This window comes from Lepus europaeus, chromosome 11 (assembly GCF_033115175.1).
Source record: "Lepus europaeus isolate LE1 chromosome 11, mLepTim1.pri, whole genome shotgun sequence".
Classification (NCBI taxonomy): domain Eukaryota; kingdom Metazoa; phylum Chordata; class Mammalia; order Lagomorpha; family Leporidae; genus Lepus; species Lepus europaeus.
In genome coordinates, this window is record NC_084837.1 from 51340369 (window position 1) to 51408032 (window position 67664).

The following is a 67664-nucleotide window of genomic DNA, read 5'->3' on the forward strand; positions in this document are numbered from 1 at the left end:
AAATCTAAACACAGACAGAGGGGCAGACATTGTGGCACAGTGGTTAGGCTGCTGCCTCAGACAAACCCATGGCAGAGTACCTGGGTTGGAGTCCCGGGTCTGTTTCTGATCAGTTTTCTTCTAACACACACCCTGGGGGGCAGCAGGTGATGGCTCAAGTTCTCGGTTCCATGCCATTGTGTGGGAGACCTCAGTGGAGTTCAGAGCTCCTCGCTTCAGCCTGGCCTGGCGTGTGTGTGATGTTTGGAGAGTGAACCAGTGGATGGAAGATCTCTTTGTGTCTCTCTCTTTCTCTCTGATGCTCTACTTTTCAAATAATAAATAAATTAAAAACAAATAGAGAAATGTCTATCATGCATATGCACAGGGTGGGAGGTAGCAGTGTCAGCCTGTGGCATCAAATCTGAGAGGCTTCATGCTGGGAGAGAAGTGGATTAAACCTGGCTTGTTCTTGAAGAACGATAGGGTACTGGGTGCTCAGGCAAGTGGGGATCAGTGGGGCAGTTATACAGGCATGCAGCTCTGTACCGGAAAGGTTGTGACCCACTTGTGCTCCTGGTTCCCACTTTAAAAAAAAAGAAAGAAAGAAAGTGAGAGGTGGGAGGAGACCACCCTGAGGAACCAAGTTCCACAGTCTTCCTAGCAGGGCCCTGTCTTGTTGAACTCAGGGCCTGAGAACGGAAGCAGAGGGTCCCCACGCTTATTTGGAAAAGCTTACTTGGCAACTCAAATCACTTTCCAGGGAGACTCAGGTTACTCTTCTGAAAAGGTTAAACAATGGTCTCACTTGCGATGACTTGAAAAAAAAAAATTAAGGTCTTGGATTCAACATTAACTTTTTCCGTAAGTGGCGCTTACTGTCATTTTTCCATAAGCAAATATTGAACTGATACAAACTGAACAGATAGCTAAGCGATTGATTGAAAAACTCAGTAATAATCAATATTGCTCAGTTCAATAGTCTTTCCCCTCCTGATTTTTTGGGGAAAAGTTTCCAAACCTATAAAGTTAAAGAAAAATAGGATGAGAACCAGTACACTCTTACACCAGATTTAATGATTGCTAACATTTTGCCTTTCTTTCTCCCTCCTTGTCTTATTTCCTTCCTCTCCTCTCTCCCCTTCTGTCTATACAGATTTAGACACAGATACATAAACTTTTTTCTGAATCATTTTATTGTAAATAGTTGATATCATGACACTTCATTCCTTAAATATTTTAGCAGGCAACTCCTAAAAATAAGGGCACGTCTCTACATAACTAACAAAATAATTATACCGGCCGGTGCTGTGCCTCACTTGGCTAATCCTCTGCCTGCGGCGCCAGCACCCTGGGTTCTAGTCCCAGTTGCTCCTCTTCCAGTCCAGCTCTCTGCTGTGGCCCAGGAGTGCAGTGGAGGATGGCCCAAGTGCTTGGGCCCTGCACCCGCATGGGAGACCAGGAGGAAGTACCTGGCTCCTGACTTCGGATTGGCGCAGCGTGCCGGCCATAGCGGCCATTAGGGGAGTGAACCAACGGAAGGAAGACCTTTCTGTCTCTCTCTCTCACTGTCCAACTCTGCCTGTCAAAAAAACAAACAAACAAACAAAAAACCAAAATAATTATACCTAAAACAATAATTCTATAAAATCTGTCCCGTTCGCATTCAAATTTCCCTAATTTTTTTTTTCCTGATTTAGTGCTCAGTAGTTTCATGACAAATTTGGATGTTGGATTTCTTTTTTAAAAAAGATTTATTTATTTTTATTTGAAAAGTAGTGTTACAGAGAGGCAGAGGCAGAGAGAGAGAGAGGTCTTCCATCTGCTAGCTCACGCTCCAATTGCCCGCAATATCTGGAGGTGCGTCAATCTGAAGACAGGAGCCAGGAGCTGCTTCTGGATCTCCCACGTAGGTGCAAGGGCCCAAGGAATTGGGCCATCTTCCACTGCTTTCCCAGGCCATAGCGGAGAGCTGGCTCAGAAGTAGAGAAATTGGAACTTGAACCAGTGCCCATATGGGATGCCAGCACTGTAGACTGCGGCTCTACCTGCTACTGCACAGTGCCAGCCCCTAGATTTCTTTGAAAATGAGACATTTACCTCAATTTTTTTAAGATTTATTTATTTGAAAAAGTTACTTACACAGAGAGAAGGAAAGGCAGAGAGAGAGAATCTTCCATCTGCTGGTTCTCTCCCCAGTTGGCCACAATGGCTAGAGCTGTGCCAATCCAAAGGCAGGAGCCAGGAGCTTCTTCCAGGTCTCCCATGTAGGTGCAAGGGCCCAAGGACTTGGGCCATCCTCTACTGCTTTCCCAGAGCTGGATCGGAAGAGAAGCAGCCATGACTTGAACTGTCGCCCTTATGGGATGCTGGCACTGCTGGCGGCGGCTTTACCCGCTATGCCACTGCGCCAGCCCCTACCTCACTTTTTTTAAAAAAGAAATTGACTTTCTGAAAAATCAAGATCAATTGCCTTGTAGAATGTTCCGTGGTCTAATTATTTCCTTGTGGTGTTTATTCATTTATTAGGGTTTATTTATTTATTTTTGTTTTTTCGTTGGCAGAGAGAGAGAGAGAGAGAGAAAGAGAAAGAGAAATCTTCCATCCACTAGTTCACTCTCCAAATGCCCAGGCTAAGCCAGGTTGAAGCCAGGAGCCTGGGACTGAATCTAGGTAGCTTATGTGGGTAGCAGGGGCCCATCTACTTGGGCTATCAGCTGTTAATACCCTGCCTCCCCCGCCAGGGTGCAGATTAGCAGGGATGCTGATTAGAAGCAGAGTTGGGACTCAAACCCAGGCGTTCTTTTATGGGCTGCAGGTATCCCCAAGTGACATCTTAACCACTGCCAAACTCCCGCCATCTCCTTGTGGTTTTTAACTTGTTCCTCTACTTTCTGTCCAGTACAGTAGCCGCAAGCCACATGTTTTTATTTAATTTCAACTTTAATTAAAATAAGTTTTCAGTAGATTGGGATTACCGTATGGAACAATGCAGACATGCGACATTTACATCCTTGCAAGACATTGTTGGACAGTGCAGTTAGCCTGTATTTCCTGCAAATAGAGGTAAGTTTATATGCTTCATGAGATTCAGCTTGAGCATTTTTGCAAGGAATAATAGATGACACTACATACTTCACATTACATCACACTGCAGCCACATCAGGTCAGAATGTCTATTAATTATGCTGTATTTGACTGCTTGGTTATAGTAGTAACCGCCAGATTCCACCTAGTGGTATCTCTCTGGTGTATAAAAAGGTATGTTTCTCTTTGTAGTGTCTGTAAAAGGAACATTTAAAAAAAAACCTCAAAATAGTTCTTCCTGAAATTTATTTATTTATTGTAGCATTTGGCTTCCTCATTTAATTAGATACTCATCCTGAACCATATTAGGTTTTCGTATTGAAATAATAGAGGTGGCTGGCGCCACGGCTCACTAGGCTAATCCTCTGCCTGCGGCCCTGGCACCCCGGGTTCTAGTCCCGGTTGGGGTGCTGGATTCTGTACTGGTTGCTCGTCTTCCAGTCCAGCTCTCTGCTGTGGCCTGGGAAGGCAGTGGAGGATGGCCCAAGTCCTTGGGCCCTGCACCCGCATGGGAGACCAGGAGAAGCACCTGGATCCTGGCTTCAGATCGGTGTAGCACGGCAGCCATAGTGGCCATTTGGGGGGCGAACCAATGGAAGGAAGACCTTTCTCTCTGTCTCTCTCACTGTCCACTCTGCCTGTCAAAAAAAAAAAAAAAAAAAAAGATTTTAAAAAAGAAAAAAAAAAAGTAACAGGAAGTGCAAATAAATGTAGTTGCCAGCCAAGAGAAGTGAGTCAGGAATTACAAAGTCATGGCTAAGTAAGGAAGGCAGATTTGGTTTAGGCTTGGAGAGATAAGTTTAGGACAGAATTCTGGAATAAGCAAGACAGATAGAGGAAGGAGCACCGTGTGAAGGCAGAGTATAGAATGAGTAAATTATGTCCTTGGACAGCAAGAACTTTCATTAAAGAGATTAAAACTTGAGAAAAACATCCCATGGCTCAATCAAGACTCTGAAGAGCTACAGTTTATTTAGAGGCCAAGTGACAGAGATCCCCCATCTGCTGGCTCACTATCCAAATGGTCACAACAGCAGGGGCTGAGTAAGGCCAGGAGGCCAGAACTCAATCCAGGGCTCCTACATGGGTGGCAGAGGCCCATGAACTTGGCCCATCCTCTACTGCTTTCCCAGGCATATTATCAGGGAGCTGGACTGGATGCCGGGGCTTGAACCACTGCTCTGATATGGGATGCTGGCATTTTAAGTGGCAGCTTAAATGCTATGCCACACTGCCAGCCCCAAACTACTTTCAAAAAGTCTGTATTGGCTTAAAAACAGAAAGGTGTTTGTAAAAAAAAAATTGAAACAAAAGTATATACAGTAAAAAGTAAGAGATTAAACCACATACCTCCTGACACTCAACACCCCCAACCCATTACCCCATTTCCCTCCCCAGAGTTACTAGAATAATTTGGAGCATATGGTGCCAGATCTTTTTCTATAAATATGCAAACATGTACATAAATATTAGCTAATACTACAGTCTGACTGTATCATAATTTAACCATTCTCTTCATGTTAGCTATTTAGATTTCCAATTTGCTCCATTACCAAAACGCTTCATTGAATATCATTGCACATATATCTTGCTCAAGTGCCTTTGCTTATTGCTGATATTAGGGTAAATCAGTATATTAATCCAGTATATTAGTTATTTCATGGAAAACAAATTAATTACTGTGCTTAGGTTTGCAGTTTGGCAGAAAAAGTCTTTCAAAACAGTTCCAAGGAGGGAGGGTATTAGGCTCAGTGGAAAAGAAACCAATTGGGACACTTGCATCCTGTATCACAATCCCGGGTTTGAGTCCTGACTCCACTTCCAATTCCAGCTTCCTGCTAAAGTGCACCCTGGGAGGTAGCAGGTAATGGCTCGAGTACTTGCGTCCCTGCCACCTGTGTGGGACACCTGCATTGAATTCCGTGCTCTTGGCTTTGGTCTGGCTCTTGTGAGCATTTGGGGAGTGAACCAGTAGATGGAAGATCTCTCTTGTCTCTCTTGCCTTTCAAATAAAATGAAAAATAAATAAATAAAAATTTGGGCAAATCATTCAAAACAAAACACAAGTTTCACGATGGAGGGAGAGGGAGAGAACTGGTGTCCAGTGCCTCCCGAAGGGAGCAGGAGGGCGTTTTGTCTCGGTCCTTCTGTTCTTCGCACTGATTGGAGGTGAGTGTTGCCAGAGCTGCCCTTCACCTGGGACAGGCGGGCAGGGGACTTGGACAGCAGGTGAGAGTTAGTGTCGTGGGCCTCAGCTGCCCTCTGTCCCTCACAATTTCAGAAAAGATTTACGTGGACTGCCTCATTCTTCATTCTTTCCATCATACCCCTCTTCGCTGGCCTCTCACCACACCTGCTAAGTTGGCTTGATTCCGCCTGATAGTGGGAGGAAAAGAAATCACCGTGAGAACTTGAAATAGGATTGCTCTGGGTAAGGACACTCTGGGGCTCTTGGGCAAAGTAGTACCTTCAGTATTCTTAGGAAAATGTGAATATGGGGGTGTCCTGTGAGCGACGCTTATTTCAGTCAGCTAACCACAAACAAGGAAACCCAGCGCCCCCTAGAGGCCGCCTTGGTCATCTACCAAGGAGAGAGAAATCCCAGGGTCTGCCCCTCACCAGGTGAGGAATCTAATCACCTGTCTTGAAGGACTTGGGCTGGGTTTTGTTGAATGATCTAACAGATTTCCTTATACATTGAGACAGTGAAAATATAAATAAACTATATTAGCAATCCTAGAAATAATTTACCCTAAAAGGTGGTTTATAGGTAAGGCCCAGCTAAGGAGGCTAAGGTCTGGTCTTAAGAAAATACAACTGAAATTTAGAGATACCTAAATGTACCAAGTCTGGATGAAGTCAGAAACTGTAACCAAAAGCAAACATCTGCCTCAGGGGCTATCCAAAGAGCAAGCCTGGGGTTTTCTAGAGAAATGGAACCTGATATATAGATAGATATAGATATATAAACACACACACACACAAGACAGATTTCTTGTAAGGAATTGGCTCATGTGACTGGAAGCTGGCACACCTGAAATCCACAGGGTAGGCCAGCTGGCTGGAAGCAAGTAGAAGGGATGTTTGGGGCCGGCCCTGTGGCATAGCAGGTAAAGCTGCTGCTTGCAGTGCCAACATCCCAGATAAGTGCCCGTTTGAGTCATGGCTGCTCCACTTCCAATCCAGGTCTCTGCTATGGCCTGGTAAAGCAGTAGAAGATGGCTCAAGTCCTTAAGCCCCTGGACCTGTTTGGGAGACCTAGAAGAAGCTCTTGGCTCCTGGCTTCGGATTAGCCCAGCTCTGGCTATTGTGGCCATTTGGGGAGTGAACCAGTAGAAGAAGATTCTCTCTCTCTCTCTCTCTCTCTCTCTCTCTGCCTCTGCCTCTTTGTAACGCTGCCTCTGCCTTTCTGTAATTCTGCCTTTCAAATAAATAAATCTTAAAAAACAAAACAAAACAAAACAAAAAACGGCTGGTGCCGTGGCTTAACAGGCTAATCCTCCACCTTGCGGCGCCGGCACACCGGGTTCTAGTCCCGGTCGGGGCGCCGGATTCTGTCCCGGTTCGCCCTCTTCCAGGCCAGCTCTCTGCTATGGCCCGGGAAGGCAGTGGAGGATGGCCCAAGTGCTTGGGCCCTGCACCCGCATGGGAGACCAGGAGAAGCACCTGGCTCCTGCCTTCGGATCGCGCGAATCGCCGGCCGCAGCGGCCATTGGAGGGTGAACCAACGGCAAAAAGGAAGACCTTTCTCTCTGTCTCTCTCTCTCTCACTATCCACTCTGCCTGTCAAAAACAAAACAAAACAAAAAAACAGATTTTGCTTTACTTATTTGAAAGGCAGAGCAAGAGAGCAGGAGGGAGGAAGGAGAGAGAGGGATAGATATCTTTCCTTCACTGGTTCACTCCTCAAATGCTGGCAACAGCAGGGTTGGGCCAGGCCAAAGCCAGGAACCTGGAACACCATCCTTCCCAGGTACTTAGCAGAGAGTTGGATCAGAAGTAGAGCAAATAAGTAAAATAAAATAAAGAAGTAGAGCAGTCAGGACTCAAACCAGCGTATGAGATTCTGATATTGCAAGTGATGGCTTACTCTGCTCTGCCAGACACCAGCTCTGTGAAGTTGAAGTCTTGAGGCAGAATTTCTTCTCTAGGAAACCTCAGTTTTAGCTCTTAATGCCTTCACTGTCTGGATAAGACCTATCCCCATTATCAAGGACAATATTCTTATTTACATAAATTCAACTAATTATAAATGCTAACAGTGTCTATAGAACACCTTTGCTGCAACATCTAGATTAGTGTTTAATTAAATATCTGAGCACAATGGGATACCTCAGTCAACACATTAAAATAACTGTCATGGGCTGGCATTGTGGCATAGCAGGTTAAGCTACCATCTGCAGTCCCAGCATCCTATATGGGCACCGGTTCAAGTCCCAGCTGTTCCACTTCTGATCCAGCTCCCTGCTAATGTGCTGGGAAAGCAACAGAAGATGGCCCAAGTGCTTGGGCCCCTGCACCGACATGGGAGACCCAAAAGAAGCTCCTGGTTCCAGGGTCCTGGCTTTGGCCTAGTCCAGCCCCAGGCATTGTAGCCATTTGGGGAGTGAACCAGCGGATGGGAGGTTTCTCTTTTTTTTTTTTTTTTTTGACAGGCAGAGTGGATAGTGAGAGAGAGAGAGAGACAGAGAGAAAGGTCTTCCTTTTGCCATTGGTTCACCCTCCAATGGCCGCCGCGGTAGGCGCGCTGCGACCTGCGCATCGCGCTGATCCGATGGCAGGAGCCAGGTGCTTCTCCTGGTCTCCCATGGGGTGCAGGGCCCAAGGACTTGGGCCATCCTCCACTGCACTCCCTGGCCACGCAGAGAGCTGGTCTGGAAGAGGGGCAACCGGGACAGGATTGGTGCCCCGACCGGGACTAGAACCCGGTGTGCCGGCGCCGCAAGGCAGAGGATTAGCCTAGTGAGCCGCTGCGCCGGCGCGAGGTCTCTCTTTCTGTCTTTCCTCCTATCTCTGTAATTCAGCCTTTCAAATAAATAAAAAATAAATCTTTAAAAATAAACTTTAACTGTCACATAAGGTATTGGTTTTCATCCAGTCGTAAGCTGTTTAAAAGGGCCACTGAACTGGGGACAAGAGGGAGGTCACTGGATAGGGGCTATGTGGGGACATGAGCAATTACAGATTTTCCTGTCAAACAAAAGCTTTGAAGTGTCAGGCATGATTGCAAAGTACTTTGCTTGTGGTAAGTTATTTCATTATATCAGCAAAGTTCCACATTATGAATGGGAAAAGTAACTATAGGAACTGAGAGAGAGCAGGTAAGTTACGCAAGGTCACCAAGCTGGTAATTTGAAGAGCCCTGGCGTGAACCCAGGCAGTCTAGTCCCCCAGAACCTGCTGTCCCAAGACCCTGTGGGCCCTGGGCTCAAACATACCCCTTTTAAGATCCATGCTTCCAGATCTGGTTTCCACTGTTCTTTGATCTGGGAAGGGGATACTCCATACATCGAACACACATCCCTGTCACTGGTGCGTGTTAGCGTCCCATGTATGCTGGCAGCACAGTTTTCCTTTTTTAAGGATTTATTTATTTATTTGAAAGGCAGAACAAGAGAGAAAGAGTGGAAGTGAGTGAGAGAGGGACCGTCAATATGCTGATTCACTCCCCAAATGGCTACGATAGCCAGGTCTGGACCAGGCTGAAGCCAGGAACTCCATCCCAGTTTTTCTTTTCCTTTTTTTTTTTTTTTTTTTTTAATTTGACAGAGAGAGAGAGATAGAGAGAAAGGTCTTCCTTCTGTTGGTTCACCCCCCAAATGGCCGCTACGGCCAGAGCTATACTGATCAGGAGCCAGGAGCTTCCTCCTGGTCTCCCATATGGGTGCAGGGGCCCAAGCACTTGGGCCATCCTCCACTGCCTTCCCGGGCCACAGCAGAGAGCTGGACCGGAAGAGGAGCAACTGGGACTAGAACTCGGCACCCATATGGGATGCCAGCACCACAGGTGGAGGATTAGCTAAGTGAGCCATGGCGCCGGCCCAGTTTTTCACATGGCGGGCAGGAGACCAAGTACATGGACCATCTTCTCCCTTCCCAGACACATTAGCAGAAAGCTGGATCAGAAGTGGGACAGCCAGGGCTCAAGCCATCACTCTGACAAGGGAGGCCAGCATCATAAGTGGCAACTTAACCCACTCTGCCACAAACCTGGTCTCCGGTAGGTGTTCCAGGGGATGTGGAGTCACACAAAACCTGCCAAGAAATGGAAGCTCTGGCCCCAAAAGCTGGGCCCAAGACCTACCAGTGTCCTACCACCCTGTGAGACAGCCAGCATGGGCAGTTGGCACCTTTCCCTTCCACGGTCCCATTCTTCTCAGAACCTCATTTGGTCTCCTGCAAACAGTCCTAGCCGCCCTCCTCACGTTGTCCACAGCACTGTCAGATCAGTTGTCATGGTGATTCTGATGTGCCTTTCAAAGCATTGTGTAATACTTCATTTTGTCATTTCTCTGTTCAGCACAGTCACACGGCTTAGCGGTGGACTGCAGCCCCCATGGTGCAGCTCTGTGCACCCACCTTTCTCCTGACATCCTCCATGCGTCCCAAGCTGCCCTGGTGGGCTCACTCACCATTTCCTGCCTCCTTGCGTTTGTTACTGTTCTCCACCTGACATGAACTTTGCTCTTCAACATTTTCATTTTATTTGAAAGAGAGAAAGAGACCCACAGAGAGATCTTCCAACCTCTGGTTCATTCCTCAAATGCCAGCAACAGGCAGGGCTGGGCAAGGACTTTGCCTCCCAAGATTCGCAGTAGCAGGAAGCTGGAACTGGAAGCACAGCCAGGACCCTGGCCCAGGCACTATGATATCCGGGATGCGAGCATCTCAAATAGTGCCTTAACTGCTGCACCGAAGGCCCCACAGGAACTCTTCTACTCCTAAAATCAAATCACCTTTGAGGCCCACCTCAAATTCTGCCTCCCTATTATCATTCCAACTAGCAGAGTTCTTCCAATCCAGACTTTGTTACAGCTTCTTTATGGTGCATCCCAGGCAGGCTTTAAAAGGCCCTTGCTGGGCTGGGAAGCATGTTTGAGCCTGTTTGCAGCTCCGGAAGCTATAAAGCAGGTGCTCTCCATCTTTTTGGTCTCAGGCCTGCTTTACTCTCTTAAGGATTTTTGAGGACTCCAAAGGCTTTTGTTTATGTAAGTTTTACCTATTTTATCCATATATTTCCTATGTTCAAAATTAAATCAGAAAATTTAAAAATATTTGCTTACTGGGGCCAGCGCTGTGGCGCAGTGGGTTAATGCCATGGCCTGAGGCACCGGCATCCCAGATGGGCGCCGGTTCAAGACCTGGCTGCTCCACTTGCGATCCAGCTCTCTGCTATGGCCTGGGAAAGCAGTACAAGATGGCCCAAGTCCTTGGGCTCCTGCACCCATGTGGGAGACCTGGAAGAAGTTCCTGGCTCCTGGCTTCGGATCTGCACAGCTCCAGCCGTTGCATCCAATTGGGAAGTGAACCATCGAATGAAAGTCTCTCTCTATATATATATGCCTCTCCTCCCTCTGTGTAACTCTGACTTTCAACTAAATAAATAAATGTTTTTTTAAAAAATTTGCTTATTAATTCATTTAAAAATTCTTATTTATTTGTTTGTTTGAAAGCTAGTGTTACAGAGAGAAAGAGAGAGAGAGATCCCTTCCATTTGTTGGTTTACTCCCCAAATGGCTGCAATGCCCAGGGCTGGGCCAGGCTAGGCTGAAGCGAGGAGCATCATCCGGGTCTCCTACATAGGTGCAAGGGCCCACCCAAGCACTTGTGCCATCTTCTGCTTTCGCAGGCACATGAGCCAGGAGCTGGACAAGAAGTGGAGCAGCTGGGACTTGCACCAGTGCCCATATGGGATGCCAGCACTGCAGGAGGCAGCTTTACCTGTTTCACCACAGTGCTGGCATTTTTTTTTTAATTCACTGAATTAATTACTTTTTTAAAAAAGATTTATTTATTTATTTGAAAGGTAGAGTTACAGAGAGACAGAGGCAGAGAGAGATCTTCCATCCACTGGTTCACTCCCCAAATGGCCACAATCTATCTGGAGCCAGGAGCTTCTGGCCTCCCACATGGATGCAGGGGCCCAAGATCTTGGGCCATCCTCCAGTGCCTTTCCAGGCCATAGCAGAGCTGGATCAGCAGTGGAGCAGCCAGGACTCAAACCAGTGCCCATATGGGATGTTGGCACTGCAGGTGGTGGCTTTACCCACCACACCACAGTGCTGCCCACCCCCCCCACAACTAATTTTTTGAAATTAATTTGAGAGAGAGAGAGAGAGGTCTCCCATCTGTTTGTTCACTCCCCAAATGCCTATAAGCCAGGAGCCTGAAACTCAATACAGGTCTTCCATGTATATGGCAAGGACCCAAGTATTTGAGCCATTGCTGCTACCTCCTAGGGTCTACCTTAGCAGGAAAACTTATTTAAGAGCTGGAGTTCGTTACCAGACCCAGGTACTCTGATACAGGATGTGGGTGTCATAACTGGTATCCTAATCATTGGGCCAAGTGCACACTCCTAATTCATTTTTTTAAAGATTTATTTATTTATTTGAAAGGCAGAGTTACAGAGAGGCAGAGTCAGAGAGAGAGACAGGTCTTCCATCTGCTGGTTCACTCCCCAAATGGCTGCAACAGCTGGAGCTGGGCCAATCCAAAGCCAGGAGCTTCTTCCAGGTCTCCCACACAAGTGCAGAGGCCCAAGCACTTGGACCATCTTCTACTGCTTTCCCAGGCCATAGCAGAGACCTGGATCAGAAATGGAGCAGCTAGAATTTGAACCAGCACCCATATGGGATGCCAGCACTACAGGCGATAGCCTCGCTCACTAAGCCACAGCGCCGGCCCCCATAATTCTTTTTTTTTTTTTTAATTTTTTTAAATTTTTGACAGGCAGAGTGGACAGTGAGAGAGAGAGACAGAGAGAAAGGTCTTCCTTTTGCCGTTGGTTCACCCTCCAATGGCTGCCGCGGTAGGTGCGCTGCGGCCGGCGCACCGCGCCGATCTGATGGCAGGAGCCAGGTGCTTCTCCTGGTCTCCCATGGGGTGCAGGGCCCAAGAACTTGGGCCATCCTCTACTGCACTCCCTGGCCACAGCAGAGAGCTGGCCTGAAAGAGGGGCAACCGGGACAGGATCGGTGCCCCGACCGGGACTAGAACCCGGTGTGCCGGCGCCGCAAGGCGGAGGATTAGCCTAGTGAGCCGCGGCGCTGGCCCCCATAATTCATTTTTTAAAAGACCATTGCATATGAGCATAACACATGCTAAGGAAAAATAACTATTAAAAAAAAAAAAACAAAAACTGGTGACGAGTGGCGTTGTTTTGTATTTTGACAAATGTCCTTGATGTCAGGCTTACTAGAAGACAGCTGGATTCCCATATGTGCTTCTCTCTGTGGTGATGCACGGCTTTGGTTAAGAGAATTAAGAGAATCCGGCCTCACACAGGCATGTAGGAAGCCCTTACACACATTTTGGTCATTTGACCATTTGTGGGGGAAGTGCTGTCATTAAATTAAAAGTAATGACATGGCAATCAGAACTGGATTCTTCCGCTGGCTGTTCATTTAATTGAAGCATAACTTCATTCAAAGCACTGCATTTTTCTCATCTACAAAATGAACATGTTACTAATTCCTATCCCACAAGATCATGTCTTGAAGAATTAAGTGAGACGATATAACGAAAGTGCCTGGCGTGTGTTAGGCATTAATAAAGATTAGTCTGGCTAGGTGGACAATCATGTTAGTGATGAGGGGTGAGAGTAATTGCTGATACAGAAGCCTACAGAGGGGGCCAGCCCCATGGCGTAGCAGGTAAAGCCCCTGCCTGCAGTGCCAGCATCCCATATGGGCACCTGTTCAAGTCCCAGCTGCTCCACCTCCGATCTAGCTCTCTGCTATGGCCTGGGAAAGCAGTGGAAGATGGCCCAAGTCCTTGGACCCCTGCACTTGCATGAGAGACCTGAAAAAAGCTCCAGGCTTCAGATCGGCACAGCTCCAGCCATTGTGGCCAACTGAGGAATGAACCAGTGAATGGAAGACCTCTCTCTGCCTCTGCCTCTCTGTGTGCCTTTCAAATAAATTAATTAAATAAAATAAAGAAGCCTACAGAAAAGAAGAGAGGCTTTGGCTAGAAACTAGCAGAAAGCTTGGGGGAGACAACAGGTTTCAGACATGTTTTTAGAGACTCTGTCCCTGTGAGGGTGTTGTGGGGAAGCAGATTACGCTGCCGCTCAGGACACTGGCATCCCATAACAGAGTGCCTGGTTTGAGTCCTGGCTACCCCATTTCCAATCCAGCTTCCTGCTAATGCGTTCTGGAAGGCAGCAGATCTTGGTCCAGTGACCCCAACAGAGTTCCAGGATCCTGGCTACAGCCTGGCCCAGCCCTGGTTGTTGCAGGCATTTGGAAAATAAACCAGAAGATGGACGAGCTCTTAGGGCCAGCAGGTTAAAGCCCTGGCCTGAGGTGCCGGCATCTCATATGAGCGCCGGTTCTAGTCCTGGCTGCTCCTCTTCCGATCCAGCTCTCTGCTATGGCCTGGGAAAGCAGTGGAGGATGGCCCAAGTCCTTGGGCCCTTGCACCCACTGGGAGACTTGGAGGAGGCTCCTTGCTCCTGGATTCAGATGGGCGCAGCTCTGGCCATTGTGGCCATCTGGTGAGTGAACTAACGGATCTACCTCTCTGTAATTCTGTGTTTCAAATAAATAAAATAAATCTTAGAAAAAAAAAATGGCTGAGCTCTCTCTTTCTCTCGTTCGCTCACTCGCTCCCTGTCACTCTGCTTTTGAGATAAGATAAAAATAAAAAGTAAATAAAAAATTGGGGCCGGCGCATAGCGGGTAAAGCCACCACCTGCAATGGTGGCATGCCATATGGGTGCTGGTTCGAGTCCCGTCTGCTCCACTTCCAATCCAGCTCTGGGCTGTTGCCTAGGAAAGCAGCGGGAGATGGCCCAAGTCCTTGGGCCCCTGTACCCGAGTGGGAAACCCAGAGGAAGCTCCTGGATCCTGGCTTCAGATCGGTACAACTCCGGCCGTTGCAGCCAACTTGGGAGTGAACCAGCAAATGGAGGACCTCTCTGTCTGTCTTTCCCTCTTTCTCTGTAACTCTGACTTTCCAATAAACAAATATATGATAATATTAACATAGTTTTGGCCGGCGCCGTGGCTTAACAGGCTAATCCTCCACCTTGCGGCACCGGCACACCGGGTTCTAGTCCCGGTCGGGGCGCCAGATACTATCCCGGTTGCCCCTCTTCCAGGCCAGCTCTCTGCTATGGCCCGGGAAGGCAGTGGAGGATGGCCCAAGTCCTTGGGCCCTGCACCCGCATGGGAGACCAGGAGAAGCACCTGGCTCCTGCCTTCGGATCAGCGCGAATCGTCGGCCGCAGTGGCCATTGGAGGGTGAACCAATGGCAAAAAGGAAGACCTTTCTCTCTGTCTCTCCCTCTCTCTCACTATCCACTCTGTCTGTCAAAAAAAAAAAAAAAAAATTAACATGGTTTTACAGAAAATTTGGAAAATACAATTTTTTCCCATATAGTTTAGGTTATTCTGTATGTACAACTTGTACACTGTGTCACTTAATGGCACACAAGAATTTGCCCATTTTATTACATTTTCTTTGACAATATTGATTTTTGATGGCTTCCTGAGATTTCCTGGCACAGGTATTTATTTAGCCATACCGTATGATATCCAACTTGCTTTACATTTTTGATACAAAAAATTGTTGCACTAAGCATTTCTCTTTGTTTTTGTCTTGGTTTGGAGCCAGGTGCTTCCTCCTGGTCTCCCATGCGGGTGCAGGGACCCAAGCACTTGGGCCACAGCAGAGAGCTGGACTGGAAGAGGAGCAACCAAGCCAGAATCCGGTGCCCCAACCAGGACTAGAATCCAGAGTACCGGCGCCGCAGGCAGAGGATTAGACAAGTGAGCCACAGCGCTGGGCTACAATAGTCTTAAGGTTAAGGTCAAAGGCCTTGGAGTCAGTTGATACGTTTGTACCTATCTAAAACCCATCTCCAAGCCTTAGTTACTTCATATAACAATAACACTTCCAGGGCGGGTGTTGGGTGCAGCACTCAGTACACAATTTGGGGCCCCCCTCATCCTGTATCAGAGCGCTGGCCCCACTTTCAATTTCGATTTTCTGGTATTGCACACCAGATGCTCAAGTACTTGGATCCCTGCCGTTCATATGGAAGGCCCAGAGTGAGTTCCTGGCTTCTGACTTCAGCCTAGCTCAGCCCTGCCTGTTGCTGGTATTTAGGGAATGAACCAGAGGATGAAAGATCACTGCTTCTCTCTCTCTCCGCCTTTCAAATAAACTGAAAATAAGTGCAATACATTTCTAAAAGAATAACACTTCCCATCTCACAGGGACCTTGTAAAGATCTACAATTTTGTGACTATAGAGTGCTTTTCATAGAACCTGACACAAAATAAATGCTATCCATTATTTTCACAAATTAAATTCAGTATGTAATTAAATACATACAACTGTTTATTTCTGGGCTACTGTTTTGGCTCTTTGAGTCTGTTTATTCTTATGCCGACTACCATTACAGCCCTCTTTTGCATTTACATATTTCTGTTACATGAAGGGTTTGAGGTCAAGGGCTGGAAATACAGAAAGAATCCCCTTTTCCTTCTCTTTGAGTTTTCTTTGCTTTTTTTTCCTAGTTGACTTTTACTGCAGATGAACAATGGAATCATTTTATCAAGTTGCAAAATATCCCATTAGAATTGTGGTTGAGTGTTGTAAAGTGGAAAATTAATTTGGTGAAATTTAACACCTTTATAAGATTCATCTTTTTCTAAGAATATAGCTTGCTTCTGTATTTTTTTCAATCCTCTATTATATTATCTTTCAGCAAAGTTTAGTAACTTTCCTTATGTAAGTAACTCACATTTTCCAGGAAAGGTACAGCTAAGTATTTTATGATAGTTACTGTTACAAACAGGGGAAAAACATAATCACAGTGGTTAAGGTATACTAAGTCCTACTATGCACAGAGCAAGTTCTACATGCTTTACTCTATCAACTAATTCATCTTCATGACAGTGTTGTGAGATAAGAACTATTACCTTCTCATTTTGTGAATGAAGAAAGTGAGGCCAAAAGGGGCAGGGTCACATGGTTAGTAAATGAGCAAGCAGATTTTTTTTTTTTAAAGCAACTTTTGAGTACTTTGGAACTTTTTTTTTTTTTTTTTTTTTTTTTTTTTTTTTTTTGACAGGCAGAGTGGATAGTGAGAGAGAGACAGAGAGAAAGGTCTTCCTTTTTGCCATTGGTTCACCCTCCAATGGCCGCTGCAGCCGGGCCATCCTCCACTGCACTCCCAGGCCATAGCAGAGAGCTGGCCTGGAAGAGGGGCAACCGGGATAGAATCCGGCGCCCCAACTGGGACTAGAACCTGGTGTGCCGGCGCCGCAAGGTGGAGGATTAGCCTGTTAAGCCACGGCGCCGGCCGGAGCAAGCAGATTTTTTAAAAAATATATTTATTTATTTATTTGAAAGTCATAGTTACACAGAGAAAGAAGGAGAGACAGAGAGAGAGGTCTTCCATCCACTGGTTCACTCCCCAACTGGCCGCAACAGGCAGAACTGTGCCAATCTGAAGCCAGGAGCCAGGAGCTTCTTCTGGGTCTCCCACGTGGGTGCAGGGACCATCTTCTACTGCTTTCCCAGGCCATAGCAGAGAGCTGGATCAGAAAAGGAGCAGCTGGGACTTGAATGGGATGCTGGCGCTGCAAGCAGTGGCTTTAACTGCTACGCCACAGTGTCGGCCCTGCAAGCAGATTTTTAAAAAATATTTATTAATTTATTCAAAAGTCAGAGTTAGAGAGAAAGGGAGGGACAGAGAGCTTCCATCTGCTGGTTCACCTTCAGACATATGGCTCCATAGGTCATGTTCTTAACTGTCTTTTTTATTGGAATATTTTATTAATTATATCTTCTAACTGGTTCTTCTTAGTATGAAACAAAGCTACATATTTCATATTTCCTTGCATCAAGTGACATCTCTGCATTCCATTATTAATTCTCATCATTTACAAAATTGATTCTCATGGATTTTCTATGTACCCCATCATCTCAACTGCAAACAATGATAAATTTGCCTCTCCTTTTCCAAAAGTTATAAAACCTTTTTTTCATTTCCAGTCTTATTGTATTGGATTTTTCAGAATAATATTAAATAACCCAGTGATGAGAGTAGACATTTTCGTTTCATTTCATCGTTATATAAGTTGTTGACTTCATATACACACATATAAAGAATGTTAAGATTAAAGAGTGTTTATAGCAAATGGTGTTAACATATTTTTTTTAAAAATTATTTGTTTGAAAGTCAGAGCTACAGAGAGGCAGAGAGAGAGAGAGAGAGAGAGATCTTCCATCTGCTGGTTCATTCCCCAGATGGCCACAATGGCTGGAGCTGCATTGATCTGAAGTCAGAAGTCAGGAGCCAGGAGCTTCTTCCGGGTCTCCAATGTGGGTGCAGAGACCAAAGCACTTGGTCCATCTTCCATTGCTTTCCCAGGCCATAGCAGAGGGCTGGATCAGAAGTGAAGCAGCCGGGACTTGAACCGGCGCCCATATGGGATGCCGGCATTGCAGACACTGCTGTGCCACAGTGCCAGCCCCCATATTGTCTTCTTTCACTAGTAAAAATGATCAAGTGTGTTTCTTGTTGCTTTATTTTTGACCTATTTTATGAATAAACTTCCTAATGTGTAATCTTGTGTAAATTCTTGGGATAAGTCCTAATTGGTTGTGTTATATAATTACCATGTAAATATTTTAGGATTTTTTTTTTCATTTATATCCATAACTGAGGTTGGTGGATGGTTTTTGGGGTGCTATTTCTGACAGGTTTTGTTATTAAGTATGTTCTAGTTTCATAAATAGAGTGGTTTTCCATCTTTTCTGTGTTCTGAACAGTTCCTGCTTTCTATTCATTTTGACAGATAAATACTGGATAATAAAGGTGACAAGGAAGAGAATGCAAATTGGCACAGATTATTTTGCCTCAGTGACTCTGCCACTTTGTAGCTGAGGACAGCTCTGATCGGGAAGAAGCAATTTGGAGCAGTGGGAGGGTCACACAGGCCATTACTGTGGTGTCGCGGAGTGCAGCTGGCTGGGCAGACACAGAGGTGAGCGAAGGTGGGTCTGGGGGGCGGGAGGCACACAGTGCTGGGAGGGTCGTGAGCACAGCAGAAGAGGAAAAGAGGGCTTCCAGTGGGCTAGAGACATTCCACCGGAGACAAAAAACCAGGATCAGGGGCAAGAAGTAGGCCTGACAGGGAGGAGTGCTTGTCGGCTCAGGGGAAGGAGAATGGGCTCCCAGAAAGTCCCCGATGCTCTGGCCTGGGGGAGGAAGGGACACTGTTTCTCACCCAGGGCGTCTGCCCTTCTGTTCAGCCATGTCCCTTTCTCGTCTGCAGCAAAGAGCGACATCCCACGGTCTAACAGCGACTCAGTGCCTGCGTGCCGAAGTTCAACACGGAGAGCAGAGCCCAGGGACGCCAAGCCTAAAACAGACTACGGCAACTTTGGCTTACTGCCTAGGACATAGGGCCCAGTCCTCGTGAGGTTTCTCTGTTTCTGCTTCAGTCTTTTTCTTCTTGTTCCTCTGCAGGGCACGGAGACAGGCCCATAGTTACACGCTGTTCTTAATGGCACAAGCAAGTGCCACAGGAAAGGCCAAGAACAATGTGGTGTGGAACTGCTGGGAACCGTTCGGCATTCTGCTTGGTACATGGCTGAGACCATTCTGAACAAGCAAGCAAAGACCACATACACAAATGACATTCAACCCACATGAACCGAATTTAAGGGCAGGCAGAAATTCTAGGCTCTTCTGACACAAATCCTTTTCGGTGAGAATTATTTTAACTGATGGCAGGAACAGAGGTTATGGTTTTCTAGATTTCTCTTTCCCTCTCACCCATGGATGGGCTAGCTAACCACCAGAGCAGCCACCGGCTTGATAATCCGGCGTGAGCTGCCAGGAGCACAGATGGTCCACAACCCAGATAATCAGCTTCTGAAGCAGCAACATCTAATAAATGTTCCGTGAATGCAGAGTTTGGGTGGGCACAGCTGGGGCAGAGAACACACAAAGCTCCTGGGGAACTCTTTCTACCTCTGAAAATGCCTGCCAAGACCCCCTTCCTGTGCACAGCCATCTACTGAACAGGCTTGAAGAGAAGGCTTCCACCTGCGCTGTAGACAGGCACCCTGAAGGAGGCGGAGCCACCTCCCCGGTCCGGAAGTGAGGACGGGCAGTACAGAGTCACTTCCTTCCAAAGAACAGTGTGGGATGTTGGGGTGGGAGGAGGGCAGGGAGTCCCTTCACAGTGGGGAAGCCTGAGCCACCCTGTTTCTCTCAGGTGGTAAAGGTCATTCATCACGAGGATAGTATGTGCCCTCGATGAAATGATGCAAATAATATTCAGCCTCCATGACCTCCCCAAACCCATAGCATCAGGCAGATTCCAATAGAGGAGCATTGTATAGTCTATCTGGCCAATACCATCAAACTACCAAGATCATCAGAGACAAGAAACAGCTGAGAAACCGGCACAGCCAAGAGGAATCTAGAGAGATGTGACAATTAAATGTAATATGGGATCCTGTATGGGATCCAGAAGTACACAAAGAGACTGGTAATGATAATAATAACAATAACAATAGAAGACACAGCATCTCCAACCCCTTCAGGCTTCATGGTACATTTTCTTGGCGCTTTGCTTTTCTGGCTCTCATCCTTTGGGGGCACTTAAGTCGCACCAGGACTCCTGGGGCTCCTCCCCTCCTGCCCCCTTTCCGGGTTTCCCAGGCCTCTGATCCGCACGGGCTACGGTCAGCTCTTCACTCCCAGGGCTTCGTTCGCCACCGTTCTTCCGGCGGTTCAGACCGCGGTTCACCCAGCTCTGCTACACAGCGCCCCCTAGACATCCACTTCGGCACGTCCAGACCCAAACCCCGATTCTCAACGGACCGCACGGGCAGACAGAACCCGAGACCCGGGCTATCACCGCCTAACAAGCGGACCCCGAATTCTGTTAACGCCCCCTGCGTAGGGTTCTCGTGCCGCGATCACCATCAGTGCTGAACCCGTGGGCTCCCTGCCTTCAGGGGTCTCCATTTCCCTCTCCGTCTTTCCGTGCTCCATTCCTTTCTTTTTTCCCCGGCTCTCTTCTGTAAAGGGAAAACGCATTTCCATGATTCCCGTCACTGCAATCCCTCACTAAGAACTGTTTTCCTCTACCTTGAGGGGCTGTGAGTGTGCGCTCAGGTGTTGATTTACACCTTTTTGTGTTTGAGACACAAGCACTATTAACCTCTGTCACTGTTATCACAATCTATTTAAAAAGGTTAACATAGTAAGGGGACAAATCTTGTTTAAATAGCACCCCAGCCATTAACCCAGTTTTGTTGGGTCTAAGCAGTGACACAGGGAGCACATTTGAAAGAGGTGACGGAAAAGGTTAAGTAAAGGTGGCTGTAGGACCCAAAGAACTTGGGACCTGAAAAGTGAGAGGGTGGAAAGCAGTAAAGCTTTCAACAGTGAAGGAAAGAAAACGGAAACCACAATTTCTGAGGGAGGTGATGCAATAAAGGAGTACCAGTCCCAACGAGCCAGCCAGGAGTCGAACCTGGAATCTTCTGATCCGTAGTCAGACGCGTTATCCATTGCGCCACTGGCCCTGAGACAATCGCGCTGGGCTCCGTGATGATTCTTCAAGCTCACAAGGCAGGGTTTCATGGGACGTGTAGTCCCTCGGCGGCATTCGGCGGCTGCGCAAAGTATTCTGGGAGGTTCGAGTCCGTCACGAGCCAGACCCTGAGATTGGTAGAGCCGCAGGAGCCACGCCGTACGTCACGGTGCAGCCCGCGGATTGGCGGGAAGAGTCACTCTCCACCCCTCCGTCTCTCGCTCCGGAGCTGTGGAGGACGCTCTGGTTGTTAAGGCGACTCGTCCCGCCTTCTCGGGGCCTTGTTCGGCGTGTGATTGGTTGCTAATATCAAGGAATCCCGGCGTGGAGAGCGCGAGGGGAAAGATGGCGGCGATGGCGGTCGGGGCTGCCGGTGGGAGCCGCGTGTCCAGCGGGAGGGACCTCAATTGCGTCCCCGAAATAGCTGACACACTGGGGGCTGTGGCCAAGCAGGGGTGAGGGCCAGACCTTCGCGGGCGGAATGCAGGGTCCGAACTCGAGGACGGAAAAGGGCAGGCTAGTCATCCCCGAGAGGCAGGGGTGAGGGGGCCGGATGGGACGAGGGCGTGAGGAACCCCATTACTCCTGAGAGGAGCAGCTTCGGCCCGGCGGGTGGAAAGTTAGGGGAGTCGTGTGGCCCCTGAGTCCAGAAGTCGGGGGAGTTGTCGGGGATACAAAAAGGGGGTATACAGCCAATCCCCTAGGGCTCCGGGGGTAAGATGAGTATCCGGGAGTAGGGGGAAGGCGAGAGGAGGTTCATGTGCAGGGAGGGTAGGTGTAGGTAGCACTGGGGCAATCTGAATGTGACAGTCCTGGAAAGCCAGTGACCCCAGAGTAGAGAGAATGCTACCTGGCGTGGATTGCCGTCGTTTTCCCTTACTCATCTTTTCCCTGCCTGTGTTTTGGGGGAGAAATTGAGGCACGGTGCAGGGAAGTGGTATGTCCCAGGATGGGCTGCATCCAGGAGCCAGCGCGGTGACTGGTGGCATCTGAAAGGGCTGTGCGCAGTCGAGGTAGCCCAAGTGCAGTGCTTGGCTCTCTTTACATGATGACTCTGGGTCTGTCGCGGTTGTAGGTTTGATTTCCTCTGCATGCCTGTCTTCCACCCGCGGTTCAAGAGGGAGTTCACTCAGGAACCTGCTAAGAATCGGCCGGGCCCCCAGACACGATCAGACCTACTGCTGTCAGGAAGGGGTAGGGACCATCCCATATGCCCCTTAATTGTTAGCGGCAGTAACAACTTCTGCTTTATCAGAGCCCTTGTTCTCCTCCTTTTCTGACTTGGATATATTGGATAGCCCCTGGGATCTAGAGAATTCTCGTTTTCTCCTTGCTTATTTGCTAAAAGCCTTAGTTGCCTATTCTGCATCAGGCTATCCCATGTCTGTGATGGAAAATGCCTTTGTCTCTCATCTCTATTTTCTGTTCCCTACCAAGAACTAGAAATTGACCCAGTACAGTGCTGAACCTCATTCAGTTTTTGTCTTTCCCGGGTGGGGGCGTGCAGACTGGAATACGCTAATTGTGGGAAAGCTCTCTCCATGGATCCGTCCAGACTCAAGAGTGGAGAAGATCCGCAGGAACTCAGAGGCGGTAAGACTGTGTTTGACCTCTCCACTGGATCCTTCTAAAGATGACATCTGTACCCAAGCTGGGTGGGAGAGCGTTTTTCCCTTCCATCAGTTAGGAAATCAACTAACAGAATGCAATGAAAGCTATTTGGATGTTAGCTCTTAACATTTTCCTCCCATTCTCCATTCCAGGCCATGTTACAGGAGCTGAATTTTGGGGCATATCTGGGTCTTCCGGCTTTCCTGCTGCCCCTTAATCAGGAAGATAACACAAACCTGGCCAGAGTTTTGACCAACCACATCCACACTGGCCACCACTCCTCCATGGTATGGTCGAGGGTCTCTTTTCCCACTGCATATCATGGTAGTCAGGCTCTGTGCGGGAGCTTCTTGGGCCTGCCAGTCAGTGAAGCGGGCATTTGGCAGAATGGAAATCATTGCTCACTCCCCTGCTGACAGTTTCACAATATATCATTATTTCTCGAAACTTCACAATTGAAATGAAACACAAGGCAGATTTTTTTTAAGAGAGGTAGAGTTACAGAGAGAAATATCTTCCATCTTCTGGTTCACTCTCCAAATGGCCGCAGCTAAGCTGATCCAAAGCCAAGAGCCAGGAGCTTCTTCCAGGTCTCATACAGGTACAGGGACCCAAGCACTCGTACTGCTTTCCCAGGCCATAGCAGAGAGCTGGATTGGAAGAGGAATGGCTGGGACTAGAATCTGTGCCCATATGGAATGCTGGCGCCACAGGCAGAGGCTTAGCCAGCTACAGCACATTGTTGGCCCCACAAGGCAGATATTTGCATAAGGATATATACAGGATGCATGTACAAAATCACAAATTGGGAAAACCATCTCAAGGGGTTAATTTGAGATCTGGGCAAGGTCTTTTTAATTGTGAGATGCTTATTGGACCCAATGAGTTCAAGAGCGAGTTCTAAAAGGGCACCTGTTGATGTGCAGTTCTGGATGCGTGTGCCCTTGGTGGCACCGGAGGACCTGAGAGATGATATAATTGAGAATGCACCAGCTCCACACTCAGAGGAGTACAGTGGGGAGGAGAAGACGTGGATGTGGTATGTCTCCTTTTGCTGCTACTCCAGAGCAAGGGGCAGGGTGAAGGGAAATATGGGGTAGAGCCTGTCGGGAAATCTGCTTGAGCTGTGGTGATTGGTGGGCCACACATACGTGTATTTTTCTGTATCCGACTCTGGGCAGGTGGCACAACTTCCGAACTTTGTGTGACTATAGCAAGAGGATTGCAGTAGGTGAGTCTCCAAGGGTCCTGGGATAAGTGTCCTTCCTGTGGTGTCTGTGCACAACGCTCAGCAGCTTTGTCCGTAGTGAGCAAGCTTGACCACTTTCCCTCGGCCTGAGTCTGCCTTGCTCTTGAGAGGAAACATCTTGCACAAGGGAGAAAGGAAGGGTTTCTCTCCTGGCAATGGTTAACAGCACCTTCTGTTCCCTGTGTAGCTCTTGAAATTGGGGCTGACCTCCCATCTAATCACGTCATTGACCGTTGGCTTGGGGAGCCCATCAAAGCAGCCATTCTCCCCACCAGCATTTTCCTGACCAATAAGAAAGGATTTCCCGTTCTTTCTAAGATGCACCAGAGGCTGATCTTCCGGCTCCTCAAGGTAGATGGTAGGAGGGTTCTGAAGGTGGGCCAGCTGTACCTCTTACCTTATACATGCATCATCATTATGAATTCTTGGGGGTAGTGGAAGGGAATGGGACTCCTCTGGTTTCTAGAGAGCTATTTCAGTCAAGTTGGGAATTTTGAGCCTAGCAAAGGAAATGTTCATGGGAGCCCCAGGAACCTTTCAAAAGGAACTGGAGCCTACAAGGTTGTCATTTGGGAAGTTTACAGTAAGGAACCCTGGCGCCTCTTGTGCCAGCATGGTACTTAGGTAGTGTAAGAAGGCTCTGGAAGTTTACTGAGCCACTTTTGTTGGTATTGGGCCTGGCCCTGGAGAACTGTTGGTCTGGGCTTTATTTTATGCTAGGGCTCTTTGGCCCAAAACCATAACGACCCAGAACCTTGGTTTGTGAGCTGTGTCTGATGCTCCGACTTCCCTCACAGTTGGAGGTACAGTTCATCATCACCGGCACCAACCACCACTCAGAGAAGGAGTTCTGCTCCTACCTCCAGTACTTGGAATACTTAAGCCAGAACCGCCCTCCACCCAATGCCTATGAACTCTTTGCCAAGGGCTATGAAGACTATCTGCAGTCCCCACTCCAGGTAGGTTTGGAGTACACTAGGAAACGGATCTCTTGGGGGAAGTGCCCCAGGATCCTCCCAAAGATTCTACTTCGGGAGGTAGTGGAAAGTATCTGATGTTCTGGTGCATTGACCTTTGCCAAGAAACAAAACTTTGTATTTTTCCTCTCATTCGTCAGCCACTGATGGACAATCTGGAATCTCAGACATATGAAGTGTTCGAAAAGGACCCCATCAAATACTCTCAGTATCAGCAGGTACACTGGGCCCGGGCTGGGGAAGCACAGGGCCAGGATGACCGGGGTGAGGATGGAATTCTAGCCACGAGTCTCTCCTTCCCCAGGCCATCTATAAATGCCTGCTGGACCGCGTACCAGAGGAGGAGAAGGATTCCAATGTCCAGTGAGTGCTTTCCCTGCAAACCTGGGTGCCTTGCACGTGAACTTCTTTGCTTAGTCTGCTTGTCTCTTCCCCTCCCCCAGGGTATTGATGGTGCTGGGAGCAGGCCGGGGACCCCTGGTGAATGCTTCCTTGCGGGCAGCCAAGCAGGCTGATCGGCGGATAAAGCTGTACGCCGTAGAGAAGAACCCAAATGCTGTGGTGACGTGAGTAACAGTCTGCTTGTTGGGAACCTTGTCCCCATGGCCAGTTCTCCTGAGCCTCTCTCCTCACCTGTGTCATCTCTGTTTCAGGCTAGAGAACTGGCAGTTTGAAGAATGGGGAAGCCAGGTGACCGTAGTCTCGTCAGACATGCGGGAATGGGTGGCTCCAGAGAAAGCGGATGTCATTGTCAGTGAGCTTCTGGGCTCCTTTGCTGACAATGAACTGTCACCTGAGTGCTTGGACGGAGCCCAGCACTTCTTAAAAGGTGCCTCCGGGTTCTGGTACATGACGGGGCAGGAGGGGTGGCAGCAGCCTGGGAGGTTACAGGTTGTGGGGGGAAGTGAGTTGGACTTAGGTCAGCATGGATTTTGAGAGGTGCTGCCCCTGTGCCCTCAGCAAATGAAATCCTCTCTCACCCTCAGTGTTCACATCTATAAAATGAGGGAACTAGGGCAGAGATTTCTTCACCTGAGGTCTGTGGACTCCCACTCACCTGGGCTTGGCTTTCTTGTGGAACTTTGTGGACCCCACAGAAGAACCACCAGCTTAGTTTCTTTTGGTTTTCATCTTTAAAAAAAAAAAAAAAAAAAAGTTTATTTATTTAAAGGCAGAGAGGGAGAGAAAGAGAGCTTCTATCCACTGATTCACTCCCTAAATGGCCACAATGGCTAGGAGTGTACAAAACTGAAACCAGGGGGCCGGTGCCTTGGCTCACTTGGCTAATCCTCTGCCTGTGGCGCCAGCATGGATTGGGGCGCTGGTTCTGTCCCGGTTGCTCCTCTTCTAGTCCAGCTCCCTGCTGTGGCCCGGGAGGGCAGTGAGGATGGCCCAAGTGCTTGGGTTCCTGTACCCGCATGGGAGACCGGGAGGAAGCACCCAGCTCCTGGCTTTGGATCAGCGCAGTGCCAGCTGTAGCAGCCATTAGGGGAGTGAACCAACAGAAGGAAGACTCCTCTCTCACTGTCTATAACTTTCTCTGTCTTTCTCTCTCGCTGTCTAACTCTGCCTGGCCAAAAAAAAAACAAAAACAAAAAAAAAACACCTGAAACCAGGAGCCTAGAACCCTATCTGGGTCTCCCATGTGGGTGCAGGGGCCCAAGCACTTGGGCCATCTTCCATTGCTTTCTGAGGCGTATTAGCAAGGAGCTGGATTGGAAGCGGAGTGGCCAGGACTCCAAACCAGCGCTCACACTGGGTGCTGGCCATCACAACAGCAGCTTAACCCATTATGCCACAATACTGGCTCCTCCTTTGGTTTTAATCTTGTGTTATTCTGTACATTAATCTAGAAGTAGATTTCCCCCATGGTAGGAGTTAGGGACAGGCCAGCCTGGATGTGACTGCACTTAGTGACTTCTGCCATTCCCATGCCAGCCTTGGTCTGTGTGGACATGGGAGGTCTGAGGCTTTGGTTAGTGCAGGCACAGCTCATTTCCCTCCCTTGGGAATCTGACCCTCCTACTCTGCAGATGATGGTGTGAGCATCCCTGGGGAGTATACCTCCTTCCTGGCTCCCATCTCCTCCTCCAAGCTGTACAATGAGGTTCGAGCCTGTCGGGAAAAGGACCGTGACCCTGAGGTAAAGAGCCACTGTCTTGGGGAAGGACAAAGTAGTATTCCGCTCCTGGAGAAGATGAGAAGATGGAGAAATGGGGATGGGGGAAGTGGATCAAGGGAAACTGTTTCTCTCTGTGTCCCTGGGCTTTTGAGTGTTTCCCTGAGGACGCAGGCTCTCTTGCCTGTCTCCTCCAGCTCTCCCTCTTGCTCTTTCTTACGTGGGACAGGCCCAGTTTGAGATGCCTTATGTGGTGCGGCTGCACAACTTCCACCAGCTGTCCGCGCCTCAGCCCTGTTTCACCTTCAGCCATCCCAACAGAGGTGGGTTCCTGCGTGGCCTCTATCCTCACCCCCCTGCTTTCTCCCCTTGCTGTCCCGTCCACCTTACATGGTCCAAGCTTTACCAAGTGGCCTAGGGCTTCTGGTCCCTCATCATCCATAAAGTTCTTTTCCTTGCAGATCCTCTGATTGACAACAACCGCTACTGCACCTTGGAGTTCCCCGTGGAGGTGAACACGGTGCTGCATGGCTTCGCGGGCTACTTTGAGACTGTGCTTTATCGGGACATCACTCTAAGTGAGTGTCTTGGGCTATGGATGGCAGGATATGCGGGTGTGGTGCGGGCTTGTGTTTGTGTCTCCTTTGGATTCCTGGGGAGCACAGAAGTCCATGAATGGAGATCTTTGGTTGCTTATTAATATGATCACAGAACAGCCTCTCCTAGATAAAAGGCTCAGTCTTGGAGAATGGGGTGTTTTTCATTTGTCCACACAGGTATCCGTCCAGAGACTCACTCTCCTGGGATGTTCTCTTGGTTTCCCATCCTCTTCCCCATTAAGGTAGGAATCACCTTTAAGACTGACAGTTAAGGAGTAGCTTGTGCCATTGGTGTTGTGCCCCCTTCCCTCTCCTAGGCTGATACCTGTGACCCAGTGTTCTGCTCTCTCAGGCTCTTCTATCCCACTCGTAGGTGCTGGAATTATCTGCAAAAGCCTTCTACCTACATCTCTCCTGGATACTCTTCTGTCCAATCTCTTCCCCTCCCCCTCCCCCTCCCCCTCCCCCTCCCTCTCCCTCCCTCCCTCTCTCTCTTTTTTTCTTAAAAAAAAACTATGACCTTATCTCTCCCCTGTCTAAAACACTTCAGTGCCTTCTCATAACCCTTAGGATAAAGATCAAAATCCGGAACATTGCTTACAAGCCTTGGAGTGATCTTGCCTTACTTGCTTTTCCAGAGACTGTCCTGTTGCTTACATGGCTTCAGCCCTGCAGACCTTCTGGTTCCTCTAAGTGCCCATCCTCTTTCTTCCCTCAGGTTTTCTCACCTCTCTCCTAGCCTGCCAGGTTCTTTGCTCATGTTTTCCACCAGTCAACCTCTCCTGGAGGTCTCCTTGTATATTTTTATTATCAGATAAACTTTCCCTGACCACCTTTCACAGGTGTTTTAAATTGTAGTCTTTAAGATTTATTTATATATTTTTAAAGGCAGAGTCATAAAGGAGGGAGGGATGGATAGATCTTCCATCTACTGGTTCACTACCCAAATGGCCAGGTCAAAGCCATGAGCCTGGAACTCTCTCCAGGTCTCCCACATGGGTGGCACTTGGGCCATCTTCTGCTTTCCTAGGGGCATTAGCAGGGAGTTGTATTGTAAGCGGTCCAGCCAGGACTTGAACTGACGCTCTGCAGGATGGCAGCTCAGTCTGCTGTGCCACAACGCCAGCTCCTCATAGGTGTTTTCATAAGCCCCTGATTTACCACAGTTTTAATGGTTTGCTCAGTGTCTGCTGAGTGTTCTGATAGACTTTAAGTAAGCTTCATGAGGGTTGGAACAGTCTATTGGGTTTTTATCATTTTAGCTCCACACCTACCTTAATATGCTGTCACAAATAATTTATTAGCTCCACATCAAACCTCCCTATCTTTCTTCTTGCAGCAACCCATTACAGTGCGTGAAGGCCAGACTATTTGTGTGCGTTTCTGGCGATGCAGCAACTCCAAGAAGGTGTGGTACGAATGGGCTGTGACAGCACCAGTTTGTTCTGCTATTCACAACCCTACCGGCCGCTCATACACCATTGGCCTCTGATGCTCCGTGCAAGTGTCCAGAGCCTTGAAAGCAGCTTCAGGTTCTGCTCTTGTAGCACAGAAGGTGCTGTACATCTCTGGGCTGTGATTCCGCTTGCCCGTGAGAGAGGAGCATTTCAGTCTGATTTCCTGCCTTCCATCAAGGTGGGCAAAGGATAAGAATTAATGGCAAGGCTAAAGCCAGCAATCTGTGAAGACCTCAGATCAGGACATGAGGAATTGGTAGTCTGGGACCTGAAGCTACACCGACAGGCACTCAGCCTCAAGAACTTCCTGGAAGAGCCCTGAGAACGTGTGGACCGAAGCATTTTCAGTCCTTCCTCTGCTCCTCTCTGTTCCTGTTTTGATGGTTTTGTGTAAGAGGAAATACAAATAAAGTGAAGTTATGGCCCTTTCCTGCTCTGATCTGCTGTTCACTGCTTCTATTTGCCCACACCTTTTAGACCCAGGCATTTTCAGGCCTGTGCCCTTATCCTGTCAAGACCCATAGGGGCCTAGCTTTATTTCCTACTTGGGTGAGCAATGACTCCTGGACATGGGCCTTTCTAACCAGCTAGAGTGAGCCCTTGTCCAGTAGGGTCTGTGTCAGGCTGTTCTCTGGGGAAAAGGCATAGAGTTCATTGCCTTGGAGAGACAAGGGGCGTGAAGCCAGCTTCCCTTCCACCAAACTGAGCTGCCACACTGCCAGCTCTTGGGGAAAAACTGGAAGCCATCCAGGCATCTCCAGCAGCAAGCCAAGCAGTGGTTTGAATAAAATCAGCAGGTTAGGGTTTGAAATCAGATCATCTAGTTCAATTTTCGGCCTTACAGACTGGGGAGATGAAGTCTTCAACGGCATAATGTGCCTATGTGCCCAAATCAAAACAGGAACTCGGGTTCTCACTGGCGCTTAGCACCTGTGTCAGGCAGCTGGAGCCTGCAGGGGTACTGGAAGCCCTAGGGAAGTGAGGGGGAGAGAATGCTCCCTTCTCCTGGTTAGAAGCCTGGGGGTACTGCTGCACCCATCACCTGAGAAGAGTTTCCCGCTGCAGTGCGAGGTCTGTGGGGCATGGATTTGAACTGAAGGTGTGTGACCAGGCAGTGCGGCTGGGGCAATGTGCAAGAAGGCAAGCCCTGGGCTTCCCAGATATCTAGTCAGGCGCTGAGATTGGGAGGGCGGTGCGGAGCCTGGCATCCCTGACGTGAAACAGGTGCAGCTACAAAGCGGTGCAAAGGAAGATCGATGGGACTGGCTCGGCAAACCGGAGCAGGGACGGCCAAGGACGGCCACCGCTCCTCGTCGGCTCCGCCCTTCGCGCCTGTCTAAAACTACACCAGCAAACCCGGAGTGGAGCAGGCGGGCCCTCCACGGGCCGTTTAGCCAATGAGGGGGTGGCGGGCGGCCACCAAAGGACGCTTTTGCACTTTCCCAGTCACTGAGAGGTTGGCCAATCAATGGGAACTTGGTGGTTGCTAAGAGATAAGAGTTTGGCTCCACCCATATGTAGGGTTTTAGCCAATGAAAGCCTGTAGTTTGGGCTGTTACCGCGAAACCGCTGAGAGTCTTTTCCGCGCTGTCGGATTTCGGCGCAGGCGCAGATTGGGGAAGATTCTGGAAGACAGCGGAGCTGCCGCCATTTTGCGGGAAGGGAAGCAGCTCCGGCTGCAGTGGTCCTTTTAGTGCTGAAACTAGGAAACAGCCGAGCTTCGCGCCCCCCAACACACCCACAGAAGAAGGGAGAGCCCGGACCCCTCTGCGGGGACCCGGAACTGGTGAGAAACCCCGAAACCCCCTTCACACCCCCCCCGCGACGTCCCCTCCGCGTGACGTTGCCGCTCGGCGCCTCCCCCTGACGTCACAGGCCAAAATGGCGTCACGACAGAGTGAGGCAAACTTAAAATAAGTTTTACACACTTTGGTTGGTTGTGATCTGGAAGGTTCGCTACCTGAATGTAGCTCACTGGCACGACTTAAGGGGCCGGCACCGGCGCGGCCTCTAGGACCGCAGCGACTTTGGTCTCTCCAGGTCCCCACAGCAGTGACACAGGGTCGCTCCCGCCGGGGTGGAGGGCTGGGACCCTCCACGGCCTGAGAGGACGTGTGTAATCGCGTTCCAGCCACTGGTGTCGCCACTGAGAGAAAGGGGAACTGAGATTTCTTCCATTCCCAGGCTCCTGAAGACTCAGGTTCGCCAAGTTGGTCTCTGCGGGATCCTTTTAACTTCGTAGCCACGCACATTGTGTAGGCGAAGGACGGGGTCGCCACGAGACTGCGCGCTGGGACGTGGTGCCAGTTGGTTGCTTACAGGATCATTCGCAGGCTTGGCTCCTTATCGTGCTCCTTGTTCCTGTTCTTAATTAAGCGGCCTTCACTTCGGAGGTGTTTGTGCCCAGAGGAGTGATCAGCCCCAGAATGGCGCTCCTAGTTACCCCTGGGGCCCCAGCGTTTGGTGAACTCTTCACTCTCCCATACCCCTTCATCAGTGGGGTCTCCCTTCTGGGCTGAGTAACAAGATCCAGGCACAGCAACGATTGTGGGCTTTTAATGCAGGTTTTTGGAGTAGGGATGGGAGAAAACACGACTGTTTTTATAGATGGGATCGAATGGACCTTGACCCCTCCCCATGAGTTAGGAGATGGAGTTGGAAAACTACTGGCCTGAAAATGCGTAGTGTTGGCACTTCCTTGGTTTGGGGACATCTTGACACCTTAGTGAGATTGCAGGTTTCAAAATAGCATGCTTATGTTGTCTCTGCCCAGCGACAGGATGGGTTCTGAGGAATGTGGTGGTGGGCACATGGAAGCACCTGACCATACAAACGGAGGCAGCTAGAGTGTTACTGAGGGAATGTAACCTTAGTGGGGCCATCCTTGTATATGTGTCTGTTGTTGACAAGAATTTAAGTAACACATAACTCTACATTATGTGCTGAAGTAGGTTCATTGCTCTCTGAGGTTCATTTCTAGAGGTTTGTCCAGTGAAAGTGTTTGTGCTTGTGTTGGTACCTCTGCTTTGCACTTAGCATTCAACTGGAGCAACTCTTGAAGTTAGAAACATTTTAATTGGAGAGGAAAAAGCATATTATAGAAAATAAAATAGTTGAAGCAGCCAAAATGTTTGCAAGGAACAGTTTGAGGATCAAAAACACTTATTTTTAGAGTCATCTTTCCAAAGTAGACCAGATACTTACGTTGCAGTTTGTCTGATTCCTAATATTTTTTTCAAAAGATTTACTTATTTATTTATTTGAAAAACAGGCAGAGAAAGAATGACCTTCCCCAGAAGGCTGGGCCAGACTAAAATCAGGAAACAGGAACTCTGTTTGGGCCTCCCACATGAGCGCAGGAACTCGAGTTTCTGAGTAGTGGTCTGCCACTTCCCAGGCACCTTAACAGGAAGCTGGGTTGGAATTGGAGTAGCCAGGACTCAATGCCCTCTGATGCAGAATGTGGGTGTCCCAAGCAGCGACTTAACCCACTGTACCACAGTGCCTGCCCCTGGTTCCTAATATTTGGAAGCATATACTTTATATGCCAGATGTAGTAGCCTCTCAATAAGATGCAATTAGCGGGACTGATTGTTTTGATAAACAGGATGAGGAAGTATATATTTAACAGTAGACATCTTGGTACACCGTATACTTTTGGCAAGTTTTCTTTAAGGTTAAGTGAGAGAGGTAACATGATATAACACATACAACTTTACACTTGGGGTCTTAAGACCTCAGATCAAGAGTTAGATCCTGGGGCCTAGTGTTGTGGCATAGTGGGTAAAGCTGCTGCTTGCGACACCTGCATCCTGTATGGGCGCCGGTTCAAGTTCTGGCTACTCCACTTGCAATCCAGCTCCCTGTTAATGCACCTGGGAAAGCAGCAGAAGATGGCCCATGTGCTTGGTCCCCTGTACCCATGTGGGAGACCTGCAAGAAGCTCCTGGCTTTGGGTCAGCCCAGCTCCAGCTGTTGTAGCCATTTGGGGAGTGAACCAGCAGATGGAAGATCTTTGTCTCCCTCTCCCCTATATACATATATACATATAACTATGCCTTTCAAATAAATAAATAAATAAATAAATCTTTATAAAAAAGAGTTCCTCCATTTGAACCAGTTGACATTGGGCAGTTCCTAAAAATCTCAGTTTTTGAAATCTGTAAATTGGTTAGATATTATCTGCCTATAGTTGCTTTGAGTGCTAAGTAAATATAAGATTATTATGAGGGACAGTTCACTGGGATTTAGACTTACCTATTTGATTTTTGTTTAATTTCCTTTTTTTTAAATTAATTTATTTGAAAGAGAGAGGAAGAGACACAGAGAGACAGATCTTCCATCTGCTGATTATGGAAAGTCTGATTACGATAGCTTTCCTTAAAAATATTTATTGATTTATTTATTTGTAAGACAGAGTTACAGGGTTCGACACTGTGGCATAGTGGGTAAAGCCTCCATCTGCAGTGCTGACATCCCATATGGGCGCCGGTTCAAGTCCTGGCTGCTCCACTTCTGATCCATCTCTCTGCTATGGCCTGGGAAAGCAGTAGAAGATGGCCCAAGTGCTTGGGCTCGTGTACCAATGTGGGAGACCCAGAAGAAGCTCCTGGCTCCTGGCTTCGGTTCAGCCTGATGGCAGCCATGTGGGGAGTGAACCAGTGGATGGAAGACCTTTCTCTCTCTCTGCCTCTGCTTCTCTAACTCTGCCTTTCGAATTAAAAAAAAAAAGTTACAGAGATAAAAGGAGAGATGGAGGGAGAGAGATTCCGTCCTTTGATTCATTCCCCAAATAGCTGCAATAGCCAATGCTGGGCTGTGCTGAAGCCAGGATCCAGGAGCTTCATCTGGGTCTCCCACGTGGGTTCAGGGATCCAACTACTTGGGCCATCTCCCACTGCTTTTCCAGGCCATTATCAGGGAGCCGGATGGTGAGTGGAGCAGCTGGGATTCGAACTGATATGCAGATGGGATGCTGGCATCTTAGGCAGTGGCAGCTGACTGCACCACAACGTTGGCCCCAGAATAGCTTTCTTACATAGGAATTCTTCAGATTAGTTTTTTCCTCACAGCATTATTAAGGTACATATATTGGCATATGATAAAATTGAGCAAGTTAAAAGTGTATAATTTGATGTGTGTCGACATCCATGAAACCATCACTCCCAGAAGTTTCCTTGTGCCTTTTTTTTTAATCCTTTTCTCTCAGTCTCTCCCCCCTACTCCTGTCCCTAGGCAACCACTGATGTGCTTTCTGTAACTATAGATTAGTTTGCATTTTTTAGAATTTTGTATAAATGGAAATATTCAGTGTGTACTGTTTTTGGTCTGGTTTCTTTCAATCAGCATGGTTATTTTGAAATTCGTGCATATTTTATGTATTGATAATTCCAGGCCAATAAATTCTTAATGTTAATCTGTTGATTTTGTTTAGTATGTTGTTTTTCTTACTTGACAGATCTGTGGTAGACAGCCTGGAGAAAGACAGTTGCTAGATGTGAAAGATTGGAGAAGGCAAGATGTTTTACCCGCTTGCAAGACAGAATAGACCTGAACTCTAGTCAATACTGAACAGAAAACACTTGGTGAAGAGGCCTTTAATTATTGGTGTTTAAGCTATGTGGGGAAGAGCTTAGGGCATGTCTGCATTGTTTTGGGGTTGGCTTTGTCTTGCTTGTGATTTTTTTTTAACCCTGCATCTTTACCTTTTTATTGGAAATATTTGCCTCTTTATGACTTCAGTACGAAGCAGTCATTCAGAATTCTGAACAGTAGAATGGAGGCCTGTGTCTGTTGGAAGGAAATAGTACTTCTAATATCGACATTTTCTCTGCACAGGACAGGATCTGTATTGTGTTTTGTCTCTATCTAGGTATCCAGTTTCCTTCTAGACCTTTGGCCGTTTCTAAGATACAAAGCAAAACTAGCTTAGCTCTGTAGGGGGCATAAATAAACATAGAGTAAGGGACAGCTGATAAGATCCCTTTGGAGTTCGGGAAGCAGAACTGTGTATCCTGAAGTCTGTTTCTTGGAGGGGGAAGGGAATGTGTGGTGCTGGAAGGGGAAGAGAATAAAAATCAGGTTCTTATGTGTTGATATCCTCTCCTCAGATCTGACACGATGGCGTCTGATGACTTTGATATAGTGATTGAGGCCATGCTGGAAGCTCCCTATAAAAAAGAGGAGGTAATATTCCCCACCTCGCTCCTGGAATCGGCTTAATAAGAAAGGGCAGCTGTGGATCATCATTTTCAACATTTTGTGACTCTTCTTCCCCACTTGTTTTATTTTGTACAGAAGTTATCCATAAAAGGCATAGTCTAAGTAAGCTTTGCTGGGGACCCACAGTCAGGGGCCATACTTTTAGAGAAGGCCCCAGAAAATGGGGGTGGGTGCGTAACATGGTGGTGGTAACATTTGCTTTGCTCACAGCTCTCGGTGACCCCAGAAAGTTAGTGGATCTCAGACCTAGTGCCAGTGTTTCACTCTCCTGGGAAGTAATGTCAGTGGACACATGTTAGATAGCTGAAAGTTGGCATCAAAAAAAGCTGCCGTTCTGATCTCTTCCTTTTTGGGTAGTTTTCCTCGTTTCCTCTGTTATTCCCTTTGTTAGGAGATTCAGACGATCAACACCTGGCTAGATGATCGAGAGCTTTGATTTCTTCCTTGTCCACCTTTGTTCTTTTTGCCCAATGGAATCTGTGTGTCTGCCACCTTGTACCTTGTGACATTTTCCTGGCGAACTCCTCAGGATGAGCAGCAAAAGAAAGAGGTTAAAAAGGACAGTCCTAGCAATACCACCAGCAGCACCGGCAACAGTGGCAGTGGTACCAGTGGGAGCACCACCACTGGGGAGACAAGCAAGTGAGTGTGGGTGAAGTGGGTTGGCCGCGCGGGAAAGGGAAACAACTGCATCTCTTGGAAAACAGGGAGGTAGTTGCTGTTAAATCTGCTGGCTTTTAGTAATGGCGCCACTGAGTCATGGGAATAGTGGTGATTTGGCTTAATGATCTTCTAGTCTTCACTTTGCAGCATAGACTAGTGGACAAATCCTAGCTTTGATTTGTTTCATTTGAACAAAATAGCAAGAGGACGCCTGATCTGAAACACTAGCTTTTGTGTGACTTAAGGGGACTCCGGCCCAGTGCAGCTGCCTGACAGCAGTGAGGGCTGTGTGTAAGTCGGTGTTGTGCGGTAGCTGTGAACTTCCGCCAGATCATCTGCCGGCCTTCGGTCTTTTCGGTGCTCGCTGTTTCACCCTGGCCTTACTCTCATTCCATTTCCTTGGGAGAAAGAATGGAACCCCCTCAGTATTAAGAACCTTCACTCTCTTTCACAGGAAGAAGAGGAGTCGGAGCCATAGCAGAAACAGGGATAGAAAGCGCAGGTCAGTCACTGTGGGCGCCGGTGGGCTTGAGGAATTGCTCAAGTGGGAAGACAGCAGGGACAGCCGAATGTGAAAGGCCAGACAAGCTTGTTTCCATGTGTAGTCGCAGCCGAGACCGGGACCGGCATAGGCGGAGAAACAGTCGGAGCCGAAGTCGAGAACGCCAGCGTCATCGCCGTAGCCGCAGCCGAAGCTGGGACCGTCGGCATAGTAGTGAGTCACGAAGTCGGGACCGGCGTCGTGAGGACCGAGTACGCTATAGGAGTTCTCCACTTGCCGCTGGGTATCGCCTTTTGCTAATAAGATCACCTTTGTATCATAATCTGGCTAAAACAAGTACACTGTGGAGCCAAGCCTGAGGGTGCTTAAAACCCATTGCGATGAGTAGGCTGCTGCCACTGGAGGGAAAGTGCAGGCCGAGTATCCTTTATCCCTTCATGAGAGCAGAAGTGGTTGGATTTTGGATGTTTTCAGATTTTGGAATATTTGCATCTGCATAGTGAGATATCTTGGAAATGGGACCCACGTCTAAACACAAAATTTGTGTTTTTTACCTTAGACACACAGCCTGAAGGTAATTCATTGTGTTTTTTTTTTTTTAATTTTATTTATTTGTTTATTTTACTTAAGATTTATTTATTTGAGAGGCAGAGTGACAGAGAGAGGGAAAGACAGAGATCTTTCATCAGCTGGTTCACTTCCGTCTGCTGGAGTTTTTAAAAAGAATTCTTATGTAAGATGAGGTGTTGGAGTCTGGTTTGTTCATGAAGAAAGACTTGACTTTGGACCAATGTGAATCAGGTTTTGCTGCTTTTTTTCCTATTCCTTAGGCCCAGGTATGGCCAGAGTAAGAGTCCTCACATCAGAGAGAAGAGCCCAGTCAGGTGAGTTGATAATGAGCACTGTTTTTAGGAATTGTGAGTTACAAATAATAAAGATGGGTGGAGCTGGACTTCAGGAATGTTGTAGGTCAGCTGGAGAACAGGGACCAGGGGCAGTGGTGCCAACACATTTTGTTCTGTAGGCAGCCAGTGGATAACCTGAGCCCTGAGGAGCGTGATGCCCGCACAGTTCTCTGCATGCAGTTGGCTGCCCGCATTCGGCCTCGAGACTTGGAGGACTTTTTCTCTGCTGTTGGCAAGGTAACCCTGTCCCCTGAGAAGCCTCACTTCTGTCTTGTCTTCCCTTGTACCTAACTCAGGATCCCTTGTGCCCCGGATAGGTTCGTGATGTGCGGATCATCTCAGATCGGAACTCACGTCGTTCTAAGGGCATTGCCTATGTGGAATTCTGTGACATCCAGGCTGTGCCACTGGCCATTGGACTGACTGGGCAACGGCTGCTGGGGGTCCCTATCATGGTACAGGCCTCACAGGTGAGCAGACTGAGAAACTGACATAATGGGAATGGGAGGGTGGGGGAGGAACATGGGACATGGCCCATCATTTTCTCTCTCCCCAGGCTGAGAAAAACCGACTGGCAGCCATGGCCAACAACCTGCAGAAGGGCAGTGGTGGACCACTGCGCCTCTATGTGGGCTCCCTGCACTTCAATATCACTGAGGACATGCTCCGGGGCATCTTTGAGCCCTTTGGCAAAGTGAGTAGAGCATCAGGGAAACCTCTAGAGGGGACCGGAAAAGGTGGGGAGGGTGAGTGTACTGTGTTCTGTGCAGCTGTGATGATCCACTCTGTACATCAACATGCATGTTCCGGTCCATGCCTTGAAGGTTAGGCTCCAGCTCTGTTTATGCTCGCCAGATACAGTAGAATTGAGTAAGATTAGTCAGGAAAGATATTTTTGAAAAAGTGATGTTTGTCTCTTTTTAAAATTTTTTAAAATTTTATTTATTAATTTGAAAGCAGAGCTCTATCGTCCATCTACTGGTTCACTCCCCAGATGCCCGTAGGAGTCCTTGGCCAGGTGAAGCAAGGAGCCCAGAACTCAGTTCAGGTTTCCCACATGGGTGGAAGGGACTGGAACACTTGAGCTACCACCTGCTGCCTCCTAAGACTCAAAGCCAGACATTCTCATATGCAGTGTTGGTGCCCAGAGAGTGTCTTCACTGCTGTTTGTCTTTCTTTTTTTTAAGATTCATTAATTTGAAAGAATTACAAAGAGAGAGATCTTCTATCTGCTGGTTTACTCCCCAAATGGCCATGACAAGACTGGGTCAGGCTGAAGCTAAGAGACTGGAACTCCATCTAGATCTCTCATGTGGGTGGCAGGGGCCCAAATGCTTGGGCCATCTTCTTCTGCTTTTTCAGGTGCATTAGCAGGGAGCTGGATCAGAAGTGGAGCAGCCGGGACATGAACCAGTGCTCATATGGGGTGTCAGCATCAGAGGCGGCAGCTTAACCTGTGCCACAACACTGGCCCCTGCTTGTCTCCTTCTAAAAGGCTTGGATAGGTGTAATTTTTTGACTAGAGAGTTAGAGTTATTTACAGCGGTCTTAAAAGTGTGGACTAGTCAAAAGATTATTAATAATTCCATCCTATTCTACTGCAGATTGATAACATTGTCCTGATGAAGGATTCAGATACAGGCCGCTCTAAAGGTTATGGTTTCATTACGGTGAGTGTCTAGTCTTTGATTTTCACATTTTTCTTTGGCTTGTCCACTTGTCTGAATTTGCAGCTTAGCTTCATCCTCCTCCTTTAGGAACTGTCCAAATGACCCATAAACCCTGGTGCCTGGAGCTTGGACTAGCCTTCTGCCCCTTGAGATGAGTGCATTGCTTGAGGTCTTGGCTTTGCTCCTACACTCTGTCATTGACCCTGATATGGGGCTATCCAGGAGTTCAACCAGCTTCCCTGGTGCTGCAACTTGCTCTTTGGGTAATAGTAATTATTCCAGGCTGCAGCTGAGAGGGTGGGGGCATGAGGGAGGTTAGGTGTGGGCTTGTCAGGACTTGATTTAATGAATGGTGTAGTCTCATGATGGGAGTGGGAATAGGAAGTTATACTTCCCCTTGGCACTGTCCCACACTGAGAAAGGTCTTTGCATTAAAATGCCGCTGTAGGGAGAATAGTGAGACCACCTAACAGTGGCCAGCAACACTTTTTCTTGACACTCCGACAAAGTTGTTTCCAGTTCCTATCCCCTGGTTCTTCCATGAGACTCCTGTGACTCCAGGCAGCGTACACACCTCCACAGTTGGCCACAGGACAGAAAGGTGGTAAGGTGTGTTTTACCACGGGAATTGCTCACCTCAGAAGTATCCAGTATAGGTAAGCCACCTAGGCCACCCACCTAGGAACTGACAGCACCACGTGATAAGCCCTAGGGCAGGTAATGCTAGAGTAAATAAAGCCAGCTGTGGTGATGACAGTTTTGTAGTGGCAGGTGACCATTTCTGGCATTGAGTGTGACTCAGATGTGGGAAGACTTTTTGTTGCTGCCTTTTAGGTCAGCAGCCTTGACACTTGCACAGAGAGACCGAAATCCTCTTTATCTCAGGGAACTGCTGGTGCTGCTGATAAAAAGGCATAGAGTGCAGGGCCCCTGCAGGCCACTGACTTAGCAGTACTGGTGTGTATGTGGGCGTGGGGTGCTGCCTGGCTCTCAGCACTAGGATGTATTCCCTCCTAAACTTGTGCCCTGGAGTTCCAGGTTCCTACTACTGCTAACAACCAAATGAAACAAGCTGTCAGACTGGGTTCCCTGTAGGTAACGGACTTTCTGCGTTAAGTTTTTAGTGGAGCTGGAAAATTTAAAAGTGATTGCCATTGAGTTGGCAGCAGTCCTGTTGAGAGAACCATTTTGGTGCAATGAGGGTCTTAGGTCACGTTCTCTGGGAAAGAAAAGTTTGTGTCACAGTGAGCATGCATCTTTCCTGGGATGGGACTAGTGGGTCTTTGAGATCACATTTGGCCTGAAAGTGACTGACAGGACTTGGGTTTCTCATAGTTCTCGGATTCTGAGTGTGGCCGGCGGGCCCTGGAGCAATTGAATGGCTTTGAGCTTGCTGGTCGACCTATGAGGGTTGGCCACGTGACTGAGCGACCGGATGGTACCACAGATATCACTTTTCCTGATGGTGACCAGGAGCTGGATCTGGGATCCCCAGGTGGACGATTGCAGCTCATGGCCAAACTAGCAGAAGGTACAGTATCTCTCAAGGTGAAGAACACAGGGTTGAATTTTAGATCAAGGATTGCAACTGAACCCCACTGTTTCTTCTTTTAGGCTCTGGAATCCAGCTGCCAACCACAGCAGTGGCTGCTGCTGCTGCCCAGGCTGCCGCCTTGCAGCTGAATGGAGCAGTTCCGTTGGGGGCCCTGAACCCAGCAGCTCTGACCGGTATGGTTAGGCTTGGGAAAATGAGAGAGGGGTAGAGCCTGGAACGGAGGAGTGCTCTGTGCTCGCTCACTCACTCTGCCTCTCTCTGTAGCTCTGAGTCCAGCCCTGAACCTCGCCTCCCAGGCAATTGCCTCCCAGTGCTTCCAGCTCTCCAGCCTCTTCACCCCCCAGACCATGTGAGTCTCAGGACCCAGCTCCTTCTAGTCTTTGGTTTATTCTTTTCTTTGGCTTCCCATTTACCTCTTCTCCTTGCCACAGGTAAATCACTGGCACAGTAAACTGCCTCCGTGGGTCCCTGGGTCCTGCCAGTCTCTTCTCCACGTCTATTTTTCTGCTGCCCCCATCTCCATTTTGAGGACCAAGCCATTCTGAATGCCTGGACTTTGACTCTGGAGGAACAAGGGCCACCCTTTGACGCCAAGAGGAGCTCCTGCCTGCAGCCCCACTGGGAGTGGACTCTGCTGAGCACAGCCCCCAGTTGAAGAGTACAGAATCTACCATGCACTGAGTCCCTATTTCTCCATGTATATCATCTCCTGAGAATGACCTTCTTGCCTTTCTAAACCCGTTAGTGACTCCCCCATCCCTCTTGTGTTGGGAAAGCCGTGGGGCATTAACTGAAGGAACTACTCTCTCCTTTTCCTACGGTTTACCCTGTAACCTGTCATGGAAATGTCTTAGGATCTCTAAATCAAGAGGACTTGGGAGTTTGGGAAGTGAACCTAGAAGATGTTGACTTTATGCTACTAACTGCCTGGAAGGTAGCCTGGACATGTGCATTGTAAAGCCTGCCTTAGATCTCAGCTTGGTGCGGCTCGAAGCCAGAGCTACCATAGGCTCAGCCACTTGCTGAGAGGCGCAGGAGAGGTCTGTCCTGCCAGGCAATTAGAATGCCTTAGGGGTTCTCAGGAGTTGGTAAAAGGTGGGTTCCCTTTCCAGTAATTTCCATCTTCCTTTGTGTAGTTGACCTACTTCCCAGGGCCTCCCTTTGGCCCATGGTGGGATACTGGAGAGGATGCTGCTACTCTCCACCGCTTCTGTATGCCTCTACTGTGGCCTCAGCCCTGGCGGTTAGAGCTGCTCCTGCCCCCTGTCTGGATCCACATGAGCCCTTACTGGATTTTATACCCTGTGTCTGTGTACATAAATATATATATACACACACACATATGTATGTATGTATACATATATAAACTTGATACAAAAGGCAAGCCCTCTTGTGGTAACTGCTGCCCATATATGTATGGTCTCTAAAGTCAGTTGGTATCTGATGTTAAATTCTCACGCGCCAAAACCCTGATGATTCTAGGCATATAAAACATTTTTCATGTCAGTGAGTTTGTTTTTATTTTGTTTTATTTCACCTTCCTTAGAAAAACAGACAGAAGGCTCATTCCTGCCTTCTCCATCTGTATCTGTATCACATTGTCCTTCCCTTGGCCTCTCCAGACCCAGCTGCCTACAAGAGACTTTGAAGCTCTGTGCCTAGGGACAGATCTTGTCTTGCCACCAGATGGCAGTGTGGCAGTAGCTCGTTCTTCCTTCCCCTTGGGGTGTTTGTGATCTTGAGTCTTAGTACCAGAGCAGTCTCCTAAGCTCACCATTCTTACCCTGTTGGACTTTGTACCTGCTGTTGGCTCTTTGCTATAGACATTGCAGTCCAGTGTTCAAAGGAGTTCCGGTGTTATATATCAGGGCTCCGCTGGCATAATGTTCTGTAGTTTCTTGGTCAGTTGCCTCAACTCTTGATTTTCCTAAGTTCTGCCTGGGATAACCAGTGAATCCCAGGGAACTGAATCTTCCAGGAATAGCCCTGCCAAGAGAGAGGAGCACCTTCCTGGCTGCTCTATATAATAAGTGGTGGGGCAGAGCCTGGCTCATCAGCCTCAGAACCAACCAGAGAGGCAGAGGCCTGAATTCAGGGGCAAGGCTCTGTGGGGCTCCTCCATTCTTTACTGATCTCTATAGCAACAGAATGTTAAGACTTTATTATGCTAAAAATATGGATAATTGCTGTTAGGTTTTAATTTGTCACCTCTCAGACTTCTAAGTAGGTGATAGCTTTGCAGTAGTATTAGCCTGTAGGGTTGCATTTTACACCAAATCCTTAAGTACCAGAGGCCTGTTTTTGTCATGTAAGGCCACAGGGACTCTGCCCTGGCCTCTGACCCTTGCGGGCCTGCAGTCTCACCTGCCACATTGTTTTCCTTGCCCCCACCCCTTCCTGGTCCTATTGGAGTTTGTTCTCTGAACCTGGGGGAAAGAAAGGAAGATGCATTATTTTTAGGCAGGAGCTGCGGGCTGTGACCCAGTACCCCTATAGTTATTGATTTGGCTGCTAATGCATCTTGAGAAATGCATCATGGACTGTTTTTGTTAGTCATCCTGAGGCCATGAGCTGGACCTCCTCACAGCCGGCGTGGATGTCTCCACACGGCTATAAATACCTGAGGCCTTGCCTCCCTGCCTTCCTCAGAAGGCCCTGATCTCTGCTTGGTTTCTCTGCGTTCCCAAACTCAGCAGTTTCGGCCTTCCTGCACTGTGGTCCTTCCACCTCGGTTCTTCCTTCTCCCTGTTTGTAGTGCCTCTGCAGCCTCTTGCTGGGAGAGAGACAGTGGTGGAAGTAGGGGAGCATCTAAGACAGCTCCTGCTCTAGTCTGGCCCCATATAAGGTGACGGTGTCTAGTGGGTGACAGCTGCTGTCGTCGTGGGTGATTCAGTGCCTGCTTGTTACTCATCCCTCATAGGAGGTGGTTAGAGTGGGAAGAAGGGGACAGTGAACAGCCTCTGGGCCCAGTCTAAGGTAAAAGGAACCTCCCTGAAGCTGTCCCAGCTGAGCATGGGAGGGTTAGGGCAGGATAGAGGGGAGATGGAGACCCAGGTCCTGTCCCAAGAGAGGTAAAGTTTCCCCACCAGTCCTTAGTTCTAAACAAGCTTTTCACTTGGCCTGGCTCAGTGCCTGTGCTTCTGTCTTCTTCAGGCTGGTGGCATTTCCTCACTTTGAACTTGTGTTCTTGACATGGGGACTCTGCCCACTTTCTCCTCAGGTTCCAGCAACGTACAGGTGTGAGCTACCAGCAGGAGCAGGGCCTGACTGCACTTGAATCTTGGTGCTTTTCGTGAAAGGAAATGAGTTAACATCTTGAAGGGGAAAATTATACCTTTTTTTCCTGCAAAGGATAGGGTCTGGTGACAATCGAGAGAGGTGCTTGGGCAGTAAAAGGCAAAAATGGCTCTGAAAAGTGAGGGGTAGGAGGTGTGTTAACATTTGTGCAGGATTTGTGTGGTAGGCAGGATTCTAATCGCTTTATATGCATTAAATCATTTAATCCTTACAACAAGCATCTAAGGCAGACTCTTACTATCTTGACTTTGTAAATAAGGAAACTGACACCAAAGATTAAATAACTTGCCCCTCAGTTCCACAGTGAGTGAGTTGACACTTCCAGCCCAGGCAGTCTGGTAGTAGGTCCCTCAGCCTTAACCTGACCTGCCTTTCAGCGCACTGGGGAAACCAGGGCCTGGGAGTTGGTGGGGAAGCTTTATCTGTCACTTTGCCCATCACTACACCCGTTGCTCTCAGTAGGCCCTGAATGTTTCCACTTCCATGTCTTTGCTCATCTTGTCTCTTCCTTCTCCTCTTGCTGACCAAAATCCTGTAAGGCCTGGAAGCTTTCCTAACTTGAGAGTATTTCTTTTTTTTTTTTTTTTTTTGACAGGTAGAGTTAGAGAGAGAGAGAGACAGAGAGAAAGGTCTTCCTTCTGTTGGTTCACCCCCGAAATGGCTGCTACGGCCAGTGCACTGTGCCGATCCGAAGCCAGGAGCTAGGCACTTCCTCCTGGTCTTCCATGCGGGTGCAGGGCCCAAGCACTTGGGCCATCCCCCACTGCCTTCCCAGGCCACAGCAGAGAGCTGGATGGGAAGAGGAGCAACCAGGACAGAATCCGGCGCCTCAGCTGGGACTAGAACCCTGTGTGCTGGCACCGCAGGCAGAGGATTAGCCTAGTGAGCTGTGGCGCCGGCCAAGAGTAATCCCTTTTCAGTATCCTTTGTCCTCTTGTGGGTCTTCTGCCTTTCTTTACAGTCACTAGATATTTATAGCCTGATGAGGCTAGCCAGAGACTTCTTTTGCATTGTTACTTTTGCTGTACACATACAAAATGTCTACTGGATTAATTCCCTCTAAGTCGGAGCCGGGCTTTCCAAGGGCTCCTCCTAACCTGCTTTTCCCCAGCAGCTTCATCTGTTCCTTCTTCACTCCTTCAGGACAGAGGATGCAGTTTTACTCTTTTTGGTGTTACCATGGTAGCCTGTGATACTTTCTGTCTAAAGTGCTGCTTGCCATCCACTGGAGACTGATGTTTCCACGGCAACCAGGTGAAGGCACTAGTCATGAGCTGGATGCAGGAAAGGAATTTCTGAGAAGCTTTGTGTCTCAATCTTGTAGCTTCAGATATCCTTTCTCCCACCCATCCCCCCTTTTGCACTCTATATCCAGAGCTGCTTTGCTCTCAGAGTGTTGAGAGCTCTCTGTGAATGTGAGGTGAAGACCAACCAATTGAGGTCACTCGGGAAGGTAGGGTGCCAGGAAAGGTCCCAGTGTGGGTATGGGCCTTGTGATACAGCTGAGCCACTTCTGATCCATCTTCAGGGGATGGCCTGAGTGCTTGGGCCCCTGCCACCCATGGGGAGACCCACATGGAGTTCTGGCTCCTGGCTTTGGCCTGGCCAAGCCCTGGCTGTTGTGAACATCTGGGGAGTGAACCAGCAGATGGAAGGTCCCCCTCGCTTCCTCTCTCTCTCTGCCTTTCAAATACATAAGTAAATCATACACACACACACACACACACATTGAAAGACAAAAAGAAGTTAGAAGAGTTCTGTTAGCTGTTCCAGATGATCTACTCTCAAGAGCCCTTGAGGAGCTGGCTGGATGTACTGGAGAGCCATTAAGCTATTATTTTTTGAGAGCAATGGGTAGATGAATGAGGTGCCTCGAGACTGGGAAGGAGCCAGTCATGCTGGATTATAGGAGGGGGACAATGACCTTGGGAATCAGAGACCTGGGAGACCGTTGCCAATGTTGCAGAAAGGATGGGAACTCAGCACTCGAGCGTCAGCAAGCCTGCTCGTTCAGGATGAGTGGTGCTGAGAATCAGCTGCCTCTTCTCAACTTCTGGGCACAAGAAAGCCAGGGACCTCCACCCTGCAGCAGAAGGGTCCCTCTGGAGCCGCACTGCGTGGTTCCGATTGTCACACACGAGCTGAATAACCTTGAGTACTTCACTTCTCTGACTCATACCCTTCATCTATAAAAAGGAAGTGATCATAGTACCTAGCTCGTGGCACTAAATAAGATGGTGTGTGAAGGGCTTGGGACCTGTTAGCTTGGTGCTGTCATCATTGTTCCCGTTCCTCTGAATACCTACTCAATTGACTTCTGGCCTGACCTCTCGTTCCCAGCTTCAGAGAGTGTTCAGGGTTTACAGGAGGAGAAACAGGTGGGGTAATGGTGAAAATAAGCCTAATTGTTCCTGGGCTAAAGTCCCAGGCTCACAAGATCCTGTGTCACATCCATCCAGCCCAGTGTTCAGGAAAATTCATTCCACTACCCCAATTTTTTTGTACCTGAATCTGTCCATACAGTCAGATCACAACCTGATGGTTTTGAAAATTCAAATGAATTTTCCCACCCACCCCACCCCAGGTGACCTTCAAGATGCGTGGTGCCCTTGCTTTGCCTGGCAAGAAAACGTCCTGTTGGTAGTCCTTTGCTTTGTGTCCCTCCTGACCTTCCCCAAGCATTCCTATACACCTGCCTTGTTGGTATCCAGGGTCTGGCCCTACCCCAGCAAGTTCCTTTTTTGGTTTTTAATTTTTTTAAAAGATTTATTTATTTGAGAAAGAGAGAGGTCTTCCATCTGCTGGTTCACTCCCCAAATGGCCACAATGGCCTGAGCTGACCTGACCAGGAGCCAGGAGCTTCTTCTGGATCTCCCATGTGGGTGCAGAGGCCCAAGGACTTGGGCTATCCTCTGCTGTTTTCCCAGGCACATTAGCGGGGAGATGGATTGGAAGTAGAACAGCTGGGACTCGAACTGGTACCTACTGGGATGCCAGCACTGCAGGCCAGGTCTTTAACACACTGCGCCATAGTGAGTTCTATTGTAAGTAAGTATTTTAATATTTTTTAAGATTTATTTTTTTGGGGCTGCGCCGTAGCTTAACAGGCTAATCCTCCGCCTTGTGGCGCCAGCACACCGGATTCTAGTCCCGGTTGGGGTGCCGGATTCTATTACGGTTGCCCCTCTTCCAGGCCAGCTCTCTGCTATGGCCCAGGAAGGCAGTGGAGGATGGCCAAGTCCTTGGGCCCTGCACCCGCATGGGAGGCTAGGAAAAGAACCTGGCTCCTGGCTTCGGATCAGCACGATGCGCCGGCCGCAGCGGCCATTGGAGGGTGAACCAACGACAAAGGAAGACCTTTCTCTCTCTCTCTCACTATCCACTCTGCCTGTCAAAAAAGAAAAAGAAAAATTTATTTTTTTATTTGAAAGACAGAAAGAAAGGAAGAGACACCAGAGAGAATCAACATCTGCTGGTTTACTTTACAGATGGCTCCCCAATGGGCAGAGCTGGGCCGATCCGAAGCCAGGAGCCAGGGGCTTCTTCTGGGTCTCCTGTGTGGCTGCAGAGGCCAAGTACTTGGGCCATCTTCCACTACCTTCCCAGACCACTAGCAGAGAGCTGGATCGGAAGTGGAGCAGCCGGAACATGAACTGCCACCCATATAGGATGCTGGTGCTACAGGAGGAGGCTTAATCTATAACACAGCGCTGGCCCCCTCTCTCTTCTTCTTCTTCTTTTTTTTTTTTTTTTTTTTTTTTTTTTTTTTAAGATTTATTTATTTGAAAGGTGGAGTGAGAGAGAGAGAGAGACCTTCTGTCCACTGGTTTACTCCCCAAATGGCTGCAATGGGCAGAGCTGGGCTGATGTGTAGCCAGGAGCCAGGGGCTTCCTCTGGGTCTCCTCTGGGTGCAGTGGCTCAAGCACTTGGACCATCGTCTACTGCTTTCCCAGGCCATAGCAGAGAGCTGGATCAAAAGTGGCTTTACCCACTGCAGCACAGTGTCAACCCCTCTCTCTTCCTTTTAAAGTAATTTCTTAAAACATGTATCCCAGAGTGATGGTGTGCTTTGAGGGTTTAGTGAGCTGCTTGGGTGCTAAATAAGGAGCCAAGTCATAGATTGCAACAAGCTCTGCTTCCATAGCTTATCTGTAGCACCTCTTGTGAGTGCCCTACAACACACAGATCTCATTGTCTTCATTTTCTAGTTGGGATCACATAGCTGAGGCTCCAAAAAAATAGAAGGTATTGAGTGACTCTGTGGGGCCAGCTCTGTGGCACAGTAGGTTAATCCTCCACCTGCAGCACCAGTATCTCATATGGGCGCCGGTTCTAGTCTTGGCTTCTCCTCTTCTGATCCAGCCCTCTGCTATGGCCTGGGAAAGCAGTGGAAGATGGCCCAAGAACCTGAACTGCACCCGCCTGGGAGACCCAGAAGAAGCTCCTGGCTCCTGGCTTCAGATGGCACAGCTCCAGCTGTTGTGGCCATTTGGGGAGTGAACCAGTGGATGGAAGACCTTTCTCTGTCTCTGTCTCTGTCTCTGTCTCTCTCTCTCTTTCTCTCTCTCTCACTGTCTGTAACTCTACCTCTCAAATAAATAAATAAATAAAATCTTTAAAAAAATGACTTTGTCCATAGATCCCCGTCTAGGAAACATTCTGAGTGCTAACTGGAAATCTTGCAAGGCTCCACTATCCCATGTGTTTTTATTACTATTTGAAAGACAGGTTTTCCATCTGCTGTTTCAGTCCCCAAATGCCTGCAACAGCTGGGGCTTGACCAGTTCTAAACCAGGAGCTCAGAACTCACCGCAGGTCTCCTATGTGGGTGATACGGGCCCAAGTACTTGACTCATCACCTGCTGTTTCCCAGGGTTTGCTTTAGCAGGCAACTGGAATCAGAAGCAGAGCCAGGATTTGAACCAGGCACTCTGATAATGGCATGTGGGTCTCTTAAGTAGCAATGTAAGCACAACACCGAAAGCCTACCCCACACACATCTTGGTATATAGAGCTACCAAGTTGTGGAAGCTTGACCTCTTGTGAAAGAGTTACATCCGTCAGGTATACTGAGACGCAGGATGCTCCTGTCCGCTTTGGAGGCCCCTAGACACCTGGGCCCGTGCCATCCACTCAGACTTCGCTGCTTTCTGTTTAGGGAGGGGCTTTTCCTCCTGCAGTAGCTGCCCAGTTCTGCTCTCTGCATTCGCTCCGATGGCTTTGCCCCAGGAATGTTTTCCCTTCTTCCATCTATCTATAGCCTACGTATCCTTCAAGGTCCGGTTCCTGAAACACTAGGAACTTCCAGATTTGTTCTTCCATTCAGAATTCCTAGAGCACTTGGTGTGGCCCCCAGTCAGAATGTGGTGCTATTGACTACCGCGGGGCCTGTCTTAGCTCCGTCACCACCTTGTCGCCTCCCCGGCGTGATGGTGCAGGAGCAAGGTCCTGTGCCCGCTGGGCCTAGCACAGTGATTTGTGTGTTGCAGATGGTTCGCGCTTGAGGGGAACAAAATGGTGTCTTCAAGTCTGGTGAATGAAAGATAATGTCCAGAAAAAAATCACTTTAGATAGAAGTGGATTGAAACGATCATGGAGTAGTGAACAGGCTTCTGGGAGTGAGGGTTTGACAGTGGACTTCCACCCATAGCCCTGGCAGCCCCTCAGAGAGCCCCTGCTCCAGTCTCTAGAGTCACATGCAGCAGGGAGGGGGCCGCCCTCTGGTCCCCTGCAGGAGAGCGTGCACAGTCTGCACTGGGCGGATGAGGAGGTCTTGTGGACAAAGGGACTGGTGAGGGACCACAGACCCAGGACAAAGCGCAGTGGTTAGGCAGAGCGCCAGGCAGAGGTAGCCCAGGCCCTGAGGCTCGTTGCTGCCCTCTCACCCCAGCCCGGATTCAAGATACTTTGCCTGAGTCAGGGGGAAGAAGGGGGGCCTGGCTCTCAGAGGAGACCCCACCTCTCCTAAGTCTGGCGGGAGCCTGGCTTCAGCTTGCGGCTGTTCTGAGCTCTTCCCTGTAGGCGTCTGGAGGGAACACACAGATGGGTCGAGCTGATGGGACTGGCTGAGCGGGGGGGAGGGAGGCTGGTGGTGTGTGGCTCCCCTCCTGGGGAGGTCCTGCATGTTTTAAGCTTCTGCCGCGTGGAAGGCGCTGGGCCTTTGTTGTTCCTCACCCTCTCTTGGCACACTGGGCCACCAGTGATTCCTTCGAACTTCCCCTCCCTTCGGCAGGAGCCACACTGTGCACACTCCTCGTCTCCCAGTGCCTCTCCAGCAGCTGTTTCTCCGCCTGCTTCATCTTCTGTTCCTAGGGCTCTCCTTGTCCCTCTTCTTCCTCGGGAGCGCTGAGGCTTTGTTTTACCTGTTTACTTTCTGAACAGGTAATACACGCCACAGGTAAACAGAAGGTAGAAAAGAGCAGAGAGGGAGAAGTAAGCCTCTCACCCCTCTCTTCTGCTCACCCAGTTCTTTCCAGGAGCAACCAGGACCCAGCAGTTCATCACATGTGGAGTCACGTGTGAATCTGATGAAATCCAGGACCTCTGTTCTGAGACATGCGTGATGGCGCAGACACACAGGTGGGATGGAGCGTTTCATGAGAGCCACAGACCCCATCTGCGGTCTGGACTAAGGATGCCAGCCTGCCTGCGCCCTCTGCCTCAGTGTCTCCCTTCGTATAATTTGTAGGTCCCCACATAAAGTGAAAATGCAGGGCTCCTGGTTCCAAGGCTTTCAAGATGCAACCACAAAGCATTAACTAAGCATGGGGCCCTGCGTGACTGCACAGGTCACAGGTCACACAGCCATAGGGCTGGCCCTGCTTCTAGTCCTCTCTCCTGGCTCCACTGCCTTCTCTATGGTGACTGTCCTCTGTCTGGATCTCCCGCCCCAAGTGGTTCTGAATGTCAGACTCGGTTGTCCAAGGAGCTCCTGAAACTCTCCGTATGGGTGTTCTAACTTCTTGAACTCTTTCTCCAAAATGGAGCTCACTTCCCTCTCCCCTGGCCCCTAACCCCACATTCCTCACCATCCTGCAACACCTCCCTCTGTTGGTACACATCCACTCTTCCTCCACTTCCCATCCATTCTGACCTTGAAGTCCCGCACCGCCTCCCCTTTCCCACTAACCCCCTTCAGGCTGGTCCCTCATTCCCACTATGCGTATTCTTGTTACAGGCCCCTAAACTCAGCTCCTTAGGCCTCGCCTCTGCTGCTCCAATTTGCCTCCCCCCCCAGCCTCCTCTTCCCAAAGGACCAGGCTGATCATGGCACTTCCTCTCTCAGAGACCTGCAGTGACTCACCGCCTCCAGAGTTAGGCACAAACTCCTCTGCCTGGCATACAAGGTCCTTGGCAGTAGGACTCCAGTCTTTCTTCTCCATGTTCATCTCTTAACCCTCCTCTTCATGTCCCTGAGGTTTCAACCCAACTGTAGAACCATCTGGTCCCTTAATGGGCCCAGTGTGTTTTCCTGCATTATAAAATTTGAACTCCGTTTGCGGTCCCCAGAGTTTAGAGCTTGCTTACTCCGTGACAGCCATGCCCATTGGGTCCCTGCACTTCTCCTGCTGTCCTTCCTCCCATCCTGATTGGAAGGGGAGCCTCAGCTGTAAGACTGCATAAAATCACCTTTAAGTACCAAGCAGACAGGAGTGGAATTTCAGCTCTGTTGCCTGCTGGGTGACCTCCGGGTGTTAGTGTTTCTTACACTGTCAAGTAGGCAGTAACACCTTACATAGTCTTTAAAGAATTAACAGATAAAGTGTATAAAGCCTAATGATAGTGCCACTATTTATCTTACCATCTCATTACACCTGGGCTCCCCCTCCCTTACCCCTCCCCAGACATCTCAGCCCTCTTTCCATCAAGTTCTAGGGCGGAGGCCGGGCTCTGGGTGCTCAGGTAGCTGTGTTGTGTATCTAGGGGTGAAAGCTGCTGCCTCTGCTCCCTTTGTTCAGACTCATGGTTCAGGCAGCAGAAGGCGTGGGCGTCCCCAGAGGAGGCAGTGACAGTTTCAGAGCTCACACAGGCTTTGCAGGTGACAGCCAGGGCTGTGTGGGGCCCTGCCAAGGGAGGTGCAGGCAGACCCCGTCCTGTCCCAGCGAATGGGCCTCCCTGTGAATACGGACCCCAGGGTGGACCAGCCTAGGTCCACAGACCCTGAATAGACCTGAGAGTTAAATGCAGCCTCTGGCCTGCTCCTTGCAGGATAAGGTGGGAGGAGGAGCTGGGACGCCAAGGCTGGGCACTGTGTCACTAAGTTACTAAACTATTTGTAGCAGGTCCCTGTTCCTCTCCAGGACCACTGGACAAGGCAGACAGGGTTATCTGGACCACGCCAGGGCCCTGTCAGTTCCAAAGCCTCCCTGAGTTTTCTTGTCTGTAACAGCAATCTCCATCTACACTCATCTCTTCCCTAGAGGCTCTGAGAACAGACTCAAAGTGAACAGACACAGTAGAAAAATTCTTTATTGAAAAGGGAAAGGGCAGCCCCTTGCTGGTGCCTCCTGGGCCCTGGCCAAAGGGGTCAACTGCCACTCAGCTCTTCACTGCTGGCATCAGAAGGCAGAAAGTCTGTCCACACCTTACCTTTAATAGCCTTAAAGGGGAAGGGCCATGGTGGCCTGGTACACCATAGACTCAAATCAAAAGAATAAGCTCACAGGCTCCTGCCTTTAAAAACTTCTTAAAGGCAAAGTGGACAAGAGTGGCAGACAAGAGCTAGAGCGTTTCCAGAGGTCTCTGGAAGGAGGGTCTCTGTGTCAGTACCTTTAAGAATCCCTTAAAGGTGAGGCATATTCACGCAGAGTATAAAGGAAGTAAACTCCAGCTAGGAGTCCACAAAGCACTTTTCCAGTTCTCTCTCTCTTTTTCTTTTGTTTGCTTGTTTAGAGGAGAGGTGGCCAAGCTTGAGTTAATAAAAGAACCACTGCAGAACCATTTTGCATTCTGACCCCCCAAGCCCACCCCTCCGCCGTGAGGGGCGCAGGGTGTCTGCGGAAGGCCAGGTGGCGTGGGTGTGGGCGCCTGGGGTTTTTGGTTTGCTGGACGGCCTCCACCGAGGGAGCCGGGCGGGGCGGGGCGGGGCGGGGCGAGGGGGCGAGCGGACGGTGGCCATGGCGACTGCGGTGGCCATGGCGACACCGGCTCAGAGCACGGAGAGGTCGTGACACGACCTGGAGCGCTGTTTGAAGAACTTGGCGTTGCGTGGCACCAGGTTGGCGAGGAAGCGCTTGGCCTTCTTGGTGAGGCTCTCGCGGCGTGCGGGCGGCGCCGGGCCCTCCGGGCTGCCGGACTCGGACGGCTGGCCCCCCGCCCGGCCGCGGCCTCGTCGCAGCCGGATCTGGCGCACGGCGCCCTCGAAGAGTTCCCTGGTGTTGTGGTGCAGCGCCGCCGACGTCTCGATGTGCTTGCAGCTCAGCGTCCCGGCCAGGTGGCGGCCCTCTGCGGGAAGGGACAGGCTCACGTGGGCGAGGGCATGCAGGGACTGAGCAAACAAGGCTGGGATCATATGGGTGGGGTGGTGCAGGAGTGAGAGAGGGGCCTTGAAGGAGAGATGAGGGGCAGTGAAGAGAAGGGATTCTCAGGGCCCCAGGAGTGGGCCTAATGCAGATGAGCTCTGGAGAAGAGGGGATTTGGAATGGCGAGGTCCCCCGGGGGGCTGCACGTGACGGGTAAGGGATCGATCGGGATCGGCTCAGGATACACACCCTCCAGTGACACCTCCCGGGAGCGGGCCAGGTCGCTCTTGTTTCCCACGAGGATGACCGGAAAGTCGTGGTGGGGCCTCCCAGCCCGCAGCCGAAGGAGGGTCTCTGGAACTTTGGAGAAGCTTCTCCGGTCGGTGACCGAGAAGACGATGAGAAAGGCATCCCCGGTCTGGAGACAGTGGTCCCGCAGCCACCCCCCTGCGTCTCCCTGCAGGCAGGCAGAGAGGCAGAGGCATTAGGGCTGCAGGCATGAAAGACCCTGCCGGGGCACCTACTTCTTGAAGGCGAGGAACAGGCCTGTGAGAGAAGCCTCCTGCTTAGCAGCGCAGAGCTACGTAAAGGCTGCATCGTCCTGCCCAGGCTGTGTTTGTAAAGCGGACAGAAGTTAGTAACGCAGGCCTCGCCTGAGGAAGGGGACAGTGGATCCTGGGCTAGGGCAGCCATCCTGCCTGCTTGTGCTTAAGCTCAGGATTCAAAACAATGCTATTCAAGGATATGTAATCTGGCCCCTCATTTCTACATAGTATCTTTTTTTTTTTTTTTTTTTTTTGACAGGCAGAGTGGACAGAGAGAGAGAGACAGAGAGAAAGGTCTTCCTTTTGCCGTTGGTTCACCCTCCAATGGCCGCCGCGGTAGGCGCGCTGCGGCCGGCGCACCGCGCTGATCCGATGGCAGGAGCCAGGTGCTTCTCCTGGTCTCCCATGGGGTGCAGGGCCCAAGCACTTGGGCCATCCTCCACTGCACTCCCTGGCCACAGCAGAGAGCTGGCCTGGAAGAGGGGCAACCGGGACAGGATCGGTGCCCCGACCGGGACTAGAACCCGGTGTGCCGGCGCCGCAAGGCAGAGGATTAGCCTAGTGAGCCGCGGCGCCGGCCTCTACATAGTATCTTTTATGTCCAAATATGCTAAAGCCTTCCCCCCCCCTTTTTTTTTTCCACTTCATTGATACTCCAGAGCCTTGGGCTCCTGAACTGTCACTTCAGACTCTGCTAAGCTGAAAAATTTATGGAAGGATCAAGTTCAGGGTGAGAAGCCTGGCTCGAAGCTGCAGGACTTGCCAAATCCAGATCCTAACTTTCCTCTAGGTCAAAAGACAATGGTTCCTACGCCAACGGCCACACATTGGTGTGCGCCTTTGTGCTCTGGGATGGCGGGAATGGAGGGTCAGGTTCCAGAGTGTGTGGAAACAAGAGCCTGCAGTCCCTCCAGCCTGGAGCCGGTTCTGGCTTCGTCACCCGCTTACAGCCACTTCTTGGTCTCACCTGTTCCCAGATGTCATAAACAACTAGAGTCACTTCTTCCTTATCCACCGTGATGCGTCGCTCATAGGTGTCCTCTGTTGGGACATAGAGAGAGGAAATGAAGTCCATCAGGAGGTCCCCAACACTTGTGAGACCTGGGTCCCAGCCCCAGGACCCCCTCTAGGAAGCTGCCGCAGAAAGCATGGGAAGGCCTCATGCCATGAGCACTTCCATCCTTGCCCAGGGCCCCAGAGCCCCTACAGGGCTCCCCCAATACCTGGGTTCTCCAGCTCGTGAGCACTGTCTCCCTGGAGACCACCGAAAGTGCCTGCTAGGGTGCTCTTGCCCACGCCGCTCTCCCCCACCAGCATGATCTTGAAGATGCCGTCTTTTGGGGCAGAGCCCGCATCCCCTGAGCCCAAGGAATCGGAGGAGCCGGAGGATGAGGCCTGGGTTGGCCAGTCAAGTTCATCCACAGCTTGGGCCCGCCGCAGCTGGTGCTTGTAGGGCACAGGCATACTGCCTCTCCGCCTGGGGACCCCAGGGGCAGAGGGGGGCCCGCCCCGGGCCAGCCCAGCCAGCAGTTTCTCTGGTTTCCTCAGCAGTGTAGCATCTGCTTCTGAGCATGGGAGACAGGGCGAAGAAAAGGAAGCTATGAGCAGGATATGCCCAGTCATCTGCAGAGGGCTCCGTCCAGCTTCGCGGGCCCAGCCACACCTACCCTACAATGGCCTGGAGGAGCTGGGAATCTGACCCTTACACTAAACTCCTCCAGAAACCTGAACTGGCGAGAGCTGACAGGATGGCTCCCCCAGTGCAGTCCCAGCCACAACCTGTTCAAAACAGGGCCCGTGCAGGAGAGGCAGTCGTGTGCAGGCTCACACACCCACTCACGCTTTATACTGACAATGCAGGCACGACCTCAGCCTAGCCCTCCTGCCCTGCTTTGTGGGGGTGGCGGCTGCCCCTCCTTCTACCAAGAGGCCCTCTGTCTCCTCCTGCTCCTCCCGCCCAGTGATGCAGATTGAGGAGAGACTGAGGGGATGAGAAGCTGAAGCCGTGCCCAGGTTCTGGGGAGCAGGCACTGGCAGACTCAAAAACTTTGTGGGGAGCCTGCTCCCAGGGCAGGGCCTTTGCTCTGGGAGACAGAGTGGGCATGAGGGTGGTGCTCCAACCCTGGGCCCCCCGGGCAAGTGTCCCCAGGGCACTGGTGTACATGAGACTGCTCTGTGTCCCTGGCTGTCCCTGTGAGTGGGAGAGAAGATGGTGTTTGTGGAGAGGCAGACACAGAGAGTGTGTGCGTGAGTGAGAGGGAGAGTGACAATGCGCGGGTCAGGGTAACCGCAGGAGACACAACAGACACAACAAAGGGGGCTGTTGAGAGGCTGGAAATAGCCCAGATCAAAACTTGGCCGGCAGCCAGGGCCTGCAGGAGCCAGGAGAAACCCTGACAACAGGTTCCCGGGGCAGCCCCCCACTCGCCTGGGATTCCCAGGCTTGGGGGCTGCCTCAGTCCTTCCTCCCTTCTCTGCTGCCTGTACCAGCCTCTTGGGGATGAGGTTGACCCAGGGGCCAGGTACGAGTTTCTCAAGCAAAGCCCTGGGAGTGATGGGGGAGGGGACACTTAGGCAGCCTCCTGCTCCACCCCGCCCAGCCCCAATCCTTGCGTGAGCTGGGGTCTTCTCCACATCCTGACTTGCCCTTTCCCCCTGCTGATGGAACCCCCAGTTCTGACATCGCCAGCGGGGCTTCGGCTCCCACCCTCATGGCCTCAGCCGCAGCCTGCCCAGGTTAGCCCTCACCTGGTGTGGGTGTCCCTGGTGGGGAGGCCTTGTGGCTGCCGGAGGGACAGAGTGCTGTGGTTTCTGTGTCCGTGTCCATGTCGGAGTCGAGGTCCGTGTGCATCGCTGTGCGTGTGTGTGTGCAGCCCAGCGGCTCGCGGCAGCCGCTGCTTCACTCAGCGGCACTGTCAGCTTTTCGCTTTAAATGCCACCCCCTCCACACACATGCCCTCCCCCCAGACACCTGGGGAAATGGCCCCGCCCCCTGATGAAGTCACACATGCTAATGAGCAGTGACGTCAGCGGGATTCCCTCCTCTCCGCCCTCCCTCCTTTTCCTTTGTGTCGCTTTCCCCCTGGGAGCACACACACGCTGTGGAGCAGAGCCCAGAGCCCACCCGGGGAAGGCGCGGAGGGCCGGGGGTTCTGAGAGGTGTCTGTGGGTGAGGAAGCTGAGGAAGCAGGGGGCAGGCACCCAGTGGAGCCAGGGGACTGTCTTCAGGAGCCAGAACTAGGCATCATTGCCTTTGCTTTTCCAGCCCCCTGGCCCAGCGTCCAGCCCACAGTGGGTGCCCAGTGCCCAGAAAGAAGGGTGAGAGGCAGAATGACTGCATGCTGATCTGGAAGACAAATAGGCCAAAAAGATGCAGGGACAGAGGGCCAGCCACCCTGCCTCTTCGGGGCTAGTAGCCACCAAAGCGTCCATTTCCCAGCCTGGCTCTAGAGCGCGGGCTCTCGGGACAAGGCTGCTTTCTTTGGGCAGCTGCATTTGGCCACTAGGTTCAAGGAGGTGTAAACCATCGTGGGGACCCCTTCACTGTCGCCGCCCCTCTGCCTGGCCCACCAAGCCCAGGTTAGAGCAGGGAAAGGGGAGAGAAAGCCACTGTTGCAGGAAGCCCCGATAGGCGGCCTCCTTTGCTGTGCCTTTTAGTTCAAGTTCCCTTTCCCAGGAGGTTCCCACGCCTGCATCTTCTCCTGACACCCACGGGCACCCAAGCACAGGTCTGGTCCTTTCCTCTCTCACCCCGTTTGGCCAGGTGTTATGCTAAGCACTTCTGCACTTTCTCCTTTCTTCCAGGAGACCCTTAGGTGCAGAGGGGCAGGTGGGGGGCAATCATGCCAAGAGAGAATGGGGACACCACGTTTCTCACCTAGGTCTCTCCAAGCCCAAGATTCTTTTCATGTCTACACTATGCTGCTTTCCGTGTCTCCAATATTCCCCCCGTCTCCTATTACTGGGAGCAATGTCTATCGCAATCCTTCATTGGACTTTTCCAGTGGAAGAAGCAAACAGCAATCTTGGGAATTCTGGGCAGACACTCCACTCATCTGGAGGTCAACTACGAGGTAATGGAGTCGGGGCAGCAGGGAGGACCCCTCAGCAGCTGAAACAGGCATGTACTTCACTGAGCAGGGGGGCTTCTCCAGCCTAAGATTACTGCCTACTGATCCTTTATTCCCAAGTTTAATTGTCTACGTGTGTTCCTGTACTAATAGATCAGAAGCACATTTATAGGGGCCAGCACTGGGCGTAGCAGGTAAAGCCGCCTACAGCACCAGCATCCCATATGGGCTCCTGTTCGAGTCCCGGCTGCTCCACTTCTGATCCAGCTCTCTGCTATGGCCTGGGAAATCAGTAGAAGATGGCCCAAGTCCTTGGACCCCTGTACCCGCGTGAGAGACCAGGAAGAAGCTCCTGGCTCCTGACTTCGGATCAGCTCAGCTCCGAAAGTTGTGGCCATCTGGGGAGTGAACCAGCAGATGGAAGACCTCTCTCTCTCTGTCTCTACCTCTCTCTGTAACTCTACCTTTCAAATAAATAAAATATACCTTAATAAAAAAATACCTTAATAAAAAGACACTTAAGCAAGACAAAAAAGGAAAATTAAGAGAAATCCTTTGCTTCTAGATGTTATAGCAGCCACACAAGGAGCGTTTAAACCTGAAAAGAGGAAGTTCAGTTCATCATCCAAGATGGGGCAGAGAAGGAAACTGACACAGGGTTAGTTTGGATTGCATTAAAGGCTCATCCCACCTGGTCTTTATTTTGTCAGTAAAGAAGACAAAAAGCCCTGTCAAATAGGGAAATGGGACAGGCGCTGAAGGCATCAAGAGTGGACTGCGGGGGCTGGCATATGGCAGAGCAGGTAAAGCTACTGCCTGGGACGTCAACGTCCCATATGCATGCGGGTTCAAGTTCTGACTGCTCCACTTTTGATCCCTGCTAATGTGCCTGAGAAAGCAGTAGAGGATGGCCCAAGTGTTTGGGCACCTGCACCCATGTGGGAGACCCGGAAGAAGCTCCTGGCTTCGGACTGTCTCAGGTCCAGCCACTGTGGCCACTTGGGGAGTGAACCAGGGGATGGAAGATTTCTCTCGCTCTCTGTCTTTCCCTTTCTCTGTAAGTCTGCCTTTCAAATAATTAATTAAAAAAAAAAAAGTACACATTTACAGCAGTAAGTGACCCCAGATAGGAGAGACGCAATACCACAAAAAGCAACAACAAAAAACAACCATGCTTTAGGGGCCGGCGATGTGGCTCACTTGGTTAATCCTCTGCCTGTGGTGCCAGCACCCAGGTTCTAGTCCCAGTTGGGGCGCCAGATTCTGTGCCGGTTGCTCCTCTTCCAGTCCAACTCTCTGCTGTGGCCCGGGAAGGCAGTGAAGGATGGCCCAAGTGCTTGGGCCCTGCACCCGCATGGGAGACCAGGAGGAAGCACCTGGCTCCTGGCTTCGGATCAGCGAGATGCGCCGGCCGCAGTGGCCATTTGGGGGGTAAACCAACAGAAGGAAGACATTTCTCTCTCTCTCTCTCTCACTGTCTAACTCTGCCTTCCTCCCACCCACGTGGGAGGCCAGGATGAAGCTCCTGTCTTCTGGCTTCAGCCTAGCCCAGCGATGGCCATTGTAGCCATCTGGGGAGTGAACCAGACTTTCTCTCTCTCTCTCTGTAGCTCTAACTTTCAAAAAAAAAAAAAAAAGTGTGTCGGGGGCAGAGGTCAGTCTGGGCTGGCATTTGGCCTAATAGTCAAGACTCCAGTTAGGAAGCCCTGGACCTGTGCTGGAGCGCTGGGTTCAATATCTAGCTCTGCTCCTGCCTTCGGCTTTCTGCAGCTGATTACTGGTTCAAGTAATCCTACTAGCCACGTGGGAGACCTGAACCAAGTTCTAGCTCCTGGCTTCAACCTAGCCCAGTCCTGGCCATTGTGGACAGCTGGGGAGTGGACAGTGGAGGTCTATCTGTCATTCTGCCTCTCAAATAAAATCTTTAAAGTTGGCCGGCGCCGTGGCTTAACAGGCTAATCCTCTGCCTTGCGGCGCCGGCACACCAGGTTCTAGTCCCGGTTGGGGCGCCGGATTCTATCCCGGTTGCCCCTCTTCCAGGCCAGCTCTCTGTTATGGCCCGGGAAGGCAGTGAAGGATGGCCCAAGTGCTTGAGCCCTGCACCCGCATAGGAGACCAGGAGAAGCACCTGGCTCCTGGCTTCGGATCAGCGAGATGCGCCGGCCGCAGCGGCCATTGGAGGGTGAACCAACGGCAAAAAGGAAGACCTTTCTCTCTGTCTCTCTCTCTCACTATCCACTCTGCCTGTCAAAAAAAAAAAAAAAAGCTTGAACTTCTAAAAAAAAAAAATCTTTAAAGTTGTCTAAGGTCATTTAGTATCAAGGCAAATGGTTATTCCCACCACCACCTGTTACAGCTGCACTGCTGCAGAGAATCTATTGGTTTCTATTAATGTTCAACTATTCAGAAAATTTTATATTTCACATATGCTGAAGATGAATATAACATTTGAGAATTATCTCCTTCCGCTGTGAGTTTTTAAAGCATTTTAAATTGTAATGGAGTGAGCTTTATTTATCAGAAAAACTCACTAGATATTTGGAGTCATTCATATAAAACCTGCCAGGAATGAATCAGGGGCTGTAGACCCCAGCCCCAATTCCTTACCCTGACATCTGCCTGTCTTCAATCCAGCCACAGGCCACAGGAGCAGGCTGGGTTTCACTTTGGACAACTCCCCTCCTCCCAACACTAAGAGGGGCTGGAGGAGGCCTTCTGTGGTACACCGGCTATGACCAGGCTCGCTCAGGAGGGGAGATCCCGTGCCAACAGTGGGACAAGAGGGTGAGATCTGGACCTGAACCACGCCAGGTGGAGATCCGCTCTGCTATAGAGACTGGGCCAGTCTGTACCTCCCCTGCTGCTGCTCTGACCCTGCGAACAGAGTGCCCACAGCACACCTCTGTTGTGAGCACTGACAGCATGTGATAAAGGGTCTGGAACTCCAGCAGACCTGGTGGGCCCACAGCCTCAGGCTGTGTGGCTGGGGACCCCCACCCCTCCCACCAGAGCCTGGAGGTTGCTTGGCTCAGGCCCAGAACTTTGCTCAAGGAGTGTATTTTGGTACTGTCATCTCACTCACAGCCTAATCCCCATTTCAGCTGGGCACACCTTCCCCTTCTGTGCCAAGAAACCCCACAGAGGTCCCACACCCTGAGATGGGGCACCTCAGAGAGTGGTACGTCTTAACAGGATTTCTTTCTTTTCTAACAGGATTTCTTAAGTTGCCATGTTTCTTTTTCCTTGGATCCTGGTGGAAATAAACTTGAGTGACTGCTCCTCAGTGCCCGTACAGCCTGCACAATCCCTTCCCTCCTTCCCACCAACCAGGGCCTTCACCGTGGCTGGCTCAAGTAGTGTTGTTTGTGCTTGCATCCCATAGAACACACACGCAGCACCTACAGGAGCTGCTTCCAGCCCCACTCCTCTGTAAGCACAGTCTCCCCAGTGGACTCTGCCCCAAGTGTCCCCTAGAGCGCTGGGAAGCGTGCCACCACCGGGGCATGCCTCCTCCTTCAGTCCTGGCCCAACTGCAAGGTGCCGACACCCCCAGGAGGGAAAAGCTAAGGGAGCAAGCTAAGGAGTGAAGTTACAAGGCTGTGGGTTTTTGAGGTGGCCAAGGGAGAAGAGAAGGGTGAGGCAGGGGTAGGGAAGTCACCGTTCCCTGCTTCACGCTCGTCCCTGGGCCTGATGTGTACTTGGGAAGGAGGCGACCTGTAAGCAAGAACCAGGCTCCCTGGAACCCCTCCCCTATCTCTAGAGTCTCATCCCCAAGCCCAGATGCCAGGGCCCCAGCCCTGCAGCTGGATCCCCAGCCCTCTCTGCTGCTCCTGGCTCTCACTCACTAGGACAGAGAAACATGGTGTCAACTAGTACGGGACGTGAGGATGCTGACAGGTGGGCTCGCCAGGGCCCCTCCACCAGAGGCACGGGGCTGGACCAGGCCAGGCAGCCAGGGTGGGAGGGCAGAGCGTAAGTGGCCTCTTGCTGGGAGACTGGGTCTCCCGTTCGCTTCTGAGACATCGCTCCCACCCCACATATCACTGCCACATCCTCTGAATTCCTTTTCATACCCAAGGGCAGCTCTGTGGCCTTGCCCACGTTTCTCATGGGCCATCCCCTCCCCCAGCTCTTCAGCTCTGGCCACTATCTGTGTTCCTGCTCCCTTTTCTCGGGAGGCCCAGGGTCCAGCCCACACCCTAGCCCTCACGTCTCCTTAGCTGACTTGTCCTTGGACTCTCACCCTGCCTAGAAGTCACGGCTCTCTTCAACTGCTGACACCATTCTTTAGAATCCAGTTTGGGCCCTCGAAGGGAGAACTCCTAGGTTTGGCCATGGTGTCGCCAGCACCTTTGCACCCTGAATGCTTGTGACTTTTCCCTCATCTTTGCCTGCTTTGAGGCATCCTGGCTGACAGCTGATGTGTGATGCCTACGACAGACCTCCAAGTGCCTGGTGGGGTGGAGAGTGGAGGGCAGGAGTCAGGGCTCCTGTGTTCCACCAGGGACAGTCTTCTCCCGCGATCTGTGCTCTGGGATCACTCCATCAATGGAGACCCCGCTGTTGGCAAGCCCCAGATGACCTGGCAGTTAGTAAGGAGGCTCGGGGGCCCCTGGCAGTGAGTGGTGGTGGAGAGAATTGGTCCTTGGGGTTTCCAGAACCTTCTTACCTTCTGAGTGGTATACAACTCAGGAGGGGGGTGGCTGTCAGAGGAACAGCAAGGACAGGAGGTGAAGGGCCGAGCAAAGCCTCCACAGGACGAACAGACGAGGCAAGCATAAGCTGAGGAGGGTGGAGAGGCAGGGTAAAGTTGCAAAAATGTTAAAATTTATGATTCCTTTATTTTTGACTTTGACACCTTGGGCAATGACCTAGCTATGGGACAAAAGCATTTCTTGTGTTCTTTGTGTGAGCCAGGCCCTGGAGTAAGGATGGCAGTTGGCAAAACCTCAGGCCCTGCTCCAATCGTCCCGGTGAGGGCTGGAGGGTCTCCAGGCGATTGGCATTCTGGTGCTTAAGGCCACTTCTGGGTAAGGGTTGGCAAGGGTGCAGTGCCCAGGCTCGTGGTCCTTGAAGCACTTTTACTTTGAAACAACAGCCAGCTCAATGGTGGAGGATGGGGAGGGGGTGGTGGTGCAGGGGCTGTGGTCTCTGGTCGTGTTCAGAGGGGGCTCTGAGCCCTCTCCCTGCCTGAGGGACACCTAATGTCACAGTGGGAACGAGGCCGATGGCAGGCCCCCGTCCTCACTCGCCCACGGACAGAGGAGCCGCTGTAGAAGGGCTGAGCCAGGGCCCCTCAGGCAAGCAGTGGCTCGTCCTCCGCCTCGACCACCCAGACGCCGGGCTCAGCCAGCGGCACCAGCAGCACATCGTCCTCATCCTCCGGTGCCAGGACTGCTGCCTGGGGCCCAGGCGGGGGCCAGGTTGGTCCCGGAGGCCGCAGGCTGGGCAGGAAGCGGCCTCGCAGGGCCTGCACCACTCCAGACAACAGCGATGGCTCCAGGGGCCCCGAGGGCAGTGGCTCTGGGGCCTCGGGGGCAGGAGGGAGAGCTGGGGATGTGCTGGCAGCCGGGAGAGGAGCCTTGACAGGCAGTGGGGGTGCCTGCTCCCCATCCTGCCCACCCACCGCCCCGCCTTCTGGGGCTGGACCCGCGCTGCCATCCAAGGCCTCAGGGGGAGCAGCGGGAGATGCCACCTGGGATCTGGTCTCAGGGGCCCGAGCTGGGGGGTTGGCTCGAGGAAGCAGGCCCCAGCGGCGGAGGCGGCGCACCAGGCGCCGCACCGAGCGGCCCCGCTGGCGGCGGCGGGCTCCCGAGGCACCCCCTGGAGTCATATCCTGGCGCAGGATCTGCAGCAGGGAGCGCAGGTTGCCCAGCACCGAGTTCTGCAAGGAGAGGAGGCAGACATCAGAGTCAGAGGCCAGGGGCTGGGCGATGGCGGGGACCTCAGCATGGGTGCGACGGGGAGGTGCTCAGGTTAGGGGGAACGACTTACGTCATTGGGGTTCTCTGTAGGGAAGTCTTCCACAGGTGGGATGGCGCCCTGGGCAATGAGCTGCCCATAGGAAGGGGGCGCCTGCTGCTGCACAATCTCGGCCTCCATCCGGGAGAGGGGGGCGAAGATGCTGGAAGGAATGAGGGTCTCTTGGTCACGGGCGCTTCCCAGCATTGCCCCAGCCTGGACATCCTCTTTCCTCACACCGGGGCTGGGGCAGCCCTGGCTTTCTCAGTGGTCAGCCATCCTCCCTTCCTTCCTTGAGACTGCTTTCAGGACCAAGAGCTGTCTTTCCAACAGCCAACCAACAAACCGGTCCCAGGGAACTCCCACCAAGCGGGTACCCTCCGGGTCTCCGACAGCCGCACAGAGCCCATCTCACCCTCCGTCCCCACTGCTCCACAGCCAGCCTCCCACCCACTGACCTGTACTCCTGGGTGCGAATGGCATAGAGCTTGCAGGTGCAGCCCAGGGCGATGACCAGCAGCAGCCCACACACGAGGCTGCCGATGATGGCGGCCGTAATGACCTTGCGGGGCAGGGCGTAGGAGCAGTCCCACTCATCGCTGCCGTCAGCACAGTCCGGCTGTCCATCGCACACCCACGTCTCATACACGCACTTCTCGTCCCGGCACCGGAAGTTGCCAGGCTGGCAGCGCCGGCAGCGCCTCTCGTCTGCTCCGTCAGCACAGAAGGTCTGGTAGTTACAGCGGTCAGCAGGCAGGTAGCAGGCCGTGGCGCTGGGGGTGCCGGCAGCCCCACAGGGGTAATGTCCGGGCGGGCAGCCTGGGCAGTTCTCCTCATCTGTGCCATCAGCACAGTCCCACGAGCCGTCACAGCGCTGCGCCTCGCTGTAGCAGCGCTCACCCAAGCCTTCCCCGGCCCCTAGGCCAGAGCCTAGGCCGCAGGGCCGATCCCAAGGCAAGCAGTAACCTCGCACATGGTAGGTGGCGTTGAAGCCCCGGCCGCTGCTCCAAGCAACTGTGTGGTAGACCACGACAGCCTGGCCAGACAGGGTCTCCACGGTGACAGCCTTGCCATTGCTGAAGTGGGTGAGACTGCGCAGTAGCCGGGGGGTCTCGGGGGGCCCGGCGCCATCATACACGTGCACCGCATCTCCATAGCCCAAGTCCAGCGCCGTGAAGCGCACCGCAAGCCGCCGGCCATCATGGGGGTCCAGCAGCCAGAGGCAGGACTGGGGGTGGGAGACTGAGGCCAGGTGTGAGTACCCCGGGGAGGAGAAGACCCCGTAGAAGTCCTCCAAGGTGAGATTACAGGGCAGGGTAGGGGCAGAGGCTGGGGTCAGGCCAGGGAAGGGGTCTGAGCTGCAACCTGCCTCATCAGAGCCATCGCCACACGCATCAACCCCATCGCAGCGCTGGGCAGCAGGCACGCAGCGGTGGTTCAGGCACTGGAACTCCTCCTGCAGGCACATCAGCCAATCTGCAGAGGCACCAGGGAGAGGGGCTGGGAGGCATCAGAGTCACCGTGATCTTCCCCTCCCCCCCAGGGCTTCCACTGCCTGCTCCAGTGGCCTGTCAGATACCCCTGTCTGGTATACCTTGGCTGTAGGAGAGCAGAAAGCCCGGGCCCATCGGTGCTCTGGCCCCAGCGTAGCTGTAGGTGATGGTGACGTTGCCACCTGGCAGCTGCAGAGGACTGGCAGGTGCCTCACACAGGGAGATCAGTGGCTGGAGAGGGGAGTGCAGGATTAAGCGCTCTGAGCCACAGGCCAGGTGCAACTTCTGGAACCTACAGGAGTTGGGCGGGGAGAGAGGGTCAGGACATGAGAAGTTCTTGACCGCCGCTGGCTTCCTCCTCCCCCAGTGCCGCTGGGCGCCTCCTGCTCCCAGCAGCACATGCACTTGATTTTCCAAGCAGCCAAATGAAAACTCGGTTAACCACATGAGTCCTAACAGAGGCCCAGGGCACCCAGCAGCCTCGGTGCAGGCTGCCCTCTCTCCTCACCTCCTCCTCTCTGGGCAAGTTCCTGGAAGGTGAGCTATGAGAGGTAAATAGCCAGGTACTTAACGTGGACCCCAAGTCCCTGAGCCAGGGTCATAGGGGCCTGAGGAGACTTGGAAGGCTTAAAAGATCTGGGGAGGCTGAGGTCAGCTCTGAGCTAATGAAGGAATGGCTCTGAATCCCAGGCAGGGACGTGCAGGTGATCGAACGAAAGACATCTCCGAACAGTCAGGTGATCGGAGGACATCTCAGAACAGTCAGGTGATCAGAGGACATCTCACAACAGTCAAACCTGAGCCCAGGTCCTTTACCAGAGTGACTGTTGACCCTTGGAGATGCCCAGGACCCACACTTGATGTCCACCCCCACCCAGCTCCAATTTACCCTGCTTAGCAACAGAAGGAGTCAAGCTTTGAGAATGGCCATGGCCACACCCAATCCTACTCCTCCCATGGGCACGGAGGAGCAGAGCCTTCGGACTCCTCCCACAGTGGGGTAGGGAGGGGTCCAGCCTGATTCTCACCTGACTGTCACAGTCTGCTCCTTGCTGCCGGGGATGAGCCAGGTGCAGTTGACAGGGGAGCCGCGGCTGTCCCGACTCAGGGGCCTCTGCAAGGTGCCCTGTATTTCCAAGAGCAGGGCTGGGGGATCCTCACAGGCTGGAGAGAGGAAAGCGGGACACTGGCGGAGAGGCCCTTACAGCCCAGCCCTCCCTGGCCTTGAGGTCTTCGAGCCCCATTGCACCCGGGCACACCTGCACCCTGGATACAGCCCTCTGGCCCTTGCTCGCTCTCCAGAGCTTCCCCTCAACCGTCACCACCACCACAGTTCTGAGGTCTGCTGTGCGCCAGCCACAGGGTCAGGAGGAGCAGGAAATACCGTCTCTTCCCCTCAGGGAGACCGCATTCTGGCTAGGCAAGTCAAGCACGGATATTCCAGAAAGAAATGACAATGATACATAAAACTACTAGGTGTGGGGCAGGCACTGTGGCACAGTGGGTTAACGCCCTGGCCTGAAGTGCCAGCATCCCATATGGGCGCCAGTTTGAGACCTGGCTGCTCCACTTCTTGTTCAGCCCTCTGCTGTGGCCTGGGAAAGCAGTAGAAGATGGCCCAGGTGCCTGGGCCCCTGCACCTGCATGGGAGACCTGGAAGAAGCTCCTAGCTCCTGGCGCAGCTCTGGCAGTTGCGGCCAATTGGGGAGTGAACTGGTGGATGGAAGACCTCTCTCTCTGTCTCTCTCTGCCTCTCCTCTCTTTGTGTAACTCTGACTCTCAAATAAATAAATCTTTAAAAAAAAAAAACAAAACAAACAAACAAAAAAAAACTACTAGGTGAGGGGCTAAGCCTCTGCCTGCAGTGCTGGCATCCCATTTGGGCGCCAGTTTGAATGCCAGCTGCTCCACTTCTGACCCAGTTCTCGGCTAATGTGCCTGGGAAAGCAGTGGAAGATGATCCAAGTGCTTGGGCCCCTGTCCCCACATGGGAGACCTGGATATAGTTACTGGCTTCTGGCTTTTGCCTGGCTCAGCCTTGACTATTGCAGACATTTGGGGAGCTGATGAAAGATCTCTCTCTGTCTCTCCTTCTCTCTGCATTTCTGCCTTTCAAATAAATTAATAAATATTAAAACAAAAAACAAAAAAAACGAACAACAGCTACCAGGGAGGGCCCCCGCCGGGCCTCAGTATTCCCCTCTGTAAAGAATGGACGGTATCCACTCTATGACAGCTGGAATTCGGGGAAGAGCGAGTCCTCCTCTTGGGTGCCCCCTCATGACCAGGGTCACCGAGCCCCATGGGCCTCCCGCACTCACCGGGATTGGGGAAAAGGATCCGGTCTGGGTGGGCCAGAGCGCCTCCTAGAGGAGGAGAGAGAAAGGGCAGGAGAGCGAGTCACCCTTGGAAGTTGTCTTCACCTGAGCAACCCCGGGAGGAAAGG

General features: G+C 51.0%; 4 protein-coding genes and 1 non-coding gene across 9 annotated transcripts in view; 2 read left to right on the top strand and 3 right to left on the bottom strand.

Annotated features, from left to right (window-relative positions):
* Positions 1-20780: 20780 nt before the first annotated feature.
* Positions 20781-20853, bottom strand: TRNAR-ACG (transfer RNA arginine (anticodon ACG)). The gene has a single exon. It is a non-coding gene; the product is annotated as a tRNA-Arg (tRNA).
* Positions 20854-21146: 293 nt separating this feature from the next.
* On the top strand, positions 21147-29303 carry PRMT5 (protein arginine methyltransferase 5). Of its 2 annotated transcripts, none has more exons than XM_062205451.1 (17): positions 21147-21316; positions 21937-22055; positions 22369-22454; positions 22625-22759; positions 23399-23511; positions 23654-23703; positions 23909-24072; positions 24519-24680; positions 24839-24916; positions 25003-25061; positions 25142-25264; positions 25352-25527; positions 26732-26841; positions 27047-27140; positions 27279-27395; positions 27594-27658; positions 28756-29303. In XM_062205451.1, exons 1-17 carry the CDS (start codon positions 21207-21209, stop codon positions 28906-28908), a joined length of 1914 nt encoding a protein of 637 aa, XP_062061435.1. In that variant the 5' UTR covers positions 21147-21206; the 3' UTR covers positions 28909-29303. The 2 variants fall into 2 exon arrangements, with proteins under 2 accessions (XP_062061435.1, XP_062061436.1); XM_062205452.1 differs by lacking the exon at positions 21147-21316 and adding an exon at positions 21343-21401.
* A 1266-nt stretch (positions 29304-30569) lies between these two features.
* RBM23 (RNA binding motif protein 23) lies at positions 30570-41900 on the top strand. Of its 4 annotated transcripts, XM_062205453.1 has the most exons (14): positions 30570-30659; positions 34984-35059; positions 35625-35737; positions 36213-36260; positions 36364-36543; positions 37091-37144; positions 37285-37402; positions 37483-37635; positions 37722-37859; positions 38770-38835; positions 40171-40366; positions 40450-40563; positions 40655-40739; positions 40822-41900. In XM_062205453.1, the coding sequence occupies exons 2-14, from the start codon at positions 34994-34996 to the stop codon at positions 40823-40825; spliced, it is 1335 nt and encodes a 444-aa protein (XP_062061437.1). In that variant the 5' UTR covers positions 30570-30659; positions 34984-34993; the 3' UTR covers positions 40826-41900. The 4 variants fall into 4 exon arrangements, with proteins under 4 accessions (XP_062061437.1, XP_062061438.1, XP_062061440.1 ...); XM_062205454.1 differs by lacking the exon at positions 40822-41900 and having other exon boundaries at positions 40655-40743; XM_062205456.1 differs by lacking the exon at positions 30570-30659 and having other exon boundaries at positions 35487-35737; positions 36364-36511.
* A 10936-nt stretch (positions 41901-52836) lies between these two features.
* Positions 52837-56545, bottom strand: REM2 (RRAD and GEM like GTPase 2). The gene is made up of 5 exons (XM_062204650.1): positions 56443-56545; positions 54918-55259; positions 54662-54735; positions 53399-53606; positions 52837-53132 (listed from the first exon to the last, which is right to left on the bottom strand). The coding sequence occupies exons 1-5, from the start codon at positions 56543-56545 to the stop codon at positions 52837-52839; spliced, it is 1023 nt and encodes a 340-aa protein (XP_062060634.1).
* Positions 56546-62585: 6040 nt separating this feature from the next.
* LRP10 (LDL receptor related protein 10) overlaps positions 62586-67664 on the bottom strand; it is a 5873-nt gene continuing 794 nt past the window's right edge. The window contains exons 2-7 of the mRNA XM_062205457.1: positions 67540-67584; positions 66247-66382; positions 65320-65510; positions 64184-65201; positions 63759-63888; positions 62586-63648 (exon numbers count right to left, since the gene is read on the bottom strand). Of these exons, the coding sequence (XP_062061441.1) occupies positions 63061-63648; positions 63759-63888; positions 64184-65201; positions 65320-65510; positions 66247-66382; positions 67540-67584 (2108 nt within the window). The 3' untranslated portion in view covers positions 62586-63060. The remainder of the gene's footprint in view (positions 63649-63758; positions 63889-64183; positions 65202-65319; positions 65511-66246; positions 66383-67539; positions 67585-67664) is intronic.

Excerpts from the sequence above, each read along its gene's own strand:
- PRMT5 (XM_062205451.1), top strand. The coding sequence starts at position 21,207 with ATGGCGGCGATGGCGGTCGGGGCTGCCGGTGGGAGCCGCGTGTCCAGC. Across the intron at positions 23,512-23,653 it reads GAGGAGAAGACGTGGATGTG|GTGGCACAACTTCCGAACTT; the intron begins GTATGTCTCCTT and ends GACTCTGGGCAG. Across the intron at positions 23,704-23,908 it reads TAGCAAGAGGATTGCAGTAG|CTCTTGAAATTGGGGCTGAC; the intron begins GTGAGTCTCCAA and ends TTCCCTGTGTAG.
- RBM23 (XM_062205453.1), top strand. The coding sequence starts at position 34,994 with ATGGCGTCTGATGACTTTGATATAGTGATTGAGGCCATGCTGGAAGCT. Across the intron at positions 37,636-37,721 it reads TCATGGTACAGGCCTCACAG|GCTGAGAAAAACCGACTGGC; the intron begins GTGAGCAGACTG and ends CTCTCTCCCCAG. Across the intron at positions 40,564-40,654 it reads GAACCCAGCAGCTCTGACCG|CTCTGAGTCCAGCCCTGAAC; the intron begins GTATGGTTAGGC and ends CTCTCTCTGTAG.
- REM2 (XM_062204650.1), bottom strand. The coding sequence starts at position 56,545 with ATGCACACGGACCTCGACTCCGACATGGACACGGACACAGAAACCACA. Across the intron at positions 53,607-54,661 it reads TTTATGACATCTGGGAACAG|GGAGACGCAGGGGGGTGGCT; the intron begins GTGAGACCAAGA and ends GCCTGCCTGCAG. Across the intron at positions 53,133-53,398 it reads CCGGGAGGTGTCACTGGAGG|AGGGCCGCCACCTGGCCGGG; the intron begins GTGTGTATCCTG and ends CCCTTCCCGCAG.